Source organism: Zalophus californianus, chromosome 4 (assembly GCF_009762305.2).
Source record: "Zalophus californianus isolate mZalCal1 chromosome 4, mZalCal1.pri.v2, whole genome shotgun sequence".
Lineage (NCBI taxonomy): Eukaryota > Metazoa > Chordata > Mammalia > Carnivora > Otariidae > Zalophus > Zalophus californianus.
The window spans coordinates 170,600,551-170,672,639 of record NC_045598.1 but is presented as its reverse complement, the minus strand read 5'-3'; the positions used below and the strand labels follow the sequence as shown (position 1 = coordinate 170,672,639).

Genomic DNA, 72,089 nt, shown 5'->3' with positions numbered 1-72,089 from the left:
CTCTTCACTTAAAGGATCACCTTTAATATTTCTTGCAGGCTGGTTTAGAGATCACAGTTCTTTTAGTTTCTGTTTGTCCTGGAAGCTTTTTATCTCTCCTGTTTTGAATGACAGCCTGTTGGATAAAGTATTCTTAGCTGCATATTTTTCTCATTTAGCACCCTGAATATATCATGCCAGTCCTTTCTGACCTGCCAGGTTTCTGTGGATAGGTCTGTTGTCAGTCTAATGTTTCTACCCTTGTATGTTACAAACCTCTTGTCTTGAGCTGCTTTCAGGATTTTCTCTTTGCCTCTGAGATCTGCAAGTTTCACTACTAAATGTCGAGGTGTTGCCCTATTTTTATTGATTTTGAGGGGGTTCTCTGTGCCTCCTGGACTTGAATGTAGAAGGCATCTTTTCACCATCTTTACATGGTGGAAGGAGTAAGAGAGCTTTCTTGGACCTCTTTTTTTAAGAGCACTAATCCCTTATAAAATGCTCTGCCCTCTACTCCCAAAGCTACAACATGTTAATATTATCATCTTGGGGGTTATGATTTCAGCATATGAATTGGAGAGAAGATATAAACATTCAATTCAACATTCTTCAAAACCATCATTTAAATGAAAAGACAAGCCATGAGCTGAAAGAAAATGTTGACAATACTATAGCTGGTGAAGGATTGGCATCTAGAATATATAAAGACCACTTCCAACTCAATTGTAAGTTTACAAATCCAGATTTTTTTAAGAGTAAAATATTTGGCCAAACACATCATAAAAAGAAAGAAATTTGAATGGTTAATAGGCATATGAAAAGAGGTTCAACATCATTAGTCATCAGATAAATGCAAATAAAACTGCTACTTGAATGAGATGTCCTTACTAAGCACTAGAACAGCTAAAATCAAAACTACTGATGGCACCAAGTGGTGGCAAGAATTTGAAGCAATAGTAACTCTATACAATCTTGGTGAAAATGTAAAATCAAACAGCTGCTTTAGAAGACAGTCTAGCCATGTCTTATAAAGTTAAATATGCACTTATTATATGGCCCAACAATTGCATTTCTAGGTGTTTACCTAAGAGAGATGAAACCATGACCACACAATGACTTTTACATAAATTTTCACAGCAGCATTTTTCAGAACAATAGAAAAACTAGAAATAACCCACATATCTAATAGCTAGTGAGAAGATAAATATTGCAGTAAGTACATACTATGGAATCTTACACAGAAATAAACAAAAGCAAGCTACTGATACATATACAAAATAACAATGATGAATCTCAAAACAATTATGCTGAATGAAAGAAGCCAGATATGAAAGAGTATCTACTTTGTAAGTATCTACTTATATTGAAGCAAAATAATCCCTCATGACAGAAAACAGATAAATGGTTGCCTGGGGCCAGGGTAGAGATTGACTGAGCTCAGGCACAATGAAACTTTCTTCCATGACATATTTGTTCTATATCTTGATTTTGATAGTGATTACATGAATGTAGATATTTATCAAAACTCATTCAACTGTCCACTAAAATGTATTCATCTTGTTGTATGCAAATTATACCTCGATAGAGCTGATTCAAATAAAAACAACAGTGTGGGAACAAATAAAAATGCAAATGGTTATCTTGGAAGACATAGAAGGTTTTAGGGGGAAAAATGCTTTTATGTATTGTTTGACAGACTAACATGTGTTTTATAAGTATTCAACTAGTTCTGTGGCTCCTGAGATGATAAATAAGAATAAGAACTGTCTTGGGAGAATACAAGTAAAATGTCCTGAAAACTGGAAATTTGTGAGTTTGCTGTCTGAGAACATCTTTAATTTTCTGAGTTGATAAAATGCAAAAGTCCTCCAACATTTGAAAAGTTTTGACATACATTGACTTAGTATAATTATCTTAGTACAGCTTCCTTTGATAAAATTGATGTTTTGTGATTTCCCTTGAAATATCTGAATTATGAAGCCAGAAATTAAAGTTACATTAAAATATACATTTGAATGGGAAAAGTAATGGACTGTGTTCCATCCTTGGCACTATGCTATCCAGATATATGAACTTGAAATGAGTGGCCTCCATGCAACATCTTGTTTAATTTATAAAATCAAAGTATGTATTAAATTGCTAGGTCCCTCCAGTTCTTAAATCCCTCTACTAATTGCCCTAACTAGAGAACAGGATTTTATGTTTGGCTCTGGAAGGATTTGTGGAACCATAAGAGGGCAGCATTCCATTTACACAATTTCTTACACAATTTTCTGTAAGTGCTCAGTATACTAAAAATACAGGACTTTGACAACAAAAGGTAATCGATGAAAGACTGATTCTCTCACAATGAGAGGGATTCCAATTTTTTCAATCAGTGCTCCAGTTGTTAGTCATGTTATTTGCCTTATAAGCCCATTGTCTGACAAGGACAGAAGGCCATGGAAGCTTGCTGAGATCAGGTTTCAATAACAAATTCAGGGTTTAGAGAACAAAATTCTCTCTTCTCTTTCTTCTGTTTGCAACACTGGTTCATTATCTCCTGGTCACTCATTTCAAGCTGGGGGTTGGAATGTCCCCTTTTCTCTCTCCTTGGCATTCAGTTTATCCTTCTATATAATGCTGAAGTACCTTCTCATTCTCTTAGGAAATCACCTCCATCTTCCATAGTTATAGGAAAAGAATGTTTAATAGTTGGGAAAGGAAGGTATAAGTACTGGGAAATTGAGGAAACTTTACTAATTACCGGCTGTGTCTGTGCCCAAAGGACAATCTGTCACCTTGTTGGCTTCCTTGGATATCTGAAAAAATGCATTTGACTTGCTTCAGATCACTATCTTCATTACACTCATTAGAGTGTATGGTGTCGCAGAGTAATGGAATGAATACAAACAAACAGACAACACAATGAATCACACAACTTTTATTTGAAATGGAGAAACTTGCTTGGGCAAAATAATCCTTGAGATGACACAGCAGAATTTACAATTTGGGGGAATCTAGAAATGCTATGTACTTTTACACCTTGCTACAAGACCAGAGCAAAGTCATGCCTAAAAATGAAAGAAAAAAAAAAAGTCATTTGATTACAAATGCTTTTCTAATTATACTCTGACTCCATTTTAATGTGTAAAATCTATTTTGATGTAGTGTTAGGATGTTAATAAAATGTAAATTGCTTTTATCCTGACCTTCTGTTTTATTGTTTCTCCTCAGCTTTTATTACAGAATTGTTATTGCTATGGAAATGTTAACTTCCTGTTTGTATTTCTGGAACCTGAAGGGCATGGAAGTTGGCCAGTTTAGGCTTTATTAGGTAGCTACAGAGAGAAAAATGTCTGCAGCGTTTTTGTTTTGTTTTGCTGCAGTTCACTAAATGAAAATTCATCCATTAAAAGTAAACTTTGTGGTCAATGCCACAGAAATGTCTCCCTTTTCTCCGAGTAACAAACCATAAACCTTCAGCTTATTTAGGTTAATTCTGAAGATCTGCAATTGCTGCATCTAAACAAATATGAACTTGAATCTAACCATTTTCAAAATGTACATGTCTCTCTGGAATACCAGATAACAGCAGTAGATGAGATTGGATGACTTTTCCAGATGTATTTGCTCATGGCTGCCTCCCATTGGAGGAAGATTACAGTGAAGAGTTGAGTCCTTGGCTTTTGAGCTCATAAACTTGATTCTGGGAGGTTACCTAAATTTTAGCTCTGATACTACCTTATAAACAGGAATGTTCCTTTACTAATTACTAAGGGAGATACTGAGAACAACAAGAATGAACAACTAGGCCTCCATTCGGACTCTTTCCTCAGAACAAGGCAATTACAAAACTGAATTAGTGATAGAAAGCTGTTTGATGAGACAGCAGTAAAGGGAACTGAATGTCCTTGAAGGAATCCTCATCTTAATTAAAGGAAGATACACTTCTCTCTAGTGATCAGAACATAGTATGCTGGTTTACTCTTTTGGATGATTACAGGATAATTATTGGAAAAAAATTTGTACTTTCTTTTTTCTCCTTCTGTAGTGCTTACATTTGTCCTAACAAACTTCCCCTTTATGTCACCAAATAGGTCATCTTATGTATATTGTATTAACAAAATAGATTGTCTTTGTTCCATGGATCCTTAATTTTAATGGTGAAAACAGACATTTAAATGTGATACATAATATTTTATGTGGTTAAAAAACAATATTGAGAATAAAAATAAAGAAGGAAAAGGAGACAGAGAGCAATGAAAGATTACTGTTTTAAGTAGCATGGTTTAGAAAGTCCTCTCTAAAAACATGACATCGAAACAAAAGACTGATTTAAGTGAAGGGCAGGTCATACATGTGTCTGGGGTAAGAGGGCTCCAGACAGAGTAATTTACAATATAAAGGCCCCCAAATGAGACAGGGCTGTGTGGGTTTGAGGAACAAGAAGGGAGTCAGGACATCTGGACAAGAGAGAATTCAGGGGGAGTGGTTTAAGATGAGATGTGGTTGGGACAAAGTCATGATGAAGAATTGGGGGTCTATTATGAGTTAAATACGAAACATCTAGAAGGTTTGGAAGAGAGATATGACATGACTTGATTCATGCCTTAAAGGGTCTCTCTGACCACTGTTAAAAGAACAAACTAAAAGAATGTAGTAGACAACTTCTTAGATGACACTGAATGATTTTTGCCTTCTTCATGCTCTTGTATAATCCCCTCCCCTTGAGTGTGGGCAGGATCTGTGACTTGTATTAACCAATATAATATGGTAAATATTATGGGAAAGCTGCTTCTAGATTATATTATATTAGATAAAATTGTAAGTTCCATCTGGCTAGCACACACTCTATTGCTTTCTTGACTTACACACTTTGATGAAGCAGGAAACCATGTTGGACAAGCCCATGTGGCAAAGGAGGGTAGATGAGGGTGGCCTCTGGCCAGCAACCACCAAGAACTGAGACCCTCTGTCCAACAGCCCCTGAGGAACTGAACCTTATCTATAATCACCTGAGCTTTTCCCAGTCATATCTTCAGATGAAATCTTTGCCCTGATCACACCTTGACTGCAGTTTTGTTGGATTCCTTGAAACGGGGGACCCAGATAAGCTATGTCCAGACTCTTGACCCACAGAAACTATTAGATAATAAATGTATGTGGTTTTAAGCTAGTAAATACTGTGGTGATTTATTATCTACCAACAGATAACTAATATAGGAGATAAAGATAGAAGCTGGGAGAAGAGTTAGGTGAGAGGCAATAAACTGGGATCAAACAGTTAGCAATTGCTACTACTGAAATGTTTAAACCCAGGAGATCTGACTCCATTGTTCTCACTACATTATTGTAATGGACTGAATGCTTGTGTCTCCCCCATCCCCAAATTCCTATGTGGAAGCCTTAACCCCAAATATGGTGTTAGGAGATAAAGCCTTTGGGAGGTAATTGGGCTCAGATGAAGCCATGAAGGTGGACCTTCTACGATGAGATTAATGCCCTTATAAGAAGAGGAAAAGACCCCAGAGCTTGTTCTCTCTGCCATGAAAGTCACAGCAAGAGAGTGACCATCTGCAATTCAGGAAGGGAGACATCACCAGAACTCAACCCTGATGGCACCAGCTTGGACTTCCGGTGTCCAGAACTGTGTGAAATAAATTCCACCCAGTCTATGGTATTTTGTTATGGCAGCCCAAACAGACTAAAACAATTATATTCTACTACTTCTGAAGTTCAGCTAGGCAGTTTTTTTGAGATTAAGTTCTATTAAAAATTACTGCATCATCAAAAACTAATGATGTAATGTATGGTGATTAACATAACAATAAAAAATTATTTTAAAAAAATTACTGCATCCACATCACCAGATCCCAACACTTTTTTGTAGTTAGGAGAAACTAAATTAAAACTGCTACTTAGGATACCCTTAAAAGAGAAAAAGCATCCTAAAAGGGCACTGTGCAATTGACGACTTTGGTTTCGTAATGGGTAAAGAAACTGATATTGACAGTCATTATCTACTTAGGGTACATTTTCCTAATACTATTTGGAGCTATCTATTGTGTCATTCAAGTTCCTATCGGGAAATTAGGCTAAATTGAGGAAGGTTTAGTAAGGCATTATTTAACTTAATGTGCAGCACCCTGAGATTTTTACCTCTCCTAGGCTCCCTAAAATGAGGAGATGGCATGATTAATGGAATTCAGAAGAAGAGAGTCTTCCCTTGAGGCAAGCTGTGACCTTCAGTAGAGAAACCCAACCATTATAATATGCAGAGAGCCATGGTGCTTTCTATAAGCTCTGAGAGATAATAAGATCAAAAGTACTTAGTTACACCTGCTTTAAGAGGAAAAAAGGAAAAGGCACAAACATATTGAGAGTTTGCTGTGCCTCAAGCATTACTAAATGCTTAACATATATTAACTCACTTAATTCTTTGAACACCAGCTGTAAAACTGATGTTAATATTACTATTTTATAGGTAAGAAAACTGAGGCTCAGAGACATAAAATAATTTGTTCTAGATCACACATCTTGTAAGCAGCAAGGCCTGGATTCATACAGAAGCAATGTGAATCTCAATCCAATGTATTGTGTTTGTTTTTTCCTCCACATCATCAATCCTACCTAAAGCTACACCAAGAATACAGAAAAATTGTAGATCTCTTTTCAGAGTTCGCCTGGGCATGAAGAAGAAGCTGATCCCCATCTGCCTCTCCTTCTTGGTGAGGTCTCACAAAGAAACCCTGGAGGCAGCAGAGCAGAGCACTCTGCTAGGTAGCTGCTGGGGCTGTGGCATCTTTGCCTAGCCCAGGTTCCTCACTGCTGGACTCAATACGAAAGGGTGTTCTGCTTTGAGCTTCAAAGTCCAGCACCACCACACTCCTTCTCATGTGGGAGCAGGCAAAAGTACAACATGGATCTCTGCCTTCCCACCTGAATGCAATGAAGCCCCACGCCCCAGAGCTTAGGCCTTCTGCCAGGAACCCATAAGGATTATCCTATGCTTCACCAAATGCCATTTATTTCCAAAAAGGGAGTGGAGTAAATCGCTTTTGATCTGTTACTTCTCAGCTTCTTCAGAAAGCTATGCTAAGACTCTAGTTCAGGTGGGTCTAACATACCCAGAGTGGATGGATGGCAGATCAGGATGGTAAACATTTGGTTTTATTTTGGTCTGGTGGGGTAGCAGGGGCTAGGCAGAATGTGAATTCATATGAATGAACTAGGCTGGAGTTCTCTAAAGGACGGCCATTTTGCTAAGTGCAGTAGTGATGTGTTGGGTCAGGGAACTCAGAGCAGAAGCATGGGTAAGCAGGATGGCACCTTTAGGTGTGCCCAGAACCAATACCAACCAGGTTACCTACATTGTACACATCAGATCTTAGTCGGGGATAAGTATTATTTGCCCTTATGTCCTTGTATGAAGAGTTCTGGTCAGCCCAATTTCATGGCTTTTCTTCTCCCACAGGGATGTGAAATTTTCTAATTGCTTTCCCCAGTTTTAGAATGGTAGTGGGATCAGCACAATTGAGAAGTTCATGGATTTAGGGACTCTATCTGTCCCTCACCATGGAATTCACCATGTATGGCATTTAGAAGGTCATCTGGGGCGCCTGGGTGGCTCAGTTGGTTAGGCGACTGCCTTCGGCTCAGGTCATGATCCTGAAGTCCTGTGATCGAGTCCCACATCAGGCTCCCTGCTCAGCGGGGAGTCTGCTTCTCCCTCTGACCTTCTTTCCTCTCGTGCTCTCTATCTCTCATTCTCTCTCTCAAATAAATAAATAAAATCTTTAAAAAAAAATAGGTCATCAGTAAACTTTTGTTAAACGAGTAAACTAATCACCTGTGTGATTTCACCTCTCATCCAAACTGACGGGTTACTGTGTTAAGTACCTTACATTCAGTTCCAGACCAGCCTATGCTGTAGATATAAATAACTGCCAAACATATCAGTGGTTTAAAACAACAAAGATTTATTTCAGATGAATGGGGGGCTCAGCACTACACCACCCTCACTTTAGGACCCCGGTGGATGGAGAGGCTACCATGTGGAATACTGATGTTACTGAAGCAGACAACGAGAAGGTAAATGTAACAATAGCTCTTAAGGCTTCCTCCCAGAAGCAACACATGTTCATATTTCATTGGCCAAATTCAGTCACTTGCACTCCAAAAGGGGTGAGAAATTTCAATCCTAAACCCTACCTAAAAGGGGAAGAGAATGATAATATTTTGAATGTTTCTATGACTGTCATCCATGTGTTAGTTCATCTAAACCTCATTCAGTTAGAATGTAGACATTATTACTGGTCCCACTTTAGGGATCCCATTAAAAGATCTTGAGGCTTAGCATTATTAACGGAGTGGATCAAGGAAATCATACAGTGGAGCCTGAACTCAACTTGAGTCACTTGATTATTCTGTTGAATGTTGCTATCATCATAGTCTGGTAATTTCTGTAAGGGGAGACATAGTGAAGTCACAGGGGTGTCCAGGACCAGATTCTGTGCTTGAAATCATCATGCAAACCTCACAGACCTGAGCCCATGCAGGTAGTGCTTCTGCTCTCCAATCTATCCTTTCTCTCTACTGGAAGAACTTGCTATTCCTTGAACAGGGTGATAGCTACTTATTTAAGGCATCATACATCTGCCATCATCCTGCCCATGGTTATTTTTAAAAGCTAACCAACCAAGGCAAATGTCCTTATTTGTCTATTATAGATAATACTCATGGAAATTATTATGAAATTCATGTTTATAACAAAAATATTCTTTCCATAACAAATTTTAGTAGTTCAGACATCAGAAGATGGCAAATGCAGTCTGTGGCTCACATTTTTCTTTCCACGTAGACAGAGAAAAATATTTCCCATTTGCTGAGATTAGGATGTGGACTTAGTTTGTTGGGGACAAAACATCACTTGGCTAATGACCTGCAGGCTATGTCTGTGGAGTAAAATAATCTTGCTAAAAATAAATTGTTGGTCTAAAACACCATTACAAAACTTGGATGTGATCAGAGGACACTATCAATTGACTATTTAGGTAATTTCTAGAGTGGGCATAATAGCCAGAGGAACACTCTTGCCAACTTGCATAAATAGAGGAATTTATCATAAGGACCTGGGTGGTTCAAAAAATCAAAAGAAAAGCAAATTACCAAACCTCTGGGAGGACTGGAAACAGCACAGCTCTGGAGATCAGGTGAACCACTATCAGAATTCATCAGCTTCAAACATCTTTCTTCTGGGGGGGATCTCTGCACTGCACATTCTAATTCCCAGGGTCCTGGAGAAAGGTTCTGAAAGGCATGGTGTGGATTATATGCTTCCTGTTAATGGTGTCTGGCAGATGATAGCACCTCAACAAATTGTTGTTGAATCAGTGAATAAATGAATGACCAAGGTCTCTGGGCCTGCAGGAAATAACACCATCTTTAATTATCCAAGCCAGTAATTTCTGGATGTCATTTTATGGTACCTTAGGGTTTTATTCATGCCATTAAAAGGGACTCTGGCATTCTCAATGCTAATACAATTACTTAATTAAAATATGGGCTCAACATTTATAATACCACAAACCTGAAACAAAATCCTGCTTTGGATCTCAGGTTTTTAATGTTCTTTCTACGAAACAAAATGCCTTTATAATCATTCATGTTTTCACTTTTTTAGATCAGACCTACTATTTAACTTCCAGGCTGAGCCTTTGAGCAGGTTGAGATAATATCAGATGGCATTGTTTGAACAAATACTTTATGCCAGTCTATCAGCAAATACTTTATCAGTTTTCATCTTACATGTAATACATAACTTAAACCCAAAATTACTGCCAGTATCATTATTATACACAATTTAAGATGAGGGAATGAAGGCATAGAGTGACTACTTAATTTGATGCAGGTCACACAGCAGAGCAGAAATTTAAATCCCGGGAGTTGGTCTCTCAGCCATTGTCCTAATGTCAATTCCCAGGATGGCCATAGCAGTTCGGTGTCATGGTAATCAGATCCAAGAGCTGGTTATGCAAGATTCATTTTTCTATTTCTTCCATTTTTTTTCTTTTCCTTTCTTTTTGGAGGGTAAATTTATGATTTGAACAGACTGATGGTTTGAGCCAGACCTGTAAATCAGAATAATTCAAAGAATTGTTTCCAGATGTTTGCCAGGCCCAACCCGAGAGATACTGATTCAGTGTGCAAGTAGACACCTGTGTGGAGGTAAAAGGTCCCCATGTAACTCTAGCACAGACTCCTGAGGAAGAACCACTGCACTAGATACCGAAAGAAGTGCAGAAATTGCATCATTACGGTCAAGGACTTGGAGGAATCTAGGAAATCCAAGTGATGGCAGAAAGTTGATCAACAAAAAGCATACCACAACTCCCAAAAGATCGTGAATCCGGGCTAGATGGGAAGAAAAATTTATAACAAAAATGTGGTACCTGACTTGACATAACATAGCAAACACTAAGAAACATTTAAAGATGAGCCAAATGCCTGGGGTCCTGTGTGGCCCCTTTCCTTGTGTTAGGATATGCCTTTGCATACATGAGAGGCTAGGGTGGAGTCGAGCAAAAGAGTGGAACTCCAGATGAACAAAACAAAACAAAACAAAACACCAAAAGTATATTGTGGTTAGAGTTAAATAGCCTCAGTCATTTAAAAATGGAGCAATCTCATTCCAAGAAAGAGCAATGGGAAATAACCCCATAGCTTTTATTCATTTCTAATGCTTTCCAGTCTCCAGGCAAGCTCTCACTATTCTGCAAAAGGGTTAACAGACTTATAAAGAACTGCGAGAAGTCATTTCAAAGGATCAGTGCACTGACAGGCTTATACTAATTTTGAAGTCTATCTGTATGTTTTCATATGAATTATTTAAAGTAATTCACACTCGTTTAACACGATGACTCATGTCTTCTTTCGGTCTCTATGTAGTATTCTTGTTGTTGTTGTTGCTGTAGTCCGAAGACAACTTTTTGGCTTTCTGCTTTGTTTGCACTTGTGAGAAAGGCAAAGGAAGTTTTTAAAACCTGTTAATGTCTGCTTGTTTATATAGTCAATTTTTTTAAATGGACTAATTTCGTGCCCTCTTCTTCCTTGTTGTGAGTTTCCATGTGTAATCAGTAGACACTAAGTACTTTATTAGGATAGTACTGATTTTTTTTCCATAGCCCTGGAGCCATTTTACACTCTTTTTTTCATTAGGACCTTCACACATGGTATTTTCAGTAAATTTTATTTCTTGGGATCTGGTCTTTTTCCATTTAACTCAAGTTTTTCCCTGATTTGCTTTTAGATTATATAACTGTTGCCAAATTTGACATGGTTTTATAAAAACTACCACTACCTCTCCTGATGTGGAATTAATATTTTAGTTTATCCACCCAGGAGAAATATCAAGAGTACCCATTCAAGTGACAAAATTAAAAATTTTTTCATCCAGCCATGGACTGGAAAGAATAACTGATTTTACCGTTCACTTGCTTGACCTGACATTAATTTTCCATTCCCATGACAATCAACCCACAATCAACAAGTATCAGTTGAATGCCTACAATTCAGAAAGCAAAGGACTGTGCCAGGGCTTGAGCATGAGATCCATTAATATCTCCCCACTCCTTCTTTTCCTGTTTTGAAGATGGTGTTGGAAGCTGACCCAGCACCATTTGTCACCTCCCCACTTCCCACATACACCTCCTCCTAGCAGACAGAATCTGCCATCCAATATGGAGACTGCAGATGTCAGGTACATAATTTCCCAGCTTCTCTTATATTTGGTGCATGGACACGTGGCCCTCCATGGCCACTGGGACCTGAAGAGAACTCTACTGAGACTGGGGTGAGAAATAAGGCAAGAAGAACATAGTTCTTCTCTTTAATAAGAAGGATTTGGAGTACAGTTTTTCCTTTCAGCCTTTTTTGTACAGTTGTTTAAAATAATATGCCAAGTGATTTGGCAGCCATCTTGCAATCATGAGGGGGAAAAGCTTAAGAACCAAAACCAACATTCTGAGGACGACAGAGCAGAAAGTAGAAGAGCTTGAGTCTTCAATGACATTTTGAGCCATTGAATCTTCAATGACATTTTGAGCCATTGAACTAAACCTGGAATTACCCTGCCTCTGTATTTTATATCATGTGGAATAATGATTGCACTTCTTATCATATCCATCTTTAGTTGGGTAGTTTATTTTGCAACTGAAGGCTAATATATAAGGTAATTAGCCAACTGATATGCCTCCTTAATTATTATTCTTCCTTCAAAAAACTGAGACATTAATGCCTTCCCAACTTCCCTCCATAGCATCTTCGACAACCCCCAGGCAAGCATGCCCATTCTCATCTTCTGCCAGGTGGAACAAAGCAACTTTACTTTCAATTCCCATGTTACCCTGGCATACAGCCACTTATTGTCCTACAAACAGCTTAGGTTCTCAAATTTCCATCTCATCTAATAGCTTTCAAATCCAATGCAACAGTGTCTAGTTGATGTGACCACTTTCCCCATCTGTTGGTGGTAGGCAAGTTAAGTGCTTTTACTAAGAAGGGGACTTCATTCACACTGGGAAAGACAATGATAGTAGTTTAAAGTTCAGAAACAGAGGCAATTCTATGCTGCATTATATTGAAGTCATCAATGTATTAGTCTCCTCCTCAAGGTCATAAACCCCTTAAATGAATGGATTGTGCCTTTTCCCTTCCTTTCATCTCAATTCCTCCAGTGCCCTGTGGAGAGGTTAGCAGCCTAGCATAGTAGCTCCTCTGTTACTGTTTGTCAAAATGATAATTATAGAATTTAAACCTTAAAACTCAGTAACACTTTAGAGATCCTCTGATGTAAACTCTTACTCTTACAGGTAAAGGTACTGAAGTCTGGAGAGTTTACATAACTTCTCCAATAATAAAGTAAGAGCAAAGCTAGAACTACCACCAGGTCTTACTGTCTCTTAATCCAGTGCCCTCTGTATTCAACCAGAGGATGGATGTATTTGTAACCTAGGTGAACAGAAAGTATACCTGTCAAAATATAACTACAAGTGCATGCAGATACACTAAATGCCATCCACTGTTGCAAGAGGGGAGAAAATATTTTGGACTGGGATGGTCAAGATTGGCTATTATATATGTCAGGTAGCACAATAGTCTGGATTCTTGACTTTATTGCCTTCACCCTTCTGACATAAGCTTGGAGAGGGCCTCTCTGACTTTCCAATCTAAATTTAGAAAGCACCCCATTTTTTCTCTCCAAGCACCTTCTACATTTTCACTTCTCTCAACCCCCCACTTCACATTGCTCATTTATTTATATCTTTGTTTGTTTGTTTGTTTCATTTGAATCTCTTCCAGGAGGGTAAGGGCCATGTCTACTCTACTCCCCACTCTATATTCAGCACCTCACACAGCTATGGATACAGGGTAGACACTCAATATCTAATTGGTCATTAATTTATTCAACGACATTCCAGAAGATGGGAGTACAAAGATAAAAAAGGCAGACAAAACTCCCGCCCTCTTAGAGCTTATATTCTACTGGAGAAAGACAGAAAATGAGCAATATAACATAAGCACAATACTGCATATTTAAGGAATTTCAGATGGCATCAACATGATGATGCACTGTTTTGTTACTTTTATGTCTAAACAAAGAAGAATACATCACAAACTTTGCCCTGCTTGTTGATGTGTCGATGTATAATAAGTTCAGAGATATAAAAATATGAATGAAGGGGAATCTTAGAAATGATGAAATATAGTATATTGTACATTAGATGATGACAAGGGTTGCAGTGAAAAATAAAGTCATTTAGGATGTGTCGAGAGAGAGTTCCCTGAAGTGATACATGAATTAGGTTGGAATCAGATACACAGGGACAGTGGGATATCAGAGGAGCAAGTAGTCATAAAGAATTGATACATTAATTAAGAACCAACCTTGTATGTACACGGTAGGTAGTAACTTCCGTGGCAGATATATCTTAAACCCAGCCCTGGCAATCATTTGTTGTGTGGGCTTGAGTAAGTTTTTGAGTCTCGGTTCCTAATTTGGAAAATGGGTATTATAAAATGTGACATTTGAGATAATGTATGTAAAAGAACTTGAACTTCATGGATACTTAATAGATTATAGTTTTTCATACTTTTATCATTTTATTCAGTAACTCCTGAATTGAATTTTAGTTGATTTTCTGTTTGTTCGTTAGTTGTTTGTTTGTTTTAACTGTTGGACCCTCGCCTTGCCTTGCAGGGCTGGGCTTTCTCCCCTCTATTAACACTGTGTTTGTCTTTACACCTTCTGTTTCAACTTGTCCCTTATCTGTCTTCCCTACTAGATTATAAATTCTTTGAACATGTGAACCCCAGACAAAGGGAAAGTTTTCAATAAAGCCCTGGTGATGAATGCACTGGGCATCCATCCATCACTCAACAAAACTTCTTTTGAGTGCTAACTGGTGATAGTTTTGGAGGAGAATACTACTCCTTGGACTACATAGGAATATCCCATGGACTATATAGGTCAGTACTCATCTAGGGTTTTCCCCATCATACTAGTTAATCTCTACCAAAGGCAGTTACTCCTTTCAGTTTGATTTGGATGAGCCATTCCAGCAGTTCCTTCCCATGGTAAGCTGTTAACTTTATAAGGATCTAAAGAGATTGCAAATGTTTCTCAACATTTTTGTATGGGTGCCAGAATTTACATCCACCGCTGCTCCATGGGAGGCTTGCCTATTAGGTAATGCAAAACAACAGGGGGATGATTGGTTTCCCTGCGTCATTTAGACAAGTATGCCCTGGACAGCATGGGCTCAGCTGTCGGCCCACAAGCTGATGTGCCAACCTGCAAAGTCACTTCTTCGAAAATTGTTTAGCTTTTTTTAGTTCTGACGAAGTGAATAGGGCATTAGAAAATGTCTAAAACCAAACTCCCCATTGAAATTTTGAGGTCTCTAAGCAAAAATAACCTTCTTCTGGACTTGCAGGTCAAGAAACCATTAGAAAGAAATCATCTCAGCTGCCCAAGGATGCTCTCAAGTCCAGCCACCCAGGAGCCAAAGCCAACACCACTTTGATGCAGATGGGTAGTTAGCCAGAAAAGGTAGAGTTCCAATGTCAGACTCTCTCTGCTTCTCCAGCCTGGGAGTGAAGGGAGTGGAAGATGGGAGGAGAGGAATGTGGGCCAGAGAATCAACAAAGTGCAACACGCCTCATAGTCAAGTCAGCAGGCAGAGTCCTTTAATGTTATTCATCAGTTTTTTCACCATGCAGAGAGCCAGCCCCTGTATCAGATGAGCCACTTGTAGTCTTCTATCCTGACACCTGCCCATAGGCCTCAAAAAATTAGGAATAAAAGAATTCTAATAACAGTTGAAAATCACCTTTAGTCTATAGAAGCTTATTGTCAAATGATGGAATTGAGTTAAACAAAAACATCTAGCAAAAGAATGTAATATAGGGGCACCTGGGTGGCTCAGTCAGTTAAGCGTCTGCCTTCGGCTCAAGGTCACGATCTCAGGGTCCTGGGATCAAGGCCCGTTCGGTGGGGAGTCTGCTTCTCGCTCTCCCTCTGCCCACTGCCCCTGCTTGTGCTAGCTTGCTCTTTCTCTCTCTCTCAAATAAATAAATAAAATCTTTAAAAAAAATAATGTAATGTATATAAATATCAAATCATTATGTTGTATAACTGAAATAAATACGGTGTTGCATATCACTTATTTTTCAATAAAAAGGTAATAAAAATATGATGGAGGGCGCCTGGGTGGCTCAGTTGGTTAGGTGACTGCCTTCGGCTCAGGTCATGATCCTGGAGTCCTGGGATCGAGTCCCGCATTGGGCTCCCTGCTCAGCAGGGAGTCTGCTTCTCCCTCTGACCCTCTTCCCTCTCATGCTCTCTATCTCTCATTCTCTCTCTCTCAAATAAGTAAATGAAAATCTTTAAAAAAAATAAAAATAAAAATAAATAAAAATATGATGGAGTATGACAGTTTTGAAATAATCTAGAGTTCAAGCTCTTATTTTTTAAGATATTTATTTATTTATTTATTTATTTATTTATTTATTTATTTAAGAGCAAGAGCATGCAAGCCAGAGAACACAAGCAGGGGGAGCAGCAGAGGGAGAGAGAGAAGTGAACTTTCCACTGAGCAGGGAGCTCGATATGGGGCTCGATCCCAGGACCCTGAGATCCGAAGGCAGCCGCTTTACCAAGTGAGCCGCCCTGGTGCTCCTAGAGTTCAAGCTCTTGATTTAATTTTTATCCCATTTCTCGCTAACTGTACCACCCTGGACTGGTCACTGGTCCTCCCAGTGCTACTTTCCTCATCATAGAAATACCGTCATATTTTAGCCAATCTACCTATCAGTTATTGGGAGGATTAAATGATTAAATGATCTACTGATATTTTGTTGACTTAAGAACACTGTACACATGTTGGATTTGGTCTTATGGCTTAAATGATAAAATGGTAGGGTGTATTTAAAGATACTGTGACAATATAGAAATACTTTATGAATAAGAGCACCATTCCTATTTCAACTTTTGACAATTTGAAACAAAAGAAGATTCTGTGGACCTGTGGTCCACACCATCCTGTCACCTTCCCCCTAATCTTTGTCTGGGTGTGAACAGGACAATCTCTGGATTGTCTGCTTTATTTGCAATGTGTGTGGTATGGCTAGGCAGATACGGGGCAAATAATGGCTCCTTTACGTATTGCACTGGCTTATGTTATGTGAAATTAAGGATGTAAAGTACTTTAAAAAGAATAAAGTGGTTTACAAATGGTGTCTTCAGAGGTATCTAAAAAGCCTGAGCCGCCACTGCTCATAAAGCAAGAGTAGCACCTAGCATTCAAAATCATCCACATCTTTCCTTCAGCCCCTTCCTTCCCTGCAGCATCAGCACCCATGACAAGGTCCTCTCCCAACTGTGCTGCTCACCTTCCCTCTGCTGGGACCAGGCACCCTGCAGCGCTGGCTCATCCACCCTGACACACAACAACCCCCTCTCTCCCAGGGTCTTCAATAGCCTGGTGTTTCCTGCCTGGAATCCACTTCCATCTCCTATCTGCCTCTCAAAGGCCTGCTAATCTTTCAAAGCCCCTCTTCTTCAGGAAGCCTTTCTAGGTGTCCCCACAACACACCCACCCAATCCTATTTCAAATGCATCTTTTACACCCCCTAAGCCCCTAAAGACTTCATACCATGTTTATATCACTGTGCCTTCTGACCTCCTGCACCATTTCCTTCCTACAACTTTTTTAAAAGCACGTGTAGCCAAGCTCTGATGAAGAGACTGAGTCATCCACTCCCAGAAGACAAGGAAGACATATGGACATCTGCTGTTGGTCTTTTTTACGGTGCTTCGTGCAGGGCTGAACACACCGTAGGCACTCCTAGACACCTGTTCAAGAGGTTGCCACGAGATTTCTTATTTTAAATATCTATACTTTTAAACAGGTAGCACCGACAGTCTTCGAAAATATAAAATCTCTCCAGTCAATGGCCTAGACAGCCATGAAACCCCGCCTAAGGTACAATCATTCTAAAGCAATACATCAATGGATTGATTATAGGTAAGTGCTGATGTTTGTGGAGAGCTCCCTGCTTGCCAGGCATTGTTCTAAGCGCTCTGCAGATATTTGCCCATTTAATACTCGGAACAATTCTAAGAAGTAAATAATATTATTAGTGTCCCTGTCATATAGATAGAGAAACAGAGATGCAGAGAAATGAAATCACATAGAGCAAGGCAGCAGGTTTTCAAATACAAGCAGACCCACAGCTATATTGCTTTTCATCTAAAAGGGCCCCAGATGACTTGACCACATTCACTACTAAACTACCAAAGCTTCATCCTACGCTATCTGAATCTAATCTTACATGGTTTTTTTTTTTTTTTTTTTTTTAAGATTTTATTTACTTGAGAGAGAGAAGGAGATAGAGAGAGACAGCATGGGGGGGGGGTCAGAGGAAGAAGCAGACTCCCTGCCGAGCAGGGACCCCGATGCGGGACTCGATCCCGGGACTCCAGGATCATGACCTGAGCCGAAGGCAGTCGCTTAACCAACTGAGCCACCCAGGCGCCCACATGGGTGTTTTTTTTTAAGAGGTGACCAAAACCCCCTCCTCCACACTTCTCACTGTGCCTGCCCCTTGGGACTTCTGCTTTTGTGTTCCTTTCTTCTCCCCTACATCTAACAACGACAAAAGGAACAGTGAAGTTTCCTTCAAATGTAAACTGTGGTAAGTACCAGGTTGTTTGGAAAACCAAGGAGCTACTGAATCAGTCACTGTTTGCCGCTTCCTCTAACAAATATCGCTTTGAGATTCTAGGATGACTCAACCACACATCCCGCACCTGCCAAGCACAATCAGCTGCCCTGAGATCCAAGCCGTTCTGAGTGTACACAGTTTCCCAGGGCGAGCCCATTTATAGTCCCGGTCAGTAAAATGATGCCCTAGGGAGGAGAAAACAACCCTCATTTATTTAACATTGAAAATTCAGGATCGGTATCTTAGACAAGCACCCAGGAAACAGACATTGCAATATGACAAATACAACATTATTATGAGTAACCAAGGTACCAACATCTCTTTAAAATCCAGCAGAAAAGAGGTTCATCATATTCCAAATCAATCTCCCTCCTGGAGTCAGAGGCTAGGAAGCTTCTGAAATTCAATGCAAAATTTACGTGAGCCGACGTACACTTTTTTGGCCAAGGGTCTCACAGCTTTCATGAATTTGAAAGCCCCTGCCATGAGGCTTGCTCATGACAAGGCAGCATCCCTGCTGGGCACTGACCAGAGTTAGAACCACTAAGACATCATTTCTAGGTCTGGCCTTTGGTCCCGTTGTACAAAGTCCTCCCAGTTGGTCTGGTTTCAAAGTGCAAGGATGACTTGGCCTCTACTGGAACTCCTCCCAGCAGAAGCAATATGCCTCTTGAGAGAAGAAATCATAGCACAGATAACGTCCTTCCTACTGGGACCCAGAGGGTGACCTTAACTGTTCTTGAGTTCCCCTGCTCCCACCTGCCTAAGTCTCACTGACTGCCACGTGGCGCCTACAGAAATAGGAACCTTCAAAGGCCATTTCACGTATCTGAGGACAAATGGTAATGACAGGATTTGGGTTGCTTTTCGTTCACACATTGTTTATTTTCCTCCAGAGCCAAATCCTATCCTTTCTCTTCTGTATTCTGAGCTCCTCCCTGCACACGACTTTTCCCTCTGTCCGTTCCCTTGCTCTGGGTTCTTGTTATTTTGTCTGTAATTTATTTTAAAATATATCCACCCAGTATGACGTTATATACACATTAGTCAGGTTAATCTAGTCTCTACAGGTAGACAGTGACTTAACCAGGATTCCCACTTTCCAGGAGGTAAATTAGCATCTCATGAGAAGGTCCATATTCCGGGAATTCAGCCCTATCCATCTCCTGGCACCAAAAGACTCTGTTACTTAACATGATGGTGGTATAACGCTCTCTTATTTGGTGAAATTATGGGTATTCAAGGCACTGGATTGGCTAAAGCATGCATTCTTAATGGGAGCAATATATTCCGCGGGGGCACAATTTGTTACAGGGGGTGGAGTGAAAAAAGTTTGAGATATTGCAAGGGTTTTATGTTTCTCAAAAACACAACCCTACTTGAAAAAAATCTTACGCTTCAGTATCTAATTTCTCTCTTTAAATTGAATTAAATTAACTTAAAGTTTTCTTCTTTGGGAGCAATAATGAAAAAACAAGTGGGGAAACACTGGGTTAAAGTATTTTAATACCCTCTCTACCTTTGTAGGAATACAGAATATAGCCAGTTCTTTGCCCTTTCTTTTTAGAATTGGTGAGTATGATGATAGCTGTGGACTGGTCTATATATATGGCCTTTATTATGTTGATATCCTTTCCTTCTATACCTAATTTGTTGAGAGCTGTTTTTTTTTATCATGAAAAGTTGCTGAACTTTGTCAAATGCTTTTTCTGCATCTATTGAATGATCATATGGTTTTTATTCTGCTCTCTGTTAATGTGGCTTATTGATTTGCCTACGTTGAGGCATTCTGGCATCCCAGGGATAAATCCCACTTGATCATGGTGTAGGATCCTTTTAATATGCTGTCAAATTCAGTTTGCTAATATTTTGTTGAGGATTTTTGCATCAATTTTTATTGGGGAATATTGGCTTATACTTTTCTTTTCTTGTAGCATCCTTGTTTGGCTTTGGTATCAGGGTAATGCTGGCCTCATATAATGAGTTTGGAAGTGTTCCTTCCTCTTCGATTTTTGGAAGAATTTGAGAAGGATTGGTATTAATTCTTCTTTTAATGTTTGGTATAATTCACCCAAGAAGTCATCTGGTCCTGGGCTTGTATTTGTTTGGAGATTTTTTATCACTGATTTGATCTCCTTATTAGCAACTGATCTATTTAGACTTTCAATTTCTTCCTGACTCCGTCTTAGCAGGTTGTATGTTTCTAAGAATTTTTCCATTTCTTCTAGGTTGTCCAGTTTGTTGGCATGTAGACTCTTATGATCCTTTGTATTTCTTTGGTACCAGTTATCATACTCAATGGTTTGACTTTTCTTTAGGAGCAGGAACAAGACAGAGATGCTCAATCTCACCACTTCTATTCAACATAGTACTGACAATTAAGAAAAAGAAAAAAATTGGAAAAGAAGAAGTAAAATGACCTCTGTTTGCAGTTGATAAGATCTTATATACAGAAAACCCTAAAGAGTCCACCAAAAAATCTGTTAGAACTAACAAATTCAGTAAAGGTGCAGGGTACAAAATAAACACACAAAAATCAATTGCATTTCTATCGCAAACAATGAACTATCTGAAAGAGAAATTACGATAGCAATCTCCTTTTCAGTAGTATCCAAAATGAGAAGACATTTAGGAGTAAATATTTTAGGATCTGTGCCCTAGGTTTGATCCCTGAACTGTGCCGTATTCCTGTGGCTGCATCCTCCCACTGAATATTGTTATAATTGCCTCAGGTCAACCTATAACACAAACTGTGGTTAGAAGACTAAAAATGTGATGAGAGCTGAGACTTTGTCAAAGTATAAATTCATATTGTGTGACCATTGGAGGTCTTCTTGCTAATAAATATATCTGTACATATAGCAGATTTTGACCTAAGAAGAGCAGCTAACCTTCATCTACTTTTAACTGTTGGCTGTTACCAACATATACCAAATACCTAATTATTCTGCAGGACAGAATTTACTTCAAGCTTTAGAAAATCCTCAAATTCATTATAAGCAGCAAAGCTAGTAGTTAAGCTCTAGAGATAGACTCTCTGGACTTAAATCCATTCATTAGCTGCTGATCTTGTGCAATTTACTTAACTTCCCAGAGCCTCAGTCCTCTTGTTAGTAAAATGGGAAGAATCGTTCTACATCATGGACATTAATAAATATAAGACACTTAGCCCAGTGTCTTAGTGACTTTCAAAAATGTTCTCATTATTAATTAATTAATTAATTAATTAATTATATTACCATTACTTTGGGGAACAATTAAACCTCAAGTATCTAGAAAAATATGTAGAAACTTAAAAAAATGTAAAAGTTTATGTACTCTTAGCACAAATGTTTCGTTTTTACATATTTGCTTATTTTGCCATTTAGCTCTCTTGTATCCTTCTGACATGTTAGTCACTTACTCCAAACATAGGATCCAAGGAAAGATCCTTTATTAGTAGTATTGGAAATTCACACAGCACTTCCAGACTAATGAGCCCTTTCACATACATTATCTGATTCTCCTGGTATCCTTAGGAAGTAGGTACAGCTTCATTAGGTAGCTAGAATATTCATTTTACAGACGATGAAATCAGAGGCTCAGAGAAACTAGGTGATTTGACCAAAGACACTTGGATATAAATGACAGAGCTAAGGAGTTATGTCCTCTCCTCGAGCTGCTGAGAACAAGAGACACTCCGTTATGGTCTGGTGAGATTTGTGTTCCTTTTTCCCAGCTTCCCCACCCAGAGATATCAGGAATTTGGCAAAACCTTCGACAGACATTTCAACGAGGAAATTGCGATGTGTGTTGCATGTGCAGAAAGGCTTGACGTATGTTTTCCTCTGCTCAAGTGTGCAGGGTATACTATTTAATATAATTGAGTTCTTTTATTAAAAGCTTTTATCAAAGAATGTCCATCTCAGCTCCTAAGGGTTTGATGATGATTATCCTGATGACAACTACTTCTTACTTCCTGTGGTCCTCCCGCTTCCATTCTAACTGCATCACCGGCGACAAAACATGATCTTTTTGCATGTATGTCAAATCACTTCATCCAAATCTTTTTTTTTAAAGATTTGTATTTATTTATTTATTTAAGAGAGAGCGCAAGAGAGAAAGAGCATGAGTGGGGGGAGGGGGAGAGGGAGAAGCAGACTCCCCGCTGAGCAGGGAGCCCTACAGGGGGCTCAATCCTGGGACTCCAGAATCATGACCTGAGCAGAAGGCAGACACTTAACCAACTGGGACACCCAGGTGCCCCTCACTTCACCCACATTGTAAGATAGGCCAGTGGCTTCCCTGCCTTTCTAAAGTGCTCAATCTTTACTCTGACCCTCCTGATATTGCATGGTTTGGTCCTGCCCACCCCTCTGGCCACCGGTGGTTTAAATCTCCCTCTTATTCTCTTAGCTCTAGTCCACTGACATCTCTCATCTGGGGTACCCCACTTATTCTTGGCTTCATCTGGAAGACTTTGACCCCACCTCCTGGAATAAGTCTCATCATTCCATTGTCCAATCAGAAGCTGCTTCTTCAGAGAGCTCTTCCCTAAGAAGCTCAGCTAAAGGGCCCCTTCTTAGCTAAACACGATTATACTAACTAGTGTGGACTTAACTCTCTTAACCACTCTCTGCAGTTGACTTATCCACCGTCTGAAGAGTTTATTTCCAGGTTTACTTCATTACTCTCTTGCCCTAACCTGACCAGAAGCTTCAAATGTGTGGGCTGTATCAGGGGTACAATGTCTGTCTGGAGGCTACTAGGTACTAAGTAAATATCTGTTGAACAAATGAATGATACGTTACTTTATTTGTATTGAAACAGATTTTCTTCCCTGGTTTGTTAATGGCGTTCCTTCAGCTGAATGTTAAATAACTATGTTCCCCTCTTTAGTTTATCTTCACCTCGAGAGATTCTATTCGGCTAAGCCTTTTATAGGCAAACTCCTGTTTCAGGAAGCAGTTCTCTCTTGTGGGCTAGTTTCTCTGAAGACTATCTCATCAAAAGCTTTGTTTCTAAAGGTTTGTTTTAGTTAGAAGAGGGGAGTTTCCCAGATAGACACACCTAATTGACTATCAAGAGAATAGTTCTGCAGGTTCTTATCTATCATATTTGTATGAGCCAGGTGCAGACAAGTTACGGGCGGGGGTGGGGGAGGGTGGGGAAGGGGAAAAGCTTTGCATCTAGACACTAGAGGTGACCAAATTTCCTGAAGGATTTTTGAAGAGGAACTCTGAGGGTGTATGCAGTATTCCTTAACACTCTTCAGGTATAAACGTTTGTTTGTTCAGAAGCCTCCGGGTGAGTAGTGGTTTGGGATATACATCCCTGTTTAATCAAGGAACCAAGTTTCTCGGGAATGAGTAGGCACCAGATGGATATCTGAGTTTCAGGCAACCCTAGTTGAAGTGACTAGAGTGATTGGCAGACAAGGTCAAAGTGTTTATAAACAGGGGGTTATGTCCCCTTCTCGGGCTGCTGAGAACAGCAGACAATCTGCTATGGTCTGTTGAGATTTTTGTTCCTTTTTCCCAGCTTCCCCACCTAGAGGTATCAGGAATTTGTCACAAACTTTGACAAAGAGGAAATTGTGATGTGTGTTGCATGTGTAGAAAGGCTTGACATATGGTGCTCTTCTATTGACAGCATTTATCAAAGAATGCACAAGATTTCCTCCCAGCGAGCAGCTGCCCGACCTCATATGGTCAGAGAAACCAGAATCCGTAAGTGGGTGATGCATTCTAGAATGTGATGTAGGCATAAATTGGAACTGCCAGAACCATGGAGTCTACTTCATCAGATGGAAGAGAGGGAAAGAAAGTCCAAAAAAGGAGGAAAAAAGAAATTGGCAGGAGAGAAAAAGACTTACCTTACAGTTTTATATCTGTAATGTTTATGGAGCACTATGCAGCAAATCCTAACTTCCCTGGAAATTTAAGCATAGGATTGTGAGTCTAGAAAGACAAGGGTAGAACTATGCTGCTAAGGAAGGGATCAGATCGGATCGAGTTGCAACCCCCTCTCAGCTCCTTGCTACAATTCATAGGTTGAAGCCCTAACCATCAATGTGCCTGAATTTGGAGAAAGGGCTTCTAGGAGGCAATTAAGAATAAAAGAGTTCATGAGGGTGGAACCCTAGTCCAGTATGATGGGTGGCCTTTTAAGAAAAGGAAGACAGATCTCTCTCTCCCAACAGGCACAAAGAAGAGGTTCTCTGAACACACAGGGTGATGGTGGCCACATACAAGCTTGGAAGCTAGGACTCACCAGAAGCTGGCACCCTGATCTTGGACTTTCAGCCTCCAGAACTGTAAGAAAATAAATGTCTGCTGTTTAAGCCCCCCCAGTCTATGGTGTTCTGATCCGGCAGCCTAAGCGGACTAAGACATATTTCTCCCCTCCACTTCTTGAGATGTTGTAGCAGTTGCTGAGCACTGAATTGTAAAGGAGGCAACTCTCCTTATCGATCTCATTTTGAAAGACCAGGCTTCCCACTTAAACTGTGCAGGGCTCCTTCTATGCCATGGACAGGGGTTACAGGGAATAATATTAACTCGTTTTACTGATCCCCACCCCCTCTCCGAAAGTGGTATGATTAAGAATAGTAAAGTATTTGGGAGACAATTTGGCAGTACCTCTCAAAAGCAGCTTTTGTCAAGGGGCGGGGAGGTCTGAAGTGAAATGGAGATTGACCCTCCATTCTATATGTGTCCATACTATTTGAATTTTTACCATATGCAGGGATTTAAAAAGTTGAAACCTAGTTAAACTAATACAAATACTTTTGCATTTACGCTGTAATTTTTAGTTTCAGAGGGCTTTTCCCTGCATGTCTGGTTTGGACCCATCGCTCTAAGACGTTGGCAGGGTGAAGTTCAAAGAATGCCATCTCATGGCAGCTATCCTGATCAAGTCACTCTCATGCTTAAAACCCTCCAGTGCTTCTGATGGTCCTTTGGAAAAAGACGAGACTCGATGACACTTTGCAGCCTGACCACCATCCACTAACCTCTCCAACCACTTCCAGTCCCCACGGCACCCTGCTCTCCAGGTACCAGCCATCCTCAGCTGCGTCAGGTTCTTTCCAATTGCACCTGCTTCCTCCCTGTCCTCCCTGCTCAAACATCCCCCCGCCTACATGACCGTCTCTCCACGGGTTAATACTCATTTTACTTTTTAAAGTACGGGCTCCTCCATCATGCAGCACACTGTCCTATTTGTATCTACGTATTTGTGTGACGGCTGGATTGTCAGCTTTCAATGAAATGGTTGTTATAATTGCATGAGGGACACCCTGGTGTTACACCACCACTGAGTGGGGAATAAACTAGTTCCTACTGACACCTGGTCTGACACCATCGAGCAGATCCTTAAGTCACTGATGACTGACTCAGTCGGAAAGTGCTCCAGCTCTACGCCCTTGCCTTTCTGTCCATTATTGGTATAAAGCAAGTACCTGTGCACTCCTGCCTGTAGTCTGCAACACCTTCAAAGTCAAATAGCTTTTGTCTAGAACACAAATATTGTCAAAATCGTGTTTCCTAGTGAAGAAATTGGCAACCAGGAATAAAAGAAAAGAAAATCACTAGGCTAGCTGCATGGTATTTCTCCTTCTTCTGGTCTTTCTCCTATAAAATCAGAGAAGTCTTCCTTTTAATAACAACGAAATAATAAGGAATATGTTTTTGCTCTTCATTAATAACCTTTCATTTACATAATCTCAGAACTAGTATTTCCAATTTTCAGGGGAGGGGACTTAGGGGCAAGATGATGTAGACACTTGATCAGTTGCTTCAGAGCCCACGGCCTGCCTTGTCTCCCAAATGACCTAAATCAATGCCTGCCCTGAGTTTCAGTCATTTCCATCACGATGATGATTAAAGCAGCCTTCTGTATCAGGAGCTTTGCTGCCGTGCTAAGGAGATGAGGTGCTGGCCTCATGGGAGCTCCCACTTTCAGGCACTGTTTCTCTTAGCCTTAGGAGGGGCAGACATGGAGGCAGGGATGGTCAGAAATACAGGGAGTGAAAATGTGTTCATCACAGGGCCCAAGTCAAAAGGGCTCAGGTAAGAGAAGATGAGACTTATCTGATGAGGTGTCACCGAGAAAGTCAGCATCACACATATCTGGTGGCCAGGAACAGAAGGTTAAATTTACGGGACACTCCATTTAATGTCACCAGTGGTCTCTGCCAATGAGGGATCTGTCACAGGAAGATGAACGTAGTCTGCCAAGTTAATGTTCGAACGTCCCCCTTTGGGTTCAGGCCCAAATCCCTGGGTCCATTCCAATTTAAGCTTTGGAGTGTGCTGGGCCTGTGCCCATTGTGGTGGGTCACCTGGGAGGACCCAGGGGCATCAGCCAGATTGCCCCAGGAATACAACAAATGAAGTGACCAGTAACTCATAGTGTCTGTTTCCTGTCAGTCAGTGGTTAATAAATGACCCTGAAATACACAGTCAATAGACAGTCGATTTTGTGATTCCAGATAAATGGTGCCCCGGCTTGTCTCAAGATTACAGGTAATTACACACACACATATGCACCCACACACACCAACCACCACTACCACTACCACTATTAGTAGTTATAGTAACTCCCAATAGTTCTAAAGAGCCAGACACTGAGCTAAAAGCTTCAAGGAAGGGCTAAATGCCCCAATCAAAAGACATAGGCTATCAGATTGGATTAAAAAACAAGACCCATTGATATGCTGTCTGCAAGAGACTCATTTTAGACCCAAAGTCACCCCCAGATTGAAAGTGAGGGGGTGGAAAACCAGTTACCATTCTAATGGACACCAAAACAAAGCTGGGGTGGCAATCCTTATATCAGACAAATTAGATTTTAAACCAAAGACTGTAATAAGAGATGAGGAACGGCACTATATCCTACTTGAAGGGTCTATCCAACAAGAAGATCTAACAATTGTAAATATCTATGCCCCTAACATGGCAGCAGCCAATTATATAAGGCAATTAATAACAAAAGCGAAGAAACACATTGACAACAATACAATAATAGTGGGGGACTTTAACACCCCCCTGACTGAAATGGACAGGTCATCTAAGCAAAAGATCAACAAGGAAATAAAGACTTTAAATGACACACTGGACCAAATGGACTTCACAGACATATTCAGAACATTCCATCCCAAAGCAACGGAATACACATTCTTCTCTAGTGCCTATGGAACACTCTCCAGAATAGATCACATCCTAGGTCACAAATCAGGTCTCAACCGGTACCAAAAGATGAGGATTATTCCCTGCATATTTTCAGACCACAGTGCTTTGAAACTAGAACTCAATCACAAGAGGAAAGTCGGAAAGAACTCAAATACATGGAGGCTAAAGAGCATCCTACTAAAGAATGAATGGGTCAACCAGGAAATTAAAGAAGAATTGAAAAAATTCATGGAAACCAATGAAAATGAAAACACAACTGTTCAAAATCTTTGGGATGCAGCAAAGGCAGTCGTGAGAGGAAAGTATATAGCAATACAAGCCTTTCTCAAGAAACAAGAAAGGTCTCAAATACACAACCTAACCCTACAACTAAAAGAGCTGGAGAAAAAAAACAGCAAATAAAGCCTAAACCCAGCAGGAGAAGAGAAATAATAAAGATCAGAGCAGAAATCAATGAAATAGACACTAAAAGAACATTAGAACAGATCAATGAAACTAGGAGCTGGTTCTTTGAAAGAATTAACAAGATTGATAAACCCCTGGCCAGACTTATCAAAAAGAAAAGAGAAATGACTCAAATCAACAAAATCATGAATGAAAGAGGAGAGATCACAACCAACACCAAAGAAGTACAAACAATTATAAAACATATTATGAACAACTCTATGCCAGCAAATTAGATAACCTGGAAGAAATGGATGCATTCCTAGAGATGTATCAACTACCAAAATTGAACCAGGAAGAAATAGAAAACCTGAACAGACCTATAACCACTAAGGAAATTGAAGCAGTCATCAAAAATCTCCCAACAAACAAAAGCCCAGGGCCAGATGGCTTCCCAGGGGAATTCTACCAAACATTTAAAGAAGAATTAATACCTATTCTCCTGAAACTGTTCCAAAAAATAGGAATGGAAGGAAAACTTCCAAACTCATTTTATGAGGCCACCATTACCTTGATCCCAAAACCAGACAAAGACCCCATCAAAAAGGAGAATTACAGACCAATATCCTTGATGAACATGGATGCAAAAATTCTCACCAAAATACTAGCCAATAGGATCCAACAGTACATTAAAAGGATTATTCACCATGACCAAGTGGGATTTATCCCTGGGCTGCAAGGTTGGTTCAACATCTGCAAATCAATCAACGTGATACAATACATTAACAAAAGAAAGAACAAGAATCATATGATCCTCTCAATAGATGCAGAAAAAGCATTTGACAAAGTACAGCATCCTTTCTTGATCAAAACTCTTCAGAGTATAGGGATAGAGGGTACATACCTCAATATCATAAAAGCCATCTATGAAAAACCTACAGCGAATATCATTCTCAATGGGGAAACGCTGAGAGCTTTCCCCCTAAGGTCAGGAACGCGGCAGGGATGTCCACTCTCACCACTGCTATTCAACATAGTATTAGAAGTCCTAGTCACAGCAATCAGACAACAAAAAGAAATCAAAGGCATCCAAATCGGCAAAGAGGAAGTCAAACTCTCACTCCTAGCAGATGATATGATACTTTATGTGGAAAACCCAAAAGACTCCACTGCAAAACTGCTAGAACTCATACAGGAATTCAGTAAAGTGGCATATAAAATCAATGCACAGAAATCAGTGGCATTCCTATACACCGACAACAAGACAGAAGAGAGAGAAATTAAGGAGTCAATCCCATTTACAGTTGCACCCAAAACCATAAGATACCTAGGAATAAATCTAACCAAAGAGGCAAAGGATCTGTACTCAGAAAACTATAAAATACTCATGAAAGAAATTGAGGAAGACACAAAGAAATGGAAAAACGTTCCATGCTCATGGATTGGAAGAACAAACATTGTGAAGTCAATGCTACCTGGAGCAATCTACACATTCAATGCAATCCCTATCAAAATACCATCCACTTTTTTCAAAGATGTGGAATAAATAATCCTAAAATTTGTATGGAACCAGAAGAGACCCCGAATAGCCAGAGGAACGTTGAAAAAGAAAAGCAAAGCTGGCGGCAGCACAATTCCGGATTTCCAGCTCTATTACAAAGCTGTCATCATCAAGACAGTATGGTACTGGCACAAAAACAGACACATAGATCAGTGGAACAGAATCGAGAGCCCAGAAATGGACCCTCAACTGTATGGTCAACTAATCTTCGACAAAGCAGGAAAGAATGTCCAGTGGAAAAAAGACAGTCTCTTCAACAAATGGTGTTGGGAAAATTGGACAGCCACATGCAGAAGAATGAAACTGGACCATTTCCTTACACCACACACAAAAAGAGACTCCAAATGGTTGAAAGACCTAAACGTGAGACAGGAGTCCATCAAAATCCTAAAGGAGAACACAGGCAGCAACCTCTTCGACCTCAGCCGCAGCAACTTCTTCCTAGAAACATCGCCAAAGGCAAGGGAATCAAGGGCAAAAATGAACTACTGGGATTTCATCAAGATAAAAAGCTTTTGCACAGCAAAAGAAACAGTCCACAAAACCAAAAGACAACCGACAGAATGGGAGAAAATATTTGCAAATGACATATCAGATAAAGGGCTAGTGTCCAAAATCTATAAAGAACTTATCAAACTCAACACACAAAGAACAAATAATCCAATCAAGAAATGGGTAGAAGACATGAAGAGACATTTTTCCAAAGAAGACATCCAAATGGCCAACAGACACATGAAAAAGTGCTCAACATCGCTCGGCATCAGGGAAATCCAAATCAAAACCTCAATGAGACACCACCTCACACCAGTCAGAATGGCTAAAATTAACAAGTCAGGAAACGACAGATGTTGGCGGGGATGTGGAGAAAGGGGAACCTTCCACACTGTTGGTGGGAATGCAAGCTGGTGCAACCACTCTGGAAAACAGTATGGAGGTTCCTCAAAAAGTTGAAAATAGAGCAACCTTACGATCCAGCAATTGCACTACTGGGTATATACCACACAGATACAAATGTAGGGACCCGAAGGGGTATTTGCACCCCAATGTTTATAGCAGCAATGTGCGCAATAGCCAAACTGTGGAAAGAGCCAAGATGTCCATCGACAGATGAATGGATAAAGAAGAGGTGGTATAAATACACAATGGAATATTATGCAGCCATCAAAAGGAATGAGATCTTGCCATTTGCAACGATGTGGATGGAACTGGAGGGTGTTATGCTGAGTGAAATAAGTCAATCAGAGAAAGACATGTATCATATGACCTCACTGATATGAAGAATTCTTAATCTCAGGAAACAAACTGAGGGTTGCTGGAGTGGTGGGGGGTTGGGAGGGATGGGGTGGCTGGGTGATAGCCATTGGGGTGGGTATGTGCTATGGTGAGTGCTGTGAATTGTGCAAGACTGTTGAATCACAGAGCTGTACCTCTGAAACAAATAATGCAATATATGTTAAGAAAAAGAGAAGAAGAAGAAGATAGCAGGCGAGACAGAATGAAGGGGATTAAGTCGGAGGGGGAGACGAACCATGAGAGACGATGGACTCTGAAAAACAAACTGAGGGTTCTAGAGGGGGGGGGGGTGGGGGGATGGGTTAGCCTGGTGATGGGTATTAAAGAGGGCATGTTCCGCATACAGCACTGGGTGTTATGCACAAACAATGAATCATGGAACACTACATCAAAAACTAATGATGTAATGTATGGTGATTAACATAACAATAAAAAAATTTAAAGGAGGGGCAAAAAATAAGTAAATAAATAAAAGCTTAAAGGAATACCACAGGAAGATATGGGATTTCTGCCCTCAGGAGTTTATAATTTTGACTCACCTTGTGCTCATATAAATGTCCCTATGAGAACCTCAGATAAGAAGAATAATAATATCGAGCAGGTAAGGAGCACTTTCTATGTGCTAGACACCATTTTGAGGGCTTTACATGTTTTATTCAATTGAATCCTCGTTAATAACCTTCATAATGCGCTGAGGGACTTTCATCCTCATTATACAGATAAAGAAACAAAACAGAAACGCAAATAGCTTAGGGGAAACTTGCCTGAGGTCACAGAACTGGGATGTAGTAGATCTGGGCTTCAAAGTGAGGTGTCTGGCTACAAAGACCAATATCTAGGTAGTTCTAGAACAATCATAGCCACAATTCAGTCAGTATTTCCTAGAAGCCAGGCACCCCAGGGTGAACACTGCAGGACTCAGTGCCTGTTTTCTCCAAGCTTTGGCTCCTGCATATTGGCACCCTATTACATTTCAAGAGAAGTGCCTTCAAATAATATCCTAGACACACATCACCCTAATAAAAACAATATAATAACAATAAAAATATAATAACAATACAATAAAATAACAAAAAATATAATAACAATAAAAACAATAAAAACAACTACTAACATGTGAATTGACTTGAGTCCCGCAGGAAGTCTGTGTTAGTAGCTCAGGCTGTAGATGTTAAAACTGAAATACAGAAGTGGAGGGGCAGGTCTGGAGTCCCACAACTTTGTCCTCACTCACTGGCCTTCGTTCATTCATAGTTCACTTAAGAAACCATCATGCTGTTAAGCTCCAGCGCCCCCACTCCTGCCTGCCCCAGGGAGGCAACACAGAACAAGACCCTCTGTCTTTTGTGATTCACAGAGCAGAAGAGCTGACATTCTTCTCCTCTAAATAGGTTCTACTCTGTTTCTTTGAGCTCCTGGTGGAAGCATAACCATTTGAAGGAGCGGATGCTCTGATCCCTGTGGGCAATACCTGCTGCCCCCCCCCCGGGGGGGGGCGGATGGTGCTCTGCTGATTTATCACCTTCCATCCTTCAACTCTGGTGATAACTGCACGCTCCGCCCTGATGGGGAAGCCAGCTCTGCAAGGAGGTTTTCAGCACCTGGTGAAAACCTGAGAACTAACCGGTGAACTGCAGGACCTCTCAGGACTGAAGGAACACTTCGGAAGTCACCGGGCCCAACTTTCAGAGGAGTAGCTTGTGGGAATGAAGGAGGAAGACGAGAGCCCTTTATGCAAGCCCCCAACTCCTGTCCACAGCTCCGGGGGGGGGGGGGGGGCAGGGGAAGGACTTTGAAGAGGTAATTCCGGAAGTTCAGGATGTAAGGCCCTAAGGTCCCTAGAGCCCTTTGATGATGAGGGTGTTGATGAGGAAAACGGGGGCCACGATAGCCCACAGTCTGCAAGCTTTTTTCCTGTCCTGGGCAGGAAGTTTATCCTCGGCGGCTTCTCTCTGGCTCTCACCACCCCATACAAGAAGTGAAGGCGGGGGGGGGGGGGGGGGGGGAGCGGCGAAGGGGAGGAAAGCCCTGGCTCTAGAACCAGACAGAAGTGAGAGAAGTTCCTTGGGCATGGACTCTGTAACTTTGGAGATTCGGGATCGCTCCCAACAGGGCTCTGAGACAGTGCGGGCAGAAAGGCGAGGCCTTGTTATTGGAGCTCTCAGAACCCTCCGAGAAGGGGTCAGCCGAGAGGGGATCAAGCGTGGGGGACGCACGCCCGCCTGCACCCCGATCTTGGCTGCAGCGGCTGCGCAGGGCGGACGAGACCGGCCCCGGAGCTCCCCAGCGCGCGCCCAGCCCTCCCGCCGCCGGTGGAGGCTGCCAGGGGGCCGCCCGCTGGCGGGAAGCGGCCAGGAAACCTCAGGGCCGCGCAGAGACAGTAGCCTCCTTGTTCCGCAGCCCCGTGGCTTCTTTTTTTTTTTCCCCTGGGAAGGCCAGACATCCGAGCCCCACCCCCAGCCCCCACCTCTCCGGGCGGTTCTTTCCGCCCTGGCTCTGAAAGCGTTAACCCCGGAGCTTTGCGCACCCCCCTCCCCCTACCGCTCCCGCCCAAGTTCCTAAAAAAGAAAGGTGCAAAGTTTGGTCCAGATAGAGAATGAATGATCAAAGCCAAGCCGATACTTCCTGTCGCCCGGACGCTATATATAACGTGATGAGTGCACGGGCCGCGGAGACGCACCGAGCGCTCGCCCAGCCGCCGCCGCCGCCCAGCGCCTGAGGTTTCCCGGGGACCGCAATGAACCAGCTGCTGTGCTGCGCGCTCGTGGTAAGTGTCCGCCCGGGACGCGGGCGCCTGGGAGCCTGCCCGCCCGCGGCCCGACGGGGACCCAGCTCAGCGCGCTGCCTGTCCGGGGACAGAGCTGGGGGCAGGTTGCAACAGGAGGCCTCTTTCCAGAGCCCGTCGCGCCGCTCCTAGGGTGTCCCTTTGCCCTGGAAAGTTCCTGCTGGTTTTATGGAAACGAGAGAGGAGCTCGAAACCTTTTTCCTTTGAATGATTTGTATCCATTTTATTTACTTTCTTCCTTGCAGATTATTTGACGCCCTCAAGGAGTTCATACCGTCTTTGTTGAGTTGGATGTTATTACTATGATTATTTAAAGTGGTCCCTTAGAAGCAAAGTTGGGAGATGTCAGTCCTCTCAAAACTATTATAACTAGAATAAAATTTGGATGCAGTGAACATGATAGGATACATCCTTAGGCACATTCCCCACTTAAGCAAATGTTATGGGAAATTTTGCATAATTGGCACCAGAGAAAAGATCATACACACACATGCACGCACACACATGGATACACAGATTTCATAGCTGTGCAATTTAACATCCTGATAAAATTTTATTATTAAAATGGTTTATTCCAGTTCTCAACTTCAATATAATGTGGAAGATATTGGCGGGCTAATGTTAATTAGGTTCTAAAATAGATTTAAATAATTGAAGTTCAGCACTAAATAGGGCTACAAGTTATTTTTAATGTACTGTTTGAAAAGAAAGGAATCTTTGTGACTTAGCTTACCTCTTTTTTTTTAATTTAGATTTTGCCCAATCAAGTTAATAAGATTTGTTTGTAGATTATTCTGTGGCTAATGACGTGTTTCCTTTGTGTCACCAGAGTGTAGACTACGTGAAGATGTGAATCAGACATTCACGATAGGATAGGAAAACCCATACTTAAGCCACATATGTGTTTCGAACATGTTGGAGTAAATGCTTGGGTTTCAAACATCCAACCCACAAATAATGAATAGCAGGCTAGGAAGTCTTCCAAGTAGTTCCCAGGATACACAAGCATAAATAAGTAAATAAATAGCAAAGTCACTAAAGAAAATGTAGGTTGGACAGGAGTACACAAGTAAGTATGCTAGTCTTATGCACCTCTACATAATGTAAGATATAATATATAAAATAGCTCCACCAATATGATTGGTTACTATGGAGAACTTTTTAAAAAGTAAACCTTTATTAAAACATAACACACACAGAATTGCACAACTCATAAGTGCCTAATAAAGTTTCTCAAAGTGAACACTTGTGAGCTGCACCCAGCTCAAGAAACACAACATTACCAGCACCCCAGAAGCTCCCGGGCTCATCCCTATCACTATGCCCATAACCAGAGTAATTAAAATTCTGACTTCTAACATCATAGATGAGCTTTGTTTGTATTTGGACTTTACATAAGTGGACTTTTATCACTTTTCTATGTCTGGCTACTTTCACTGAAGTTCCATTTATGAGATTATTTTTTTAACGTTGGATGTACAATAGTTTATTCATTTTCATTGTATGGTATTCCATTGTATGGATGTACCACAATTAATTTAATCAGTCTAGTGTTTGGCTAGTTTACATAATTCTGCTATTAATATGGGGACATTTTATTCTTTTTTTTTTTAAGAATTTATTTATTTATTTGACAGAGAGAGAGACAGCAAGAGAGGGAACACAAGCAGGGGGAGTGGGAGAGGGAGAAGCAGGCTTCCCGCCGAGCAGGGAGCCCGATGCGGGGCTCGATCCCAGGACCCTGGGATCATGACCTGAGCCAAAGGCAGACCCTCAAGGACTGAGCCACCCCAGGCGCCCCGAGGACATTCTATTCTTCCTTGCTCTTTGTGTTCTGTCAAGGATTTAATTAATAATAAACATATTACCAATGACTTTTAAAATTCAGAATTTCCACTAAATAATGTATGTATCTAGTAATAAGTGCTCCTAAGCAATAAGTAAATGAACGTTTTGATATATAGTCTATCTAGGGAGATAGATATGTATATAGATAAAACTAATTGTGGATGATGCACGATTCTCAAAAGAGAAGACTTTCTATGTGCTTTGAACCTAGTAAATACTTTCACTGGGAAAGACTTTCCTTTCCCTTTCTGTAGTTTCTGAGATTGACTTTACTTGACAGATGATTGGAGATGGATACTTTGTACTTAGAAGGAGTCCAGATGCCCTTTCGTGAGCACCTTGTAAGAAGTAGAAGCATCACAGGAATTTGTCCTTTGTAGCAGGCATGCCCCTAGGCAGTAGGGACAGAGTGGAAAATGAGATGGACGCCATTCCTGCCCCCATGAGCCTCACAGTCTAATGGAAACGGACATTGGACTCTTAATTCTATGTCTAATGAGAGTAACAAAAGGGCAGGAGCTGGGAGACCTGGAAAAGATTCTGCCCTCCAGGTCCTTATAAAGGAAGCCGCAGAGCAGTAGTTAACAGCAGTTGGACCAAAATTCAAATCCAGCAGCACCACTTACTTGATACATGGGCAAGTTACATCTTTCTTGGGTTTTTGTTTTCACTTCTATAAAACAGAGATAATGTTATGCACACATGCAAGATAACCACATACATCTCCTGCTCCATATTAACAGCAGCTTCTAGCATGAAGCTTCCAGATCAATGTAGGTAAATCTAGACCCAAGTGAATTTTGTAAACGGAATGCTGATGATGCTCAGGGGAGGGAGAGAAGGCCACACTATCTATTACCTTGAAGGAGGACTGGAATGTTTTCATTGTTGCGGATAAAATCCAGGTGTCCTGAACCTAAGAAGTGGGAGAAAGTATAATCGTGTGGCAAAGTAGAACTCTAGATTCTTTCTGGGAGAGCAGAGGATATGCCAAGAGGCAAGCAGGGCAGGGGTGTGGCTACCAAGATTAAGGTCACAGTCACTGGCTTTCTGGAATGCTCACTAATGTGTCAAGGAGAAGCCTGCAGTGCAAGGTGAGGTAGCTGTGTCCCCACGCCGCTCTGTTTATGGGTGCTCAGGGCCCACCCGATACTCTGGCAACATCCTGGCCTTGGCCGAAATTTTAACTGGTGGGTGAAACTTCCCATTGTGTAGCGCCCAAACCATACCCTGGTCTTCTCGAGGTTAATCCGTGTCATGGTGACAAGACTTAGGGCGGAGTGTGGGGGTGAAGGTGTTGGGGGCAAGTAGGTGATTTTTTTTTTCCTCAGGACTACTGCTTGATGCCCCTGTCCTTAGGATAATGCCTTTTTTGGTTTGTTCTTTGTGGTTTTTTTTTTTGGTTTCCTTCCCCTCGCCCAGTGATTGAGAGTATTTGTCTCGCTTTTATTGGTTGGCTGCTTCACTTATTTTAAGAGAATGATCGCTCTGAAGTTTGTGGGAGAATCTGACATATATTCAGTCCTAAATAGTCCTGATCCCCGCCCCTAGCAACCTTCAGCACAGTGCCCTAATTTCAATCTGATCTTTAATTTTACTTCTTAGGCTTAAACCACAGTTGTCAAATTCCATTGGCTGGGGAAAAAAAACCATTCTGTGCCAGATGTTTTATCCCCTTAGTTCTAGAAGGAGAGCTATGGCAGTGTCTGTCAGAGGGGCACTAAACACACACTCAGCTCTTCTTGCTCCCCTATCCACTAACCTGCCTGCTGCGTTTTGCCCTGAGCAGCCCTCAGCCCTCCTGCCTGCATGTTCCCTATCCTGAAAGCCTTTTGTGAAAAGTGTTATTTCCTTCAGCATCTCATTAACCAGTAGCACTTTGTTTAGCTGGAGTTTCTCCTTTGTAGCTGAAAAAAGAGGACTGGGAAATAGATTGCAGAGAAAGAGTAATTTTATAAAAATTTATGTTTGCATTATTCAAGGCCTTGACTAAGGACGCCTGGCTGCCCCTTATGTTGCTACAATGGAGCAAAAATGCCAAAATTACCAGTGTATTTGTATGTTTTGCCCTGTAGGGCAGTAATTCTCAATCATATCACTTCTTCCATGCACTTTGAAAATAAATCCTTTGTAACAACTCTCTTGCTCCCCTGAAATGAAATTTAGAGTACCTATATTTTACCTACATACACAATTTTTAAAGACAATATACTAGCATAACTATACTATAAGGAGAAATAAAGGAAAATAGCTAATAATAAAATAAAACTTCGCTGTAGACATAATGAAGCAGTGATATGTTAGCAACTTTATGTGAAATAGCTTGTGAACACACCACTAGGAACAAAGGCCAAGCCCATGTGATCTGCTGGGGTTCAAAACCATGATCGTGTTGACTTTTTCATGCAGTGCTTTTCTGAAATGGTGAACAAACCTTGCCAAAGTTTTAAACAAAGCAAAGGACAACCTTCTATCCAAGATTATGTTGTTAAATTCCTAGAAAATTCAGTATATATAAAAATCATGCAAAAACCACTTTGTGTATATATAAAATGGAATCCGAATCTAGGCCAGGATAATGATAAATAGGTTTTTTGTCAATAGGACATCTTGAAGTGTGTGGGACATGAGATTATTCTTGATGGCCCAGGACACCTAGCCGTCACGGTGACAACAGAAATCCCCCACAGATTTTTCCAGAACTTATAGGGGATATCACCACCACTTTGTGGGAAGCAAAGTATAAGCTCTTTGCAAACACAGATTTCCGTTTTCTTCATATTTGTGGCTCCCAGGTCTCCCAGCGCCTGACACTAAGTGTGTTTGCAGAATGGAGCTAAATGAGATTGGTAGCATGTTATATCATCTACCCAACAGATTCCTTACTGCCAGAGGGTTTACATTCTAATGTTGGCTTTGATCTCTTTCAAAAATATAGATATGACACCCTGTCAACTATATTTTAGATGTTCTTTTGTACATTTCTACTATGACAGTTCCTTATCCCATACCCTTCGTGAAGACCCATTCTTTTTTTTTTTTTTAGATTTTATTTATTTATTTGTTAGAGAGAGAGCGTGGGCGAGAGAGAGCAAGCGAGAGTACAAGCAGAGGGAGCGGCAAGCAGAGGGAGAAGCAGGCTCCCAGCTGAGCAAGGAGCCCCGATGTGGTACTTGATCCCAGGGCCCCTGGGATCATGGCCCTGAGCGAAGGCAGCCGCCTTAACCGACTGAGCCACCCAGGCGTCCTATGAAGACCCATTCCTAAGTGAGCAACAGAAATGAACTACATTCATATAGCGACCTGTGGAGGAGCTACCCTAAGCTCAGTTGAACCCACTTCCTCACTCCCCATCCGGTTGGTTCAGGCATCCGGTATTCATGTTTGGTTTGATCAATTTTACATGTTTGTAAAATGAGCTAATGTTCAGAAATCAAGTAGACATTTGGATTCAAAATCTTGGCACCTAGGAGAAGCCTGGGCTGAAGACAGCAAATCTGGTCATCAGCATACAACAGGTTTTTTAAAGCAGCGGGGAAGGGTGATTGCACACGGTCCAGGGCAAGAGAGGAGAGAGGGGAAGCAGTCCCGGAGCGCATTTGCGATACTGACAGTCCGGTAAACAAAATGCAGATATGAACAGTAATAGCAGTCATGTTAGAAAAGAAAACAAAAATGAAATAAAACTGAGTAACCCACAATAGCAGGAACTAGTGGAATCGGAAATCCTAGCAACATCTGTAAACTATCTGTGCAAGAAGAAAGACTGAGGTAATCGGCCGACTTGAAATAGATACAAGGACAGCATTTTTTATGTGACATGTACATTAGTTTTTGGAACTCACTGCCACAGGAATATTTTGGGGTGACTTGCATAGAAAGTCTAAAAAAGGATCTTTTAGACAGTTGTAAGGGATAAGAATAGTGTTACAAGACATTAGGTACGAAGCTGTGTGGTCCCCCCACTCCTCTCACATTTACCTGGCCTCTCTAAATTAACGTCCCGAGGGCCAGAACACTCTGCAGACACACTAAAATGGTTCCTCCCAAACTCAGGTGACATAACTTCCCAGGTATGGCCTTGGTAGGTCGTTTTCACCCCAATTTCTGAGAAGCACCTGAAGCAGCCAGACATAATGGGTAGGCAATGCGGGAGTAAATGAATACCTTTCCTAAAGCCCTGCTAAAAAAAAAGTAATGTGCTCCTAATGGCCTTGATTTATTACTTTCTTATTTGGATTTTGAAAAAATTTGCCTCTCTAAAATTATGTTTTATGCGTTGATTGATTGATTTGTAAGATTTTATTTACTTATTTGACAGAGAGAGAGACAGCAAGAGAGGGAAACCACAAGCGGGGTGGGGGGAGGTCAATCATAGGTCAAGCATTTTGATTAATGCCTCTCAATGATCAAATAAACTGGGGTTTGGCTACTGTGTAGGAGAGGGAAGAAGCAGGCTTCCCGCTAACCAGGGAGCCCAATCCAGGGTCAATCCCCGGACCCCTGGGTCATGACCTGAGCAAAAGGCAGACGCTTAACGACTGAGCCACCCAGGCACCCCTAAAATTATGTTTTAATACTGTGAAGACATTGTTTAATTTCGGCAGAAGCATCTTCTATACAAACAAAAAGAATAGCCTTAGGATTTTCACTTCAATTTAGTCCTGTACCTTGGAAGCATTTTCCGTAAGAACTTCTTAAATAATCAACTATAAAATAGGAAAATGGGTGTCAAGATGGATTTAGATGTAAAACAGGGCAGTAATTCCTCCTAAACTTCCTGTCTGCTTTTGGTAAATTCAATTTTCTTCCCTGGTCTTTGACTCAAAAACCTCAATTCCTTTCCCATGTAATGTTACTTTCTTGTTCAAAAAAAGTGATTTCTTTTAGTCTTAGAAAATACGGATATCAGGAAGCATTCTTTAAAAAGTTTCCCCACCCATCAATTTGCACTAACACCACCACCACCAACAAAATGTAATTTAGGAATTCAGTTGGACATAGTGACGCTAAGATCATTGTGGTGGCAGGAGGCAAGGTTCCTGTCTTAGTCTGAGATCCCAGTTGGTGACGCCCAGCACTGTGGGTCTTAACTTTACCCCATCTCGAAAAATTGTTTGAACCATTATATTGTACACCTGAAACTAATATAACACGATGTTAATTATGCTTGAATAAAAAAATTCATAATCATAAAAATAAATAACATGAAATAGAGGGTATTGGACCAGATGATATGTGGGAGGTTCTGCTTTAGTTTTTGAGCTTTTGTCATTAAAAAATAAAGTGACAAATTGATGATAGAGATTTAGTACTCCAAACATGCAAAAATCAAAAGGACTTATTTATCTATAAAAAAAATTATCTTTTTTTTTTTAAGATTTTATTTATTTGAGAGAGAGATGTGAGAGAGAGCACGAGCGGGACATGGGGTGAGAGGAGGAAGCAGGCTCCTCGCTGAGAGGGGGCCAACGCAGGGCTCGATCCCAGGACTCTGGGGTCATGACTGAGCAAAGGCAAATGGCTTAAACCTACTGAGCCACCTAGGCTTCCCCTATGAAAAATTATCTTAAAGGAATGTTTCTTAACAATCTATTTTTGTTGCAGTTTGTCAGTTTCTTCCCGGCCGGTTGGTTTCATGTATAAGAAATTCTAAGTCATTGAGATCCCAGGGGAAGCAGCTTTTGAAATGTAACTACTTTTAAGTAGTAAAGACTTTATTTGTTTTAAGATCACGGATTATTCTTTAAAACCATAAAACATTTTTTCATTTGGAAACAAGTCCTTCTTATCCTTAGCTAGTATGCATAGAAGTCATTAATGTGCGTATTTTTCATATTCCATCTAGTTAGAAGCTAAGGTCCAAGACACTCCCTCAGGACTTAGGAAGGAGATATAATTTTGGTTGCTAGCAATCTCCTTGGACTCATTGTAGAATTTTCTTTGCATTTGTCTTCACAAGGAAAGTACTGACAACTGCACGTGGCTTTTTGGAATAAATGTCAAACCTTCCGGCAGAATAAGCTTGGTAATGGGTTAAATACTTCCCTTGAGTACCACACAGGCTGATAGACAGAAATTTCTGCTCCCACACTTTCTGTTTTCTATCTCTCCTTTTTTTAAAGATCTTATTTTTTAAGTAACTCTCTATACCCAACGTGGGGCTCGAACCCACAACCCCGAGATCAAGAGTTGTATGTGTTTACCTACTGAGCCAGTCGGGTGCCCCTTGTCCCTTCTTTTAATGAGTAAAAAGAAGAGAAAATTGACTGGCTTGTGTTAAAAAAAAGGCCACGGGGGGGGGGCGCCTGGGTGGCTCAGTCGTTAAGCGTCTGCCTTCGGCTCGGGTCATGATCCCAGGGTCTTGGGATCGAGCCCCATGTCGGGCTCCCTGCTCTGCGGGAAGCCTGCTTCGCTTCTCCCTCTCCCACTCCTCCTGCTTGTGTTCCCTCTCTCACTGTGTCTCTCTCTGTCAAATAAATAAATAAAATCTTTAAAAAAAAAAAAAAAAGGCCACGGGAAAGTATGAGTGATGTTTATTGAGCAAGGATGTAGTTGTTAGTGCTGCTTGTAAATTGATCTCAGTTCTCCCTTCCAGAAACATAGTAAGACTGTGCTTTCTAGTCTCCTGGTGAGGGTGGGGGTGGGGAGAGGACACGAATATTTCTGGCCACTGACTTGTGAGTTAAATGGTATGTCACTCCAAATTGGAGCACTTAACTGTGGACATATGACCCCCCCCAACTCTTTTTTTTTTCCTCTTTCCCTCCTCCACAGCAAACCAGCCATGTTCTAGATATTGGTTGCGTTATCATCCTAGGTCATGGACAAAGGACAATGATAATAGGCTCCAGTGGACCCACTAGGAATATAGCATGAGTGAGAAATAAACCTTTGTTATTTTTAAGCCACTGAGATTTTGAAGTTGTTTATTAGCACAGCATAAAACCAAACCAGTCCTGATGGACACAGTAGCCAAACCCCAGGTTTATTTGATCATTGAGAGGCGTTTAATCACAATGCTTGACCTATGATTTTAGATTATTAGTTGAAACTATAAGTTGAAACTATTAGATTATCATTTGAACTATTAGTTGAAACTCCTTCAAAGATACTGTTAGAAATATTCATGAAGAAGGACCTTTCTTCTGTTGCTGAAAATTCAAAATTCAGGGAACTAAAATTATGTAAAAGCTTAGCTGGGCTGCAAAATGGAAAAGTCACGAGATACTTAACTTATCAGACACTCTATTATGTGAGAGTAAGCAAACAAGGATCATGTTTTTTCATGTTCATGTTCATGATCATGTTTAGAAAAGAAAACAAAAAACAAGAGTTTTTTCTCTTCATTACTTCCAACTGACACTTCCTTCATAGAGGTTCACCGCCATTTTTCATCAGGACAACTTCTCCCCATGGAAGCTGAGCCAAAGAAGGAAATCATAAAATAGAAAGACACTAATGATTCTTAGAATATGTTTAGTATATGGAAGACACACACAATATTTCACTTAATTTTCATAAAAATGCCATGATAGGGAGATTAGTATCTATTTTATAGACAAAGAAACTTAGGTTCAGAGAGGTGAAGAAATTTTCCCTAAGGGGACCTAGCTGAGTTTTTTTGTCCTAAAGGAACTTACATTTAGTAGCTGAGTCCAGTGGGAATGAAAATATCCAGAAGTTAGAGCCAAGCTTCTGTGGGTGCCTTCAAAGCCAGAGATCTCTGCTGAGGTTAAGAGAACCCCAGATGGGGCTCACGAGGGTCAAATCTTTGGGCAAAGTGATTCCAATGTATTCTTCACCCTTTTTCAGCTCCTCCTTTGGCTCCAGGGGGGACATCATGTCTTTTTCTTTTGAAATTAAATGCCTTGGCCTCCTTACTGGACATGAGTTCAAAGCTCAGATGCCATAGGAAACACAGCATGAGGCAAACACACGTTTTGGTACCTTACTAGAAAGTGCAATCCTAGGGAAGGAGGAGTGAGTGAAAGGAGAGTAAGGCAGAAAAGGAAGGAGAGCATGTTCAAGAGGGTGCATTACCAAGAAGCTACTGCTCAGTGCAAAGTACCGCTCAGTTTTACAGAACCGTCGTCTGGAGAGCCTGAGTGAACTACGGCATTTCAGGACAAGGGAGGGGGAAGAATTTATTCAGCAAGATAGATAGATGGCTGGATGGCTATGTAGATGGATGGCTGGATAGACAGGAAGGAAGGAAGGCAAACAGACAAGATGGGTACATAGATAAGATGGAGAGGTAAAAGATCTTCCTGAACTTTATATTGGGTTGTAGTTGATTGTTTATATGCCTATCTCTTTCATAAGACGGTGAGTTTCCAGAGGCAAGAGTCACTTGTTAGAGGCTTAGAATCGGACAGGATTGGATTGAATCCCAGCTCACATGTGTCCTGGCTCTGTGACCTTTGACATGTCACTAAACTTCTCTGAGACTCTATTTCTTTATCTGTAAAATAGGGATCATCTTATCTCAGACATTGGTGGAGGAGATGGATGATAATAGCCCGGGAAAGAAAGGGCTTAGTATAGAGCCTGGTATATCATAATATAAGGCGGCACTAAGCTATCATTATTCCTGTATCACCCGGGGCTTCTAGAATTTCACATGTTGGAGGCACACAGTAAATCCCTCCATGTTTAACTCACATCTTGTCTTGTTCCATTTCCATTTGTAGTTTCTGTTCCATTTTATAATCACTACGGCTTCTCGATCCTAACTTTTTCTCACCAGCTGCCCTTAACCATATGTTGATTGGACCTCAATCCAGATCATCAACAACCAAAAGAGGTGAATAAAATGATGTGAGTAGTGTGTTACTTTCAAATAAAAGCACTGTAGAAATAAAAAGGAATTTAAAAAATTGATGTTCAAAATTATCAACATACTAAAATGTGTTGCCAGCTGTAAGCCCCAGATGCCAGGACTATAGCTGGAATACTCTGAAGTAGTGCTTATTGAGTGGACTTGAATGGATAGAATTATAGAGAAGATTGCAACCAGCTCTGCTGTTGAGTGGAACTTTTCAGAATTAATGGTCAATCTCAAATCTGGTGATCAACAGAAGCGCAAGAGAAGAAATAGTAGGATCCAGGGGGCCAAACATGTAAGATGTCTATGTATCTTTCTTGGAAAGTCTTAAGTATACCTGTTTCGCTAGTTCTTTTTCCTCAGAGATTTGTTTTTTTCTTTTCATTTGTTAATCTATCAAACTCAGTTGTCTGTAAAACTCCTTCGAAGCACCAAAAGCATCATAAGCAAATCTGTCCTGATAATTCTGGTCAATTCCAAACATAAACAAGGTACTGCTAATTAACTTAAAAGCCTTCAAACAGCTAAAGGAAACTTCTGACGGGAACAAAAAATTGAATTTAAGGTTGAAGTTTACCTGAGACAGTTCTTCAGCCCCAAGGGAAGCAAAATAGTGTAGAATCTGGCTTAGCGATTCACCTAATAAATCATAATTCCTTGGGTTTCCTTTCCCGCTTGCCTCGCATTAGCTGTTGGTGGCAAATCAGTTCTGTGTAGATGAACAGATTTAATTCAGTTGCTCTTACTTCTTATGTAGAGACCTAATCCTCAGCCAAACAACTGACTCTTGTGAAAATTATTAAGCAGTGGGACACCCTTAGGTGGGGAACTTGCAGCAGCAGATAAACCTCTCAAATGAACTACCCGCTTTGTTTCTACATTTGCCTTTAAAATGGAAGCTACATGCAGATGGAACAGTACCTGCAAAATGCCACGCAAGATGAAAGGTGCTTAAAAAATTTTTTTTCCTTGAGGCCCTTCTGTCATCAGTAATCATTTTACAGATGAGAAAACTGCAGATTTTTTGCTTGTTCTTGGAAATTTACATGCTGGATATTTGTCTGTGTGCATATATCATCTCTAGGAATCCTAATTACACATAGTAAGCATTCAATGTATCTACTGAATTGAATAAAATTAAATGAGATATAGTGAATACTTGGTATGTATAAGACAGCATCTTAAGCATGTGAGGAGAATGGAGACAAACCCTTTTCTATCTGGCCCCTCTAAGCAGACCCATGAAACTGCCTTGAAACATTTGATATAGACCAAGAAAATGATACCAGTTGGGAAGATACTGAAACTAATTAAAAAAAAAAGAAAAAGAAAACAGAGACACTTTTTCTTGAGATAATTAAGAATAGGGCAGAGAGTCAACTTTTGGCTCATCATAGGTGTGTTACTTCCTACTGAACAAGAAACTTCAAAATGTCTTCAGAAATAAGTCTGGTTCAAAATATCTCCCATTTCCCACCTTCTATATAATTAGTACACGTAATAATGCCTCCTACTTGTCTGGAAGCTTATTCTTCACCAAGTTTATTTGTGTCCCTCCTTTTATTCGTTTGAAATACAACAACTGTACAGGGATAATTAAAATAAGGATTATTCTCATTTTAGAGGTAAGATAGTGGCTCAAGGTTACTAAACCTAGTGGTCAAACTGAGTTTGGAACCCTGGTACTCATAGTCTAAATGCAAGTTCCCAGCTAAAGGTGCTCTTCTTAATTAACATTGACCTAATGGCCAAGCTATGTACTTTTTAGAATTTATTCAGTTATCCATTTAGCATTTTTTTCTGAAACACTGATATTCCTACCTTTTTTACCTTCTCTTTTTTCATCCCATCTTGCATATGTTTATAAGTTCCCGGGTTAACTTTTTGTCCTTTTATGCTTATATGGGATACACCTGAGTAATGCCATCTGATCTCTCTGCTTCTAGGGCCATTTATGTGCCTTAACCCTAAAACCTGTGTCTTTAGCTGCCTTTCTGTCCTAAATTCCCAATACATATATCCAGTTATGTGGTAGGCATCACTTGAGTCTCATAGGTGGAAGATGGTCCAAGCTAAATTCATTTTCTTTCTCTATAACTGTCTTCTCCTCCTGGTGTCAGTAATTAATGGCAATACTACATACTACATAGTTCAAATTCATGGGGATGTTCTTCAGTTGGTTTTTCTAAGACACCCTCCCCATGCAATCAGCCAACATATCATACCTATCCCTTCCTCTCCTCCATCACCAGTGCCTAACTTCAGCCCCTCATAATTTCTGACCTATTTCTCTGCTGAGTCTTTTCTTGATCTTCTTTCTCCTCTCTTCTGCTTCCAGTTGTTTTGCAGTGATTTGTGTATTTTACATCAGGCTGGGCTCTTAGATGAATGTTCCTCTGAAACAGGAACATTACACTACGAGACTATAGAAAATCAAATACACTAAACTTCATAGGAAAATAGCTTTTTTAAAAATAAGCTTTGTAGTTTATACTATAAGAGATCTTTAGGAGATTCACCATGATACGTACCCTGAATGTCTTCCTTCTTGGCTAAGATGAACGGTAAAATGGCATGGTTTCTAAACTGACCAGAAGTTTAGCTAACTCTGGATAGTCCTCAAATAGTTCTCTGTGGCAAAGATCATGACGAGAGATCACAAAAGGAACTCCCAAACCAAGTAGTTATTTCAAGCTGTGCGTGGGCTCCTTTTAATGAATTTTCCATAAACGGAAACCCACTGGGTCACTCATGGTTCTGTATACCAGAGAGCAAGCCCAGTAGTATAGAATTGGCTGCATTGCACAATGCAAAATAACCTTGTAAGAGAAAGTGTATTCTTCTTTTGCCCTTTAGGATGAAGCATACACCAGTAGAGAAAACCATCTGAGAAATTTCTATCTCGGTAGCTTTGGACCAGTATGTGCTAGTCTCAGTACAAAGAAAAAAAAGCCAATGTCAGTTCATCTGGACTTGAGGAAGGCTTTGGTTGATCTTTCATGATCTCCTAACTCTATGCTCTTGGGTCTAAATCAGCACATCAGGTCTTATTCTAGACTATGCATGAAGGCTATAGTATAAGTGAGAGCATTGGTAAGTGTTAAAGAATTTGACCAAAAAACAGTATTATATGGCACGTGCTCTGGGTTTGAATTCTGCTTCCACTAATGATGGTGACCTAGGACAGTTATTTACTCACTGTAAGGCTCACTTTTGTAGCTGGCAGAAACTTAACAATAATAATAATAAAACATTGTAATGTAGGTACAAACCAAAATATTATAAAGGTTATTTTTAATTCTACTGCCTATCACAGAGTAGAGATTTGATGCACATATGTTCGAACGGAATAGACAAAACAGAATTCCATCTTCATATTGTCCATTTTTTGTTACCTGCACATACCATTACCATACCACTCTACCTCTTACATATTGAGAATGCCAGTTAGAAATTTTGTATGTTTGGGACTAAGAGTTAGATGATTAACAAGAAAATCAATTAAAACATTTAATAATAAAAATTATACACATATATCAGAAACTAAAACATTTAAATAAACATTCATTCACCTGTATTTCGAGAGTTGGCCAAGGCTTTTCCTGGAATCTGTTTGCTCCCTGAAGTCCTATGCTGTCTTTCTTACAAAACCCTGTTCTATTATTTATGGCCCATCCATTTCAATTTTGGCACTTAAAAGACACTTATGAAAACAAATGATTATTCTAGACGTTTACCCCATTTGTTTTTACAAGCTGTCTCAGCTACTCCAAATTCTGTAGTACATTTTTGCGTTTTTTTTGCTTCTTTGTGGCTCATCTTTATCAAGTCATTCCCAAAGCATTTTCCCAGAAAAATAATAATTTTTTTCACACCCATGTTGATTAGTTTACATAATATTTAACTGAATTACCTAAGGATAGTTACAACCGTAGCATACACAGATACATATATACAACTAGCATGAACAGATTCAGCAACAAACATCCAACTGACTTTCGTGAGGGACCCAACTCCATGGTAAGAGCAGATAAAAGATGGCATGCCAGAGGAGGAGGGATCGCTGGGAATTCAGGTCACGGCGGGCATCTGTTGGTTCTACAGAGGCAGTAGAAGGCATGGGTGAGTGTGAAAAGTGGAGATTGGAAAAGAGGGTTCTGCTGTCCAAAGTGGTTTCCAAATAAAACTGGAGCAAGAAGTAGGAAGGGAGTTAAAGCAAGACATTTGTTTCCAAGCCTATTAGCTAATCAAATGCTGTCAAGCCACAGAATATTTTTTTTAAGATTTTATTTATTTATTTGTCAGAGAGAGAGAGAGAGAGAGAGAGCAGGGAGCAGGGGGGAGGGCGCAGAGGGAGAAGAGATTCTCCACCGAGCAGGGAGCCCAATGCGGGGCTCAGTCCCAGGACCCAGGGATCATGACCTGAGCTAAAGGCAGACACTTACGTGACTGAGCCACCCAGGCGCACCCAAACCAAAGAATATTATAATGGTAGCTAGATGGGCTGTGGAGAACAATGATTCAGCTGACTCACCAGCATCCTCTACTAGCATTTTATAGATGAGGAAAGATGGTTGGGTTGACAATAGAAAATTCTTTAACCACTGTCCACCATTAAAAATGGAAGGAGAAGGACAAAATTATCAGAGATGGCGCTTTAAGTGTCTTTTCAAGGAAAGGCGCACTGGGGCTTCGGGAAACCAGGCGGGGTAGCACTAGATTGGAGGATTCCCAGATGCCCCAAGCACAAGTGGCTTAGACCAAAGCATGGACGCATAGGGAATGGGAGGAGGAAGAAAGAAAAAATAAAGAGAAAAATCCCATTTAATTTTTCTTTAAAAGCCAAACATAAAACACCAAAAGCAGAGTGGCCCTTCTACAGAAAGCACTTTATGCTTCTGCAGACACACCCTGCGCACATGTCCTAGCTTTCACAGATGATTTGTCAGTGGTTAATGCATCTTTACAGAGAAATTTATTTTTGAACTCATGGATTTTGAATACTATCAGCTGACAAAGGAGATGGAGCCAATGTTAAGATGATGTATCCTCCTACGGCATCTTTTTCATTGCTTTTCCAGGAAATGCTGAAGAAAGTAGGAGACAGGACTGAGATGAAGAACTCTATTGATCTTGTCCATCCTCTGTCCAGTAGCTGGTTCCAGAAATTCTGTGCGGGAACTGGGGCTAACCAGAGATTGAGACCTACCCGTCCAGTTTTGGCCACACAGTTCTGTCTTTTTACCAAAGTGGAAAATTTTCAAATAAAACACAGAGGCCCGATAGAAGTTGCTAAAAAACAAGTTATTTTGCAGTTCCTCGTGGCTTTCTGATTTTTTAAAAATATATATGATAATCCCATGTGGTGACCTTGGAGAAATTACCTTCACTAATCTAATCCTTAAGTCAACCTTATTTATTCATTTCTCTGTGGATTCCTTTCACCTCAACTTCCCTGTATTTTGAAGAAATGGCAAATAATTTCCAAAGCATGGTTTCTGGAAACCAACAGTGTCATGTCCAATTGCCTAGAAAAATATAAATTGCATCAGCTTTCTTGGTCAGATCTTCAGTTTGTGTGGCTCCTTCTCGTGAGGAACACAAGCACCATCTTGGGAGTGGACGGATGGTTCCCATACCATCCTCATCACTCTTGTTAAGGAGGAAAGAGTCAGCTGATGAGTAAATGGGCACAACTGAGCCATGTGAAATGGGAAAGGGGGGATTGATGGGGAGGTCAGGCTGGAGGAAGTTTTAGAATTCCAGTCCTACCAAGATGGGGCTCACTCAACAAGTAGCACAGAGGACAAAGGTGTCCCTTTGCACCTCAGAGTCAAGGCTCTTGAAAGTGACATAACCTTTAAAATGGTCTTTCAGGAAAATCAAAGGTGAACAGCAAGAGAAAAAAGCATTTCTCCTTGCTTCCATGTGTCTGCAAGTTGCATCAGGAAAACTTCATTCCCTAGCATTGAAGATTTTAGAAATATTTAAGCCAAATCCACACAAGGGGCCTTGAGAGAGGTAGCATAAACCATTCAAATGACCAAGTAGCCACCAAGCTTTTCCATCTTGCTCTGTTTCCTTTGAAACACTGATTGCTACTTGTAATTATTTATTTCTTCACTTTGCCATCTACCCCTCGCTAGACTGTGAGCTCCTTCAAGGCAACAACCATCTTTGTTTTGTGCACCACTATATGCTAAGTTCCTTCTACAGTACCTGGTACACAGTGGGTGCTCACCAAATGTGTGTTGAATGAATAAATAGATTCCAAATTTCTGAAAGATTCAGAGCAAACCAGTTTCCACCCACTACTGGTTCATTTCTTCTTTCTACTAATGTCGATGAACTTTGAGCCAATAGAAAGCCCCAGGGAAATTCAAGAACATATTTACTCTAGAAACCCTCAGGTCATGAGGGTGTCTTGAGAAGACCCCAGAGCAGCCCTGATTTTACGTTGTATTCTTTTTGTTGGTTAGGAGTCCTTTACCTCACAGGACTCTGAAAATTGCTCTTGGTTCCAAAATCCATGGCCTGAGGTGAGATATTTTGTTCTTTCTGGCTTATCAGCTCATATTAGGTCTAGTCAGCCCTGACGCTTGTCATGTTCCAGTAAGAAGTGAATGTGTTGTTAATTAGATGAAAATACCCAAATGCTTATGAAAAGGGCCATTCTTTACCTTTGTCACTCCGAATTCAAAAAGGAGTGCTGTTTCCCTAGTTCCCATGCTTTTCCCAGGTCAAGGGCTTCTGTGGGATTTCTGTGTTCTATAAAGAAGAGAAGTTTGGAAAACATTATTGTGTTTGGTCTGCCACCTCCCCACAGCCTGAAAATAGTCAGTGTGGATCCCTGTACCATAAACAAACAATAAAAACCAAATAAACCACCCCCGACAACCAAACAACACTGTTTCTTAGCGTGTGATTTTAATTAGTGTGAAGAACTAATTCCATGTTCCCTTGAAGATCTAGAATACAAGACAGAGCACCCAGTTGGAGCTGTCCTCCCAAGAAGCACCCTCACCCACAAAATTTTCTCTCCTGCTGCACTGGGCCTCTTCCTGACATTATGTATAGAAACTTCTGAAACCCTGCCTGTTGCCTGAGGTTTTTCCCAATCAACCTGAAAAGAGGTTGATTGGTCCTTTAATTTTCTTGACGTCATTTACCTATAAGAGTCAAGACTGGACCGTATGATGTTCTGGAAGAAATATCAGTCTTAAAATTCTAGGAATTTTTCCATGAATTGCAGGCTCCATGAAGACAGGGTGTAGGTCTCACTTACCAGCATATTCCTGGTGCATTCCTGGTAGGCATTCAATGCCTAGCTGCTGCAAGAATAAATGAATGAATGAATGATCAGGATGACTGTTGATGTAATCATGCAGTCTTCACACATCTCCAACTCTTTCTTTCACTATACATCAAGTCCTAAATATAGCTGCAGCATCCTCCCCACTTAAATATTCTTAGTCTCCCCCCCTCCATGTTTCCAATCTCTTTGACTTGCTGATTTTTTTTTTTTTACAACACTTACCTTCTAACATGTAATTTATCTGTAATATTTATTCTCTCACCCACCACCCAAGTGTGTTGTATACTCCGCCAGAGCAGGGTTTCTTGACTATTTTACTTAACTGCTGCATTCTGATTGCCCAGCACAGAGCTTGGCACATAATAAGAGCTCAATAGCTATTTGTGAAGCAAATAAACGAAAGAATAGTTATTGAATATGGATACCACGCATTGGAGTCACTGCAGGGGAATTTTTTAAAATCCCTAATCCCAGCTGCACACCTGTGGAATCAGAAGGGGTAGAGGTCTGAATCCCAGGAGTCTGCGTTTTTATCAGGAAGTCTAGGAGATTCTGGTGTAGATTCTGGATTCTGAGAACCACTAATTCATCCAGCTCATTAATCTAGACATAATCCTGAAACCTAGGGAGATAAAGCGTCCTGTCATCTGAGCCTGGGTTTACTTAATACAATGTGTGTTGCCACCCCCATCTTGGTCTTTGAGATTAAGCTATTAGAGGCAAGAATAAGGGCTTCTGAACTTCTTTCTGTGGTGCAGCCCTGTAGGCAGGAAGGTAACGAGGCTTCAGGTAGTAAAGGACTTTTTGAGTCGAACGATGCTTTTGCACAGAAGAGCCACCCTATCTCCATGCTAACGTGTTCACCGTTTCCGTCTCTCCTAGTTCCTGGACATCACCATTAAATGGACCACCCAGGAAACCTTTCCTCCAAAGTACCTTCATTATGACCCAGAGACCTCTCGTCAGCTGATGTGTGACAAATGTCCTCCTGGCACCTCCCTAAAACAGCACTGTACAGCAAGGCGGAAGACCGTGTGCGCCCCTTGTCCCAGCCATTACTACACAGACCGATGGCACACCAGCGACGAGTGTCTGTACTGCACCCCGGTGTGCAAGGAGCTGCAGTATGTCAAGCAGGAGTGCAATCGCACCCACAACCGGGTGTGCGAGTGTGAGGAAGGGCGCTACCTGGAGCTTGAGTTCTGCCTGAAGCACAGGAGCTGTCCCCCTGGGTTTGGAGTGCTCCACGCTGGTACGCATCGCCTTTTGACACGGCACAATTAATGAGATCGTACAGAGTCAGGTAGTACTGAAAGTTTAAGGGAACGCTTTTGGCCTGATGATATTATAGGACAGCAAATTGCAAAGGTAATAGAACCTGCTAGGTACATCCTATGGGGCTGGCTTGCTGCCAAAGGACCATTTCAAAGAGGAATACTTTGCCACTTGGGGGCAATTTAGTGACAAATCTCCGATGCGGCAAATGGCTCTCTAATGAGATGCGTGATGGAGTGCTCTTTTTTAAAGGGACACACTCGGAGTCGCACTGTGTAAATAGCTCTGTGCTTCCCTTCAGCACAGACAGCTTCAGACTGCAGTGCTTTTTGACAAACATCAGAAATGATAATTGATACCAAGAGAGTAATTAGGCTGATATTAATGAGGCTCTGGAGTGCTAACAATGAGCAGTTATAATTAATTATGTAAAAAATAAGAATGGTTAGGGGAAATGCATTTCATTATTAAAAACGAAGCTAGTTCTTCCCTTGGCATGGGCGTCGAGTGTCTGTGAGGATAAAGACTGGCAGCATCTCTTAAAATGAGCTTATTCTTTATCTTAGACAAAAAAGATTGTCAAGCCAAGAGTCAGTACTTGTCTACAAACAAAGTACTTTCTCTTCTTGCATTTTGAACAGCATAGGTTAAGGCCAGTGTGCACGTGCACTGAATCTTTTAAAAGCTGCAACCCACATTTTTTCCTACCATATTCACGAAGCTTCAATGTAGTCTGTATCCTCTCGTGGCTTGGGATAATTAGGAATATTCACTTACTTTACTTTTTTTTTTTTCCACCTTTCTGGAGGAAGTAGTAATCAGTATAGATTCTGAAGCAAAGTTTCTCACCCCCAGTGCTACTGACATTTAGGGCTGGATAATTCTTTTTGTGGGCAGCTGTCCGGTGCATTGTAGAATGTTTAGCAACATCCCTAGTCTCTAGCCACTAGAGGCCATCAGCACTCCTCCCTGAGTTGTGACGACCAAAAATATCTCCAGACATTGTCAGTTGTCCCCTGGATGCCAAAATCCCCGCTGGTTGAGGACCACTGGCTTAGAGGATGCTCATTACTTGTAATTATTTTAACGTTCAGAAGTTGTGATACACAGAGCCTAAATTATTCGATGGCAAATATTTTAAGTTTAAAGGCATATGAAGGAAACATTCAAAAGTTGAAATCTATTTCATTTCCTAAGTTGTGAATCATTTAAGAATAATTACAGGAGGTGCAGATTGCATGAGTGTCCCTTAAAATGTCTCTAGCATGAGTATTTGAGGGAGAAATGGGTGACACTTCCTAGCGTTTATTGGATGATGCTTTGGGATTCAAAACCTAAACCAAATTGTAGGGGGCGTCAGACTCACCCAACAAAACCAAATCTGTTTAATTCAATTCATTTCAGTTTTATATGCAAAAAAATTAATTAAGCAGGGACTCTACAGCTTGGAAACTAGAAAAATTTGGAAAATAATGGAAATGTCAAGGAATTTTATCACATCAGCATGAAAATTTGTTTGGGGAATGAAGCAAGCAGGCAGCCAGAAGACAGACAAAGAGACACATTTTATTTTGCACTACCACAGTGGGGCTTACTTACTTACCTCTCCTCCCTAAAAACCCACAGGGCAGAGTTCCTCATCGAAAATAAGAGGTTTCCAGTCCAAAGAGAACGAAGGACTATGCAGTGTTACTCCAAAAAGTATTAACCATTCCTTGCTGCTGTCGTTTTGAAGTCAGGTCGTCTCCTTTCTATGTTTTACGTACTCCGATCTGTCTGTGTGTCCTGTCATTCCTATGTCCTTCCGTATGGCTGGCATGGTGACATCCTCAACGGGAGAGCAGAGCTCCTCTCCTCATTGTGGTATCTCCCATTTTGCCTGTCAGGTTATACCGTTTACATTTCCATGGATATTAATAAGGCAAAGTCATTTACTTAGATAGGTAAATTTTTTTTTACAGAAAGTTCTAACAATGATAAAAGAGGGAAGTCCTGTTCAGAAAGGTCATTGTTGAAAGCCTCCCAAATGTTTCAGAAACTTTACTTTCCATTATTCTTGGATTCTCTTTGTTAAAGAACTTTACAAGCTCCATTACCTGAAAGAATGTCTTGTATCGTTGACCTTCTCATCTGGATGCATGGCGCAACCCAAGCCTTCAGCATGTATCTGAAGAATGATAAGATTCTTCTTTGTGCAGTGACAGAATACTATGGAGTCAAATACCTCTGCTTATGATATTGTAGAAACTGGTGTGCATTTGGATCCCATTGAAGGAGAGAGGTGTAGTAAGAAAGTATTAAACAAAACAAAACAAAAAAATTAGAATTCTATGTAAAGTTTTTCCTAACACGATGTCACTGCAGTGCTGGAAATGGCATGGGAAAGATTCAGACGATGGTTTGCCCCTCCCTCTTTTTTTCTTTTTGCGAGCCCTTTGTCATTTTTATTGATCAATGCATCATCCATCCCTTTAGAAGAAGCAGGAACTGAAACTAGAACCAAACCGTTTTGCTCTTTTTCTTTTTCTTTCTTTCTTTCTTTCTTTCTTTCTTTCTTTCTTTCTTTCTTTCTTTCTTTCTTTCTTTCTTTCTTTCTTTCTTTCTTTCTTTCTTTCCTTTCTTTCTTTCTTTTTCTTTCTTTCTTTCTTTCTTTCTTTCTTTCTTTCTTTCTTTCTTTCTTTCTTTCTTTCTTTCTTTCTTTCTTTCTTCCTTTCTTTCTTCCTTTCTTTCTTCCTTTCTTTCTTTCTTTCTTCTTGTTGATACAGTGAGGTGGGGAGTTTGAATTTTTAATAAATGAAGTTTATTAACTTTCTGTAGCTTTCATTTGTCCCTTTTGTATTTGTTATCTCGCCTGAGCCAGAATTGGCCTGGAAAACTACATTTGAATATTGAAGTCTGCATCTGTTCAACTAGCTTACACTAGATGGAGGTATTTTCATATGCAAATACACTGTAATGTGTAATCTAGCCACGCATAACAGAGTCAAGGGTTTGAGGGTATTTATCTTTAGTTGCTGACTGGTTCAAGTTTTTCTAACCAGCGAGTTCTCCAAACTTATCAAGTATCTTTCCACCATGAAATAAAATGCCCTTGCAATCACCCTTCCCTGAAATTTTAACGACTGTGCTCTTTTAAAACTCAATAGTTCAAGCAAACGGTTTATCATCTCCCATTTACTGCGTAGCTAAACTGCAGGCTTACGCTTTTGAGTCAGTGACCAACTTTATTGCCACCTTCAAAAGTTTATTATAATGTTGTAAATTTTTACTTCTCAGGGTTAGCATTACTTAGTTGTTTCACAATTAGGATTCAGGAAACACAGGACTTCAGGAGGCACCGACTGGAATTTAACAACCCAGCGTTCAGTGGGTGCTGATTTCAAAGAATGCTATTACGGCAAACACGCAGCAGTTATCTTCATGATTTTCCAGAAAGAAATGTGTGAAGAATCTGGCTGAAAACAAGGCCTCACCGATGCTTGAGAACAGGCAGGACAAATGAACTCCCTTACTCTTTCCTTTCCTCTCGTTTCGTGTTTTGTAGGTAACAGCAGAACACACTTGTGTTTGTATTACAGGGAAGGGAGACTGCTGGGGGGCTGCTCAGTCTAGAGGTTTCCTTCTCTGCCTAATGAAGTGAAAAATGCTTGAAGTTTTGTGCAACATGATAGTAGCAGTAAAAACCAAGTGGAAAGCCTTTCCAAAACGGTCTTAAGAGGAACTGTCTGCTGTGAAAGTATTTGAGAAGAAAGTGCTAAATTGCTTGGTATTTTCTGTAGGAACCCCAGAGCGAAATACAGTTTGCAAAAGATGTCCAGATGGGTTCTTCTCGAATGAGACGTCATCTAAAGCACCCTGTAGAAAACACACAAACTGCAGTGCATTCGGTCTCCTTTTAACTCAGAAAGGAAATGAAACTCATGACAATGTATGTTCTGGAAACAGTGAATCGACTCAAAAATGTGGAATAGGTAATTATATTTCAAAATGTCAGCCTTTGTACCACCTCTGAATTGAATGCAAGATCCTCTGGCTACCTTCTTAGAGAAACTCGTATTTTTCCATTCTTGAATGTTAACTGGCTACGACTGTTCCTGCCTCACTAAGGCCACAAGTCACAGTCTCTCCAGAGGTCTCACCTTGTCATGATCGTGCTCCCAAACTTGACTTTCTCCCTTTTACACTTGAATCAAATCTTACCCATGGGGAAAGGGGTGGTGTAAAGATTATGTCTGAGGCCCAATTATCAGTCCGAATTGTAGAGTTTTTGGTAAATTATGCATTTTTATTACTTTTAAGAATAAAAACTGGAAAAAAAAAAGAATAAAAACTGGCAACTAAGAAGCATCGTGACATAAACCGGTAACAAATCAGACAGGGCAAACCTGGCTTTGTTACCTATGATGTTACTGCCTCGACTGCACAGAAGTGATCAGTTCCTCTGATTGTCCTAAACTCTGTCTGTATTCAGGAAGGGTCACTAGCTCCAAGCTCATTATGTGACTGCATCCCATAGTGGTGTCATTCCTACCACTAGACTAATCTCAGACCTTCTATCAAGGATGCATCACACCAAAGATGACCTGCCTTTTATGATTTAACCAGCTTGACTCCTCTCAAGCATCTTTTCGTATGACATAGAAGAATATGAAACACAGGAATGTGGGCTGAGATATTTAATATTCACACCCAGTTCCAACATGTTTTCACCCTGTAATCCGAATCTTCGACAAGTCATTTAGCCTTTCTGCTTTTCTAGTCAAAAAATGGGATGGGGGGCGCCTGGGTGGCTCAGTTGGTTAAGCGACTGCCTTCGGCTCAGGTCATGATCCTGGAGTCCCAGGATCGAGTCCCACATCGGGCTCCCTGCTCAGTGGGGAGTCTGCTTCTCCCTCTGACCCTCCCCCCTCTCGTGTTCTCTCTCTCATTCTCTCTCAAATAAATAAATAAAATCTTAAAAAAAAATGGGATGAGGGAAGAAGTGATAAGAGGAGCGACTTCTAACTTTAACATATTCTTTTTAATTCATTTTTAGTTTTATTTTTATCATTCATTGAGCACTTACTATGTGTCAGGTACTTCTGCTGTATGAACTTTAATCTTTGCAAAAACACTGACGTTTGCTCAGGTCAGGCCATTGTACCTCTTTTCTAAATGGCATTATTTTTTTGTGTTGATTATTTTCCCACTTAATGTATGCTTATACATCCATCTCCGTCCTTGTTCTCAAAGGTAAACTATGTTTATGTGTGTGCAGAAATCAGTATACTACTCTAGATTACTTTTCATGCTCCTCTAAAGACAGTAATTATATTTGTTTTGACATTGATCTTGAAGTAACCTGTGGATGCTAGCTAACCCTTTAACGAGATTTAATATTTACATTAAAATATGTGAATGTGTATATCGAGACATAGAATTTTTGGCTGCAATTTATAGCAATATTTTCATTAGACATTTGTTAAATTCTCTCCCCTAAATGCCCTAAAAGAACATTAGAAAGGACATAAGCCCAGTTGCGTTGACAATCTGCCACTAAGACCAGCCAACAGAGGGTTGATTTTTATCCAAACTTCACATTTTAACACATTCGATTTTGAAAAACCCCTATTGTTGCAAATAAGCAAAAAATTGGCTTATTTATCTATTGCCCGCTAGACTTCCAAGAATCCAGTTGCTAAGTAAATCTTCTTGGTTTTCCCACCTTTAGATGTCACCCTGTGTGAGGAGGCATTCTTCAGGTTTGCCGTTCCTACAAAGTTCACCCCTAATTGGCTCAGTGTCCTGGTCGACAATTTGCCGGGCACCAGAGTAAACGCAGAGAGCGTAGAGAGGATAAAACGGCGACACCGCCCACAAGAACAAACTTTCCAGCTCCTGAAGTTATGGAAGCATCAAAACAAAGATCAAGATATGTTCAAGAAGATCTTCCAAGGTATGGTAACCTGAAATAAGCAAATCAAGCAGAAATCACACCTATTTATCATAAACAAGAAGACTACGCACTGTTTAGTTGTGTGGACAACGTTTCCCTTTGGGAATTACTATTGGACTAAAATGTTTTCACCAAGCAATGGTATAGAAGCTATCCCTAGAGTGGTCGTGCAAGGTTTTATTCTCACCTCCTCCACACCCCAACTGCTTTTTAAAGTATATGGAACATTCTAAAACAAGAGACAGTCCATTTCAGTACAGGACTAGACCTCAGGAATTCCACCTCTAGATCCCTTAGCAGTTTTATTAGCATCCCCTCTGGCCTACCTAGATGTTCTTTAAACACTTTGGATCTTATCTTGCATTTCCACCAAGAAGCTCTGTTGTATTTATTTGTATTTATCTGGTAATTCTGTCCAGAGGGCCTCCAAGTGTCTTACAGATGTCCTCTCATTAATCCTCACAACATAACCTATTTTTAAAATTACCATTTTAATAGCATATGTTGTGAGGATTAACGAGGTGAGGTCTGTAAAGTGTTTGAGTTTCTTAGAGAAAAGGGCTAGTTAAAACCAAGTACTCTCATGTTTTCGACTTTTATAAAAAAAAGTCTCCTTTAGAAACTGTGTGTGTGTGTGTGTGTGTGTGTGTGTGTGTGTGTGTGTGTGTGTGTGTGTGTGTGTGTGTGTGTGTGTGTGTGTGTGTGTGTGTGTGTGTGTGTGTGTGTGTGTGTGTGTGTGTGTTATGACGGGAAAGAATCCAAGGGGAAAAGGAAGTTTCATGCAGTGTGGACTGTAAGCTTTAGGATATACAGTGGAAAGAGTTCTGACTTCAGTTAGCATTGTGAGCACCTGCCAGAAAGGAGGAAGATTTTCATAATGCAAAGTGAGAAACCCATCTGCTCTTTACCTGTAGTTAGATGACCAAAGAGTCCTATACTTCCCAAAAAGCCTCAAACATCCGAAACTGAGGCCTGTTATGTTAGGAGACTAAGATTTTTGACTTTCACTTGTACAGAGTAAAGTTTTTTTCTGTTTTTGGCAAACAAAATGTATTCTTTGAAAGTATAATTAGCCCTGAAGCAGGAAGAAAAAAGGGGGCGGGGAAGAGATGGGATAGAGAATCAGAGACTGTTAGAATTGGAAGGGTCCCAATTCTCTATTTTATAAATAAGCACATTTTAGCCCAAAAAGATGAACTGACTTGCCTTAGGGCTCACAGACAGCAAATGACTCGTGTCATTAATGGGAATGTTAGAGACTCCCTCTTATGTTTATGTCCCAGCTCATTACTGAAATATTCTCTAGGCCATATGAATGCTACCATTCTTTGTCCTCATTCTATTGAGTTTTTCAGATCTCCTCCTCCTCCATAGTAATCCTCTCGTGCTATTTATTAAAGACCATTTTGTCACACCTAACTTCAGATGAGGTATATATCACATATCCACTAATGAAAGTTTATATTACAAAATGGCCAAGTCGAATACTTTATTTTTTTGAAATGTTATGGTTTTAATTTTTCCAGTTTTTCTTAGAAAACTGAGAGTGATGTGTCTATAGTTTTCGACTGTTCATTTCCAAAATTAGGGCTTTTCACAAAGCTCTGTTGGATGCCTAGAATACATAAAGCACATTACCCTTTATAACACGAAATAATATTCAACTCAGTTCTCACAAATAATCATTTAGCCCTCCCCTCCGCCATAAAAGGGAAGGGGAAGGTTATCCTTAAAATAAATTTATGAAATTCTGGGAGCAGCTCCTTCTGCCTCACGGTCGTTTTCTGGTGGTGGCTTTAGAATATACATTATGTGACCGTCTCTCTGGGCTTTTGCTTGATGCAGATATCGACCTGTGTGAAAACAGCGTACAGCGGCACATTGGACACGCAAACCTCACCTTCGAGCAGCTCCGCACCTTGATGGAAAGCTTGCCGGGGAAGAAAGTCACAACAGAAGACATTGAGAAGACGTTGAAGGCATGCAAATCAAGTGAGCAGATTCTGAAGCTGCTCAGCCTGTGGAGAATAAAAAATGGCGACCAAGACACCCTGAAGGGCTTAATGCATGCGCTGAAGCACTTGAAAACATACCACTTCCCCAAAACCGTCACTCAGAGCCTGAAGAAGACCATCAGGTTCCTTCACAGCTTCACCATGTACAGATTATATCAGAAGCTATTTTTAGAAATGATAGGGAACCAGGTCCAATCAGTAAAAATAAGCTGCTTATAACCGGAAATGGTCACTGGGCTATTTCCTCACAATAGACCAGATCCAATGAATGAGTAAACTGTTTCTCAGGCACTTGAGGGGGGTACAGTGATTTCTTTCTCATCTCCAAGGACTAGATTTGGCCACACGGCACAAAAAGAAAGAATGGTGTGGAGAAAGAACTAACATCTCCCCCAAAAGTTCAATAAACCCCAAATAGTTTATCCAACTGATAGATCTGGTCCCATATCTACTGACTATATTTTTTCCCTTATTACTGCTTGCAGTAATTCAACTGGAAATAAGAAACTAGATCCATTGTGCCTTACTAAATATGGGAATGTCTAACTTAAATAGCTTTGAGATTTCAGCAGTGCTAGAGGCTTTTATTAGAAAGCCATATTTTTTTCTGTAAAAGTTACTAATATATTTGTAACACTATTACAGTATTTCTATTTATATTCATTCAGATATAAGGTTTGTACATATTATCATCCTAAAGGGAAATTGTGTAAGACAATTTTAGAAAGAAAAATATATATTCTGTTTATTATAATGACAAATGAGAGATAAAATATATTTTTTAATGGAAAGTTTATAGCATTTCTTAATAGGTACTGCCATTCTTCCTGTGTGGAGTGTTTTTGTAATGTACTTTTACCTGTATAAGCTGTAATATCATTTTATAGAAAATGCATTATTTAGTCAATTGTTTAATGTTGGAAAGTGTATGAAATATAAATTATCTGAATATTAGATGCTCTGAGAAATTGAATGTACTTTATTTAAAAGATTTTATGTTTTTACTATCTAAACAACATCATTAAAGTCTTCAAATTATTTTTCATTGCTTTTCCTCTTGCTTTTATTTGAATCAGACGTTAAGGGGTCTGAGGTTTCACAGTTTTCCCTGTTCTTTGATCATCAGGACCACCTGAGAATTGTTAAAAATGCAGATTCCTGGACCAATGTATTGAGAAACTGAGGAGGAGGGCAGAAACCTGCATTCTTAATAAATTCCAAAGTATCTGTTACTACATTGAAATTGGAGAATTTCTGAAGTCAAGCTTAGTACACAGGTGGTACTAACCACTTACAACTGCACGGCTAGCATTGAGAGACTAAACTAGTTTTATTTTGGAAACTGGCACTACTTAGTTTAAGAAAATAATTGGAAGGGTGAGGTATTCGGTTGAATGATGGCGTTCCCCCAAAATATCTTAGCCTGTGAATGTTGCCTTATTTAGGAAAAGGGTCTTTGTAGATGTAATTAAGGATCTTGAGATGAGGAAATCATCTTGGTGGGCCCTAAATCCAATGGCAAGTGTCTTTATAAGAGACACACAAAGGGGAAAGAGAAGATGTGCAGACAGAGGTGGAGATGGGAGTGATGAAGCCGCAAGCCAAGGAACCCAGGGACGACAGGGAACAAATTCTCCCCCAGAGCCTCTGCAGGGAGTACAGCACTGCTAACAACTTCATCTTGGACTTCTGGCCTCCAGAGCTATGACAGAATTAGTATCTTTATTAATCTTTTTTAATGAAAGAATTAATGTTTTCAGCCACTCAGTGTGTGGTAATTTGCCACAACAACTATAGAAAACGAATACAGGTTGTATCCAAGCCTCAGAAATAACAGAATGAAAATAACTGTGGGCCCCTTGGGGGCAGAATTTCCTACACTTTCTCCTCAGTCTTTCATTTCTGTATCTTTCAGTTCAAAATTTCACATTCCTGGGATAGAGACTCTGGTTGTCCTAAATTGGTACTGGTGTAAAGACTTGGCCAGTGCGGGTCTGTCTTTTTCAGTTGCAGTTCCCAAGAAAGGGATATCACTGTGAACAGGGTCTATTCCATCCCATCATTGTGTAGGCTACAAAGGTAAGACTATGACTTAGAGTACAACGTTGGTGCTGATCAACCCTACCTTTGTGAAATCACATCCAGTTATGGACACTTTGACAGAAGGGCAGATCCAGGTAAATACCACACAAACTCATAAATCTGGGGAAATAAAAAGCAGAGGTGAAGTCAGGAGACTCAAACCCAGAGACTCAGAATCCCAACATGGCCATACTTGAAGTGAAAAAAATGGTGGGAATTAAGTGCTGAGGGTATAAGCAGCAGAACAGGAGTTAACATTAGGAGCCTTCACTCCCCCTTCAGTGGCTCTAGTTCTTCCACCAAAGTTGCTATTTACAGAAAATGAAGTGGTCTCCTCGCACCAACTAGGCTTGAGAAACATTTGAAAGTTAATGGCATCAAGTATAAATCACTGAAATGCCAATTTTATTGGCTTCCCTGGTTGCTACTCTGCGTTCACTCTACCTCAACCTTCTCCTCCAAGGGAAATAGGGTATGTGACTTCATGTCCATTTCTCTTTTTCTTAAAACTTAAAATTTTAAACCAGCGTTAGATTTACAGAATCACTAAAAAGACCATATAAAGTATCCCTAGTGAGCTATTTTGTAAAATGTGACTCAATTTCAGTCTTTCTGATATTTTTTCATGAATAGACTGATGTTAAGGATCTGGGGGAAGAATATCATGTAGGTAATGGCCCTTCTCACATCATATCAGGTGCCAGTGCTTTCAGCATGACTAATTACTGTTGATATTAACCTTTGTAACTGAGTTAATTTCTATATAAGATGTGAGATACACACTGAAGCCCCCCCGGCCTTCTTTGCTTATGGTCCTCCAGTTGTTCCAACATGATCTCTTTTTTTTTCTTAAAGATTTTACTTATTTGAGAGAGAGAGAGAGCACATGAGGGGGGAGGGTCAGAGGGAGAAGCAGACTCCCCACTGAACTGGGAGCGCGATGCGGGACTCGATCCCGGGACTCCAGGATCATGACCTGAGCTGAAGGCAGTCGCTTAACCAACTGAGCCACCCAGGCGTCCCCCAACATGATTTCTTGAAAAGACTAGCATTTCTCCATTTAATTGCCCTTGCATCTTTGTTAAAAATCAGTTGATTATATTTGTGTGGGTCTATTTCTGGATTCCCTATTCTGTTCCATTTATCTGTAAATCTATCCTTCCACCAATATCACACTCTCTTAATTATTTGCACTTTATAGTAAAGCTGAAAATTATTTCTGATGATTACACTGTCACGTGGCAGTATACTGGCTTTTTCTTGCCTTTTTGTATGTCTCATAATTTTTTTTTGTTAAAAGCCAAATGTGTTGAGTAGGTCAGGAGACAGGTAAATTGTTTATATACCTGGCTATGGTCATGCCTGTCCTTCTGCTAGAACTGTAATGGAAGACTTTGCATTAATTCAGTTAGTAATTCACTAATTCTTTCTTTCTTTCTTTCTTTCTTTTTCTTTCTTTCTTTCTTTCTTTCTTTCTTTCTTTCTTTCTTTCTTTCTTTCTTTCTTTCTTTCTTTCTTTCTTTCTTTCTTTCCTTTCTTTCTTATCCCCTCCCCTCCCCTCCCCTCCCCTTCTCTTCTCTTCCTTATTTTTCTTTTTGCAATGGTTATACTCAGTGCATCAGAGATTTCAAACTCCTATAGATAGCTTGTTTTCAGGGTGCTGGATGTGTATCAGAGAAATGCCAATCTGAGTTTTAGATCTTCCCCTTGAGCTGCTCCTCAAGAAGCTTCTGTCTACACATTCTTGTTCCTTTCCCATCCCTTGCCCAGCAGCATCTTGCTGTTACTTGTCACTTGAAGTCTGCCAGTTGTGGGTTCAGCACCTAATCCTGCCCCTTGTCCCAAGAACAGACTTTTCCCCACCATCTGTTCCCTTTCCTCAGCTGTAATGAGTGTTCACCAGTGTTCTACAGCCAGTGGGTTTTCCCTTTCCCCTGCTTCATTAATGTTTTTATTCTTCTGGGTGAGGGGTCTTACCCCCCCTACAGGGCTACTGCCCCTCCCTCCAAGATCTTATGGTTCTTTTTGATCTATTCTGTGAGTACTCCATGGGGTTCACGGAGAAAGAATGTGCAAAAGCGTTGGAGGAGGTCATCAAGTGGACATGATCACTGGTTGACCTGAGAGCTGGACACAGACAATCAGAGCCTCCTCACCTAGTCTCCTGTCCTTGGAGCATAAATTCTTCCCACCATTCCCACATAATTCCTGCCCCTGTGCATGCATAGCCTCCTTTTCTCTCAACATCCCCCACCACAGCAGTGCATTTGTTACAACTGATGAACCACACAGACACATCATTATCACCCAGTCTACAGTTTACATTAGGGTTCACTCTTGGTGCTGTACATCCAATCAGTTTTGTTGTTTTGTTTTTTTTTTTAAGTCATGAAGGTGAATTTAGTTTGGTTTTTGTCATAACCAATTCCAGTTCTCTGCATTTCTCCCAGGAAGAAGTTAGGACTCGGTCAATTTTGCTGTTTAAAAACTTGATGTGAAAGATTGGACGGGAGTTTAAACTACCCTCATGAGTCCACAGCCACTGTGTCCTCTTGTTCATCCAGAACCTTACACAAAGTGTGAAGTATTTTTGATGGATTAGTTTTATGGACTAAAGAATACAGACCAAGAAATAATTTTGAAATCCTTATTCTAGACCAGTCATATAAAATATTCCAAGAAGTTTTTACTTATTAACCATGATTTTTCTATTCTACCTATTTTGTTAAGCATCTTATTCAATAGACTATCTTCAGTATGTATGCATATATTGAAAATCTTTGTTCCACTGAAAATACTTTTTAGTGCCAAATTATAGTACTAAATACAGTACACTTTATACCAGATCTAAGCAAGAGATAGAGTGGCAAACTATCATTACTCCCAGGAGCATAGTCTTGGGTTGTTCTAATTTTCTATTTGTGAAAATATCCCTGTCAAACATAAAGGTGTTTATGCTCAGGTGTAGAAATAGGTGTGAGAGAAAGGGAGAGCTCTGAGAACAGAGAACTCTCTGCTCTTCTTTGCCAATGCAGAGACTGATAGCCCTAGGAGTAGCTCCTTTTCAAAATGCTTAACGCCTTTGGAGATATTTTCTTAACTGATGCCCAAACTCAATCTGGGGGACATACTTTTATTATTCTCTTCTCTTGATCAAAGTTTAAAATAGCAGCTGCTATCAGTTCAATTAGTGTAATTATGATTGTTGATATTGAATACAACTATATGCTCTAATTCTCTTTCTTACTGTTATTTTTCAAATTTCTCTCTCCTCAAATCTAGGAAACTATAAAACAGGGATTTAACAGTAATAATAACAATTATCTCTGCAGCTGAGTTTAAATACATCTGTCCTGAAGATGGCTAGAATCAAGTTAGAGAGACAGGATGTACACATAGCAGAGTACTTGCTAATACCGGACACTAGATACTTAGTACCAACTGAATTGCATACATATGGTACATTCATCAACTGTCATCTCTGAAGCCCAGGGCAGTCCAAGAAGCAATAACTTCAGCTAGGTCTTATAGGTACATCTAGGCAGAGAGAATGAGGTGGGATGTAGATATAAGGAATTGTACTGGAAAAGCCATAGAGGCTAAAATGTACATATGGAATGCAAAAGCATTGTCTAGACTCATGTAGTTTGTATAAAAATTTAAAGAGTACTATAAAATAAGCTCAAAGAAGTTTATTAGTAATACACTGTGAATTGTGAAACTAACTCCTTTATCTACCCAGAACTCTTCAGTTTAGTCTGGTAAGCACCTCCTTCTTTTAGGTAACTGCTCTCTCCCACCCCACCCCCAACTCAACCATGTAGTTCCAATGGGGCCTGACAATAACAGTCTCTCTTTCTGAACACCCAACTATTTCTTTTGCTCCCCCACAAGGCATTCAGTGAGAGACCTTCCTTAGCATGTGTGCATTTGGAATTACTTAAAGAAAATTTTTTTCTGTCCAATGAAAATCTATAAAAAGTATGAGCCTAAAGTTGCCAGAGGCCACAGAGAAAGGGAGCTATCAGAGAGAACAAGAAAGAAGAGACAAGCAAGGAATCCTGATGATGTTCAAGCCCCTGGTTCTAGCCACATCTTTTCTTCCCGTTATTTAGCTTTGAATCCACTGACTTTCCCTTCTCCCCCAAGCCAGTTTCTGTAATTCATAAACAGGAGTCCTGACTAACATATAGAGTAAATAAGAGGTCTTTGAATGCCAGAGAAAGGTGTTTGGATTTGAGGATCTAACTGTGATGATTGTGAGGTTCTATCCAACTGAGAATCTTTAATTTTATAACATTTACCTATAAACACAATAGGAACCATTGAAGTTTTAAGAAAGTCATTGATGTTTGCAAGGTAGAATTTCAAGAAGATTATTCTGGCAGGAGTGTATAGAATGGATTGGAGCAGGAATAGATTAGCGATTATTAAACCAGAGGAGTTGACTACTAGAATAGTTCAGCCATGAGGTAAATAGGCAACTCAGACTGCAGGTGGGAGCCCAGAGTGGAAAGGGAAGGTCACAGTAAAGAACCATTAATCTTTCCAGGAGAGTCATCAGAGAAGGAGCACCATCACTGGCTATTTGGTTATGACTAATGGATTGAGATTCCTGTCTTTTTCCAAATATTTAACACAAAATAAGTCTCCCATTTCTTTGGGTTTTCTTGAGTCTTTTCCCAGGGAAATCCACCTCATCTTTTGAGACACAAAAGCTTAAGTCATATTTCCACAAAAATCCTTCTAACTAAAACAAAGACATCTTCCAAATTGACATTTCAACAGCAATTTTGGTTTTTCATGACTCACTGACTTCAGGCAAGAGGAGGTAAACAGGACAGATCATGCATAAAACCTGTATCGTTCTCATGGAATCATAGGTTTCTGAGAGACAACATGAGGTCATCTGTTCATCTCTCCAGCCTTGGTCCAGCCATTCCTAAACTAGCCTGGAGAGTGAGGACCTTGGATTTAAGCATTTTTAAAGTATCTTATTGCTATAGTGATGCCCCCAACACACACACACATACACACACACGTGTGTGCATATACGTACACAGAAGCAAAGCACACAAGCACACATGTGAACACATGCACAACACTAACATGCGCACATGTACACACATGCACACACGTGCATACACATGTACACACACACACAGAGCCAATGGAACCCAATTTCAGGACTTAGGAGCTCTCACTCTGTCATTGAGATTGGGCAAAAATGGTTTCTTTAATAGAAACTCTTACTTTCTTGGAATTTTAGAGCAGGTAGCCTTTATAGATTGTTCCAACCTAGTTGTTTACCAAACTTACCTAATCATAAGTATCACTTAGGATTGTTTGTTCAAACTATACATTCCATAGCATCCTCCCAGGATGGTTTTGAGTCACGGGTCAGGACTTGGGAGCCAGAATTCTTATTGGGCAATTTTGGGAAATATTATTATATGTAATTCTTGAGGACCAAATGAGGCTGCAAGATATTAAATTGCACAGCTGCTATCAGAACTCAGAGCTTCTCAGTCCTATCAAGACTGTCGTTTAACTTTGTGCTTCTCTTAACAAAGATGGGAAACCCCTAGCTTTCTCTCTTGGGGTGCACTTAATCCCACTGTGCATGTATCAATCATTGCATTTAGCACCTGACAGTTTAACTGTCTCCCTTGATGCTGATGTTATGCTAGTAATATCAACAGCAATAATAATAATGACTATAATTTATTAAATGCTTTCCTATTAGATCTGGGTCCATTTAGGTTCTTAGAAAACAATGTTCTATAAAGGCAAAAGCTAGGAAATCACTGATTCATCTGATTTGCCATTGTTTCTCCATTGACCCTGGTACTCACAGTAAAGGTCATTTACTGAGAACTTGTGAGGAACAAAGCTCTACGCTTAAGACCATTACAGACATCATCTCATTAAATCTGAACAACCCAGTTATCAAATCATCATCATTTTCCTAAAAGCCAACAGCTTTCAGCTTACTTCCCCTGACATTCACCATTCTTTTATTTGGGACCTCTATTATTATATAGTGCTTGAACTGGGTGTAATATTTGCCTGATCTAGTCACAGCTTCTCAAGTCTTATACACCCTTCCAATGATCTATCTTAATCACACCTTTGGATTTAAGCTTGAGATAACAAACATCACCCCTGAGATAGAAAGACAGCAAGAGTCAAAAAGGAGAGGGAAAAAAAACCCCACAATTTTGAAAAACAGAAATCCACTAGCCAGGAATCCAAGAGTAATGGTTTTGCATGGAAAACTCCATCTGTTTTTTTGTGGGATCTGGATCAGATTTTTCCCTCCAGCCACGAGAATATGCCACTCAAAAGGATCTGCCTTGGATGGTGACAAGATGTACTCTGCCATTAAGCACTCGTGGCAAGGAAAGCATCCAGGATTTGCTTACTAAGAGGGGATGGCAAAAGAAGTAAGCTTTGCTAAAGCCTCCAGAAAAAATTTGCTTAAACCCAAACCATGGAGTCGAGACTGGGTATTAAAAAAACTTAAAGCCAACAGACTGGCACTTGGGTGTAGCTGGCACTGTATCTTTCCCTAATTATTTGAAAATACACTCTGTCGACTAAGCCACATTTAAAGAATAGGGAATGTCATAATAAAGCTTCTAGAAAAAATAAAATGTGATGGGGTCTGGGAATAAAAGAAAAATAAGAGCAGATTCTATCTAGAAATAAGTAGCCAGCTTTCTCAGAAGCAGGCCCTCGTGGGTTAATAAACCTTCAGTAAAGGAAAAAGGGATTAGGAGTGAGACACACCTAATTTTAAATCCTGTCTCTTCTCCTAAATACTGTGATTGCTTTGGGGCTCAGCCTTCCTGTCTGCACAATTGATAGAATAAAACCTCAGAAGCTTATCTGGTCATCCCACGTAAGTTTCTATCCCAGCACTTGGCATAATAAACAAATGTTTTTTAAAATGTATTCTTCACAAGAGATAAATTCACATGAAGGACGACACACAACCAGTTTGTGTGATCATTGGAGGGAAATGATAAATGCGTGTTCCTCCAGGAAGCTATGCTGGTTATTTGGTGCAGAGCTGTAACCACCTCACCACAAAATGGAAGAGAGGCAAGTCAGGAGGAGGCAGCTGAGGGGACAAGGAGGCATCCACAGGCCTGGCTTTCATTCTGGACCCCAGACATGCTGGGCCTCCCTGGGCAAGTTCCTGTGGCTAATGGCATCCCGATGGCAATGGCGCTGTTCAGAGTATAGACACAGTGCACCGGCAGCCAAGATGGGTTTTGACAAATGGGGCAGCAAGTTGTTGTAGGCATCATAGCAACAGCAGATGCAGGCATTGAAGGGGTGCCCTCCCTTCACATGCAGAGCAGATGGTGTGAATTTTTCAATTACACTAAGACCCTCTTTAAGACGAAACTCTCTCCCAGCCACTGACATTTGAGAGGTTGAGTCAGCATATCCCTCCAAAGCTAGATAGTTCACTGAGTGTTCAGTGAAGCCACATCAATCACTTTGACTTCCTTTTGATGAACTGGATAAAAGAAATTCTCTCTCAGAAAGAACCATTCTGACTGGAAATAATCTTAAAGGACAGCTGAAAATAATAGTCACTGAACACCTGTCATGTGCCAAGATCTTACTTTTTATGTTCATTCTCTTAACAGCTTTACAAATTAGGCCTTAATATTCCCATTTTAAAGATAAAGGGCTATGGCCCAAAGAGAATTAGTTACATGCCCACCATTCCATTGCAAGTGAGTAACAGAATCTCCATTTTGTCTTTTAGACCCTGTTATTTCATTCTATCTCACTGGCGCAAAGACATTAGGGAAGTCAGAATGGTCAATGAAGAATCAAGGTGTGAGTATTTTAATGTTGTATTTAATGTCCTCAGCATTTTCTTTTGGCCTTAGTGTTGAGGGGAAACTAGTTTCACATAATTCTGAGTTTTGCCTACAGACACTGATGTCATGCACTATAAACCTATATAAACCTATTCTGTTTCCACTCCAAGCAGGTGAGCAGAAATTCAATTCTGACACTAGGAGCCAGAGGCAACACAGACCTCCTAGGTTAAGGGCAAAGTCCTCCACAAGACTGCCTCCATTTCAGAGGTTAGCCTACCAGCCATGAGTCTCAGGGCTCTTCAGGCCGTGGAAACTTCTGACAGACCAGCTACAAAAAGGGGTTCCCCATGCCCCTAGATTCGATGACTTGTTGGAATGACTCTCAGAACTCAGGAAAGCACCATGTTTATGATTATACTTTTTTATAAGGGATACTCCTAGGGTTAAGATCTGGGAGGGTCCCAGATATGGAGCTTCTGTGCCCTTTCTTGGGAGAATCAGATGCATCACCTTCTCAGCACAGCAATAATGTGTTTACTAACCAGAAAGCTCCACTGTCTGGAGTTTTTATTGGGGTTTCATTACATGAGCATGATTGATTGAACTCAATTTCCAGCCCTCCTCCATGCCACAGATGTCAAGATAGCTCAAAGTTCCAACTCTCTAATCAACATGTTCTTTCTTTCTTTCTTTCTTTCTTTCTTTTCTTTTCTTTTCTTTCTTTCTTTCTTTCTTTTTCTTTCTTTCTTTCTTTCTTTCTTTCTTTCTTTCTTTCTTTCTTTCTTTCTTTCTTTCTTTCTTTCTTTCTTTCTTTCTTTCTCTCTTTCCTTCCTTTCTTTCTTTCAATATTTTTATTTATTTGTTTGCGAGAGAGAGAACACAGAGAAGGAGAGGGAGAAGCAGACTCAGCTGAGCAGAGAGCCCGATGGAGGGCTCTATCCCAGGACCCTGAGATCACGACCTGAGCTGAAGGCAGACACTTAACCAACTAAGCCACAAGGCGCCCCGTGGTTGGTCTTTCTTGTGACCAGACTCCACACTAAAATTATCCAGGGGCCTACCTTGAGCCATTTCATTAGCATAAAAACAATATTCTATATCACTTGGGATAGTCCAAGGATTAGAGTCTCCTCCCAGGAACAAATGCCAATCAAATTCTTTATTCCATGCCATTTCTCTATCCCATCCCACTCCCCAAATTTGTTCTTTTCTAGCACCTTCAATTCTGTCAGTGGCACTGCCAACCATCCTTTAAGCCTGCCACAGCTTGTCTTTGACTCTGTCTTTCCTTCGCTCTTCTCAAGTAGCATGATTTCCCTTGGTTTGATTTTCTGCTCCAGGTTTCCTGGATTCTTCCTCTCCTCTCAACTTCTATTGCCACCATTACTACCATTGCCATTCAGAATTCAAACCCTCAGGAGCCTACGTTGTTGTGGGACTTCTTGACTGATCTGTCTGCCCCCAGCTTCATTTACTTCAATCCTTCTTGCACACAACTATCAG

The 72,089-nt window shown here is 40.4% G+C and overlaps 1 protein-coding gene across 2 annotated transcripts; it reads left to right on the top strand.

Annotated features, from left to right (window-relative positions):
- Window positions 1-33,224: 33,224 nt before the first annotated feature.
- On the top strand, window positions 33,225-61,708 carry TNFRSF11B (TNF receptor superfamily member 11b). 2 transcript variants are annotated; one of them, XM_027583610.1, is made up of 5 exons: window positions 33,226-33,424; window positions 52,315-52,684; window positions 56,487-56,678; window positions 58,418-58,642; window positions 60,488-61,708. In XM_027583610.1, the coding sequence occupies exons 1-5, from the start codon at window positions 33,395-33,397 to the stop codon at window positions 60,874-60,876; spliced, it is 1,206 nt and encodes a 401-aa protein (XP_027439411.1). In that variant the 5' UTR covers window positions 33,226-33,394; the 3' UTR covers window positions 60,877-61,708. The 2 variants fall into 2 exon arrangements, with proteins under 2 accessions (XP_027439419.1, XP_027439411.1); XM_027583618.1 differs by lacking the exon at window positions 56,487-56,678 and having other exon boundaries at window positions 33,225-33,424.
- Window positions 61,709-72,089: the final 10,381 nt, after the last annotated feature.

Bases quoted from the DNA above. Each gene is read 5' to 3' on its own strand.
- TNFRSF11B (XM_027583610.1), top strand. From the start codon at position 33,395: ATGAACCAGCTGCTGTGCTGCGCGCTCGTG. The intron at 52,685-56,486 runs GTACGCATCGCC...TATTTTCTGTAG, and splicing joins GTTTGGAGTGCTCCACGCTG to GAACCCCAGAGCGAAATACA. The intron at 56,679-58,417 runs GTAATTATATTT...TCCCACCTTTAG, and splicing joins GACTCAAAAATGTGGAATAG to ATGTCACCCTGTGTGAGGAG.